At 38.5% G+C, this 72,089-nt stretch overlaps 3 protein-coding genes, 1 non-coding gene and 3 pseudogenes across 4 annotated transcripts; 2 read left to right on the top strand and 5 right to left on the bottom strand.

The window, feature by feature from the left end:
- The first annotated feature begins 191 nt into the window (after positions 1 to 191).
- LOC148937780 (uncharacterized) lies at positions 192 to 2,074 on the top strand. The gene has a single exon (XM_089070962.1). The coding sequence runs from the start codon at positions 214 to 216 to the stop codon at positions 1,330 to 1,332; it is 1,119 nt and encodes a 372-aa protein (XP_088927088.1). The 5' UTR covers positions 192 to 213; the 3' UTR covers positions 1,333 to 2,074.
- Positions 2,075 to 14,887: 12,813 nt separating this feature from the next.
- On the bottom strand, positions 14,888 to 14,959 carry TRNAT-GGU (transfer RNA threonine (anticodon GGU)). Its single transcript has one exon. It is a non-coding gene; the product is annotated as a tRNA-Thr (tRNA).
- Positions 14,960 to 21,985: 7,026 nt separating this feature from the next.
- On the top strand, positions 21,986 to 23,959 carry LOC148937782 (uncharacterized). Its single transcript, XM_089071203.1, has 4 exons — positions 21,986 to 22,097; positions 22,163 to 22,310; positions 22,616 to 22,758; positions 22,806 to 23,959. Exons 1-4 carry the CDS (start codon positions 21,986 to 21,988, stop codon positions 23,345 to 23,347), a joined length of 945 nt encoding a protein of 314 aa, XP_088927329.1. The 3' UTR covers positions 23,348 to 23,959.
- A 13,535-nt stretch (positions 23,960 to 37,494) lies between these two features.
- Positions 37,495 to 39,887, bottom strand: LOC148937783 (uncharacterized; annotated as a pseudogene).
- A 4,320-nt stretch (positions 39,888 to 44,207) lies between these two features.
- Positions 44,208 to 47,699, bottom strand: LOC148937784 (uncharacterized). The gene is given in 4 exon segments (XM_089071204.1): positions 44,208 to 44,222; positions 44,260 to 45,826; positions 46,250 to 47,073; positions 47,076 to 47,699. Coding segments are annotated over 4 exon segments (2,862 nt in total). The 5' UTR covers positions 47,532 to 47,699.
- A 9,141-nt stretch (positions 47,700 to 56,840) lies between these two features.
- Positions 56,841 to 57,768, bottom strand: LOC148937785 (uncharacterized; annotated as a pseudogene).
- A 1,256-nt stretch (positions 57,769 to 59,024) lies between these two features.
- Positions 59,025 to 59,607, bottom strand: LOC148937786 (uncharacterized; annotated as a pseudogene).
- Between the last annotated feature and the right edge of the window lie 12,482 nt (positions 59,608 to 72,089).

Consider the following 72,089-nt stretch of genomic DNA (forward strand, 5'->3'; position numbering starts at 1 on the left):
GGCAAAAAGTAGCAGAGATAATTCCAAGAAACGAGGATAATCATATATGGTTGTTCTATTCCCATCAATCTCCGGACATGGCGGAAATACAACGCTTTGTATACTGGCTTCGAGTTAAAGCAGCTATAGAGAAAAGAAAAAAAGAAAGTAAAAAAATGTAAAATTGTTTTTATAAGACAGTACAACAATTTAAAAAAATCACGATTTTGCAATATGGAACACCTAGAGCGAGTGGAACGCGAGCTGCTGGAGCAGTGCAGCCAAGTCGCTACCTTGGTGGAGTGTTTCGCGTGGTTGCAACGATGTGAGGAGTGCATCGAACAACTCGAAGAACTTAGCCGTGTTAAGCGTCCTCGACTCACCGTTACAAATAGACAATCTGCGGTGGCGAGGATCGCGCGACTCGCGGGTGCAAAAGTACAACTAGAAAGACGTTTCGTGCACGTTGGCGGTGAGTACGCGAGCACCAGTAGAGACAATGGATCTCTCGTTTGGCGAGAAATCGATACGGCATTTGAAAGCCGTATATTGACTGGTGCGGTGATCAATGTGGACTATATCGAGCCGCGACAATTTTTAGAAGACGCTGGTGGTGTAGTGCTCGAGCGAGTGCGAGACATTGTACAAAGACACGATAGTGTGAAAGTGAACACTGCATTTAACGGCGAGTTTGTGACGGGCGATAAACGCGCGAACAAAAGTATAAACACTAAAAATAGTGAACTCTTTCGAGTGTCAAATTTGGACGAGTGGTACGAGCAGCATGTCATCGAACCCACGTTGGCGTCGCTCGAAGAATTCCAAGAACGTGACAGTGGATGGGCGTTGTCGCGAATTCTAAATTTGACTATAAACGTGAACAAATATAATCCAATGCACGCGGGATGTTACATCGAATTACCGCGGGAAATTATGTTAAAGCGAGCGGTGATCAATGTACGATCCAATGACAATGCGTGTTTCGCGTGGTCGGTGATCGCGGCTCTGCATCCGGTCGAAAGGCATACAAATCGGGAATTGTCGTACCCGCATTATACGACAGTGTTAAATTTGCAAGACATTACGTTTCCGATGACGTTGAACCAAATTAAGAAGTTCGAACATCTCAACGACATCTCAATTAACGTCTACGGTATCAAGGAAAAGGAAATTCTCCCGATACGGCTGACATCAAGGAAGATGGAGAAGCACGCAAATCTATTGTACGTGCAGGATCCGCGTGACGACAACGCGGGGCACTTTGCGTACATCAAAGATCTGTCCCGTCTTGTGAGCTCGCAAATAAACAAGAAGAAATGCAAGAAATACTTTTGCGACCGGTATGTATTTTAACAAATTTTATTATTTCTCTTCTAAAATTGTTTATTACACACTAAAAATCATATTTTCCGTTTGCAGATGTCTACATTACTTCAGTTCGTCTGAAAGATTGCAGTCACATACAACGGACTGCGAAAAGATGAACGATTGCGCCATCCGACTGCCGAGCGAGGACGACAAATGGCTCGAATTCAAGAACCACACGAATAAGGAACGACTTCCATTCATCGTTTACGCGGACTTGGAGTGCGTACTACGGCGAACGGAACCGGCAGAGAAGGAAGACGCATCATACACCTACCAGCAGCACGAGGTATTTAGCATCGGATACTACGTGCGATGCTCGTACGACGACGCGTTATCGGTATATCGATTTCGTCGCGACGAAGATTGCGTTGCGTGGTTCGTTCGGCAACTCGAAGATTTGGCGCATCAAGTAAAAATTTTGTTATCCGCGAATGTCCCCATGGAAACGTTGTCGAGAGAGCAGTGGGAGGCATATCGTAGCGCGACGCGTTGTCACATTTGCGAAAAATCATTTGCGTCGGACGACACGCGGGTACGCGATCATTGTCATCTTACCGGTCGTTACCGTGGTCCCGCGCACTCAAATTGTAATCTAAATTATAAAGATTCGTATTGCATTCCCATAGTATTTCACAACTTATCCGGTTATGACGCGCACTTTATCATCACGGAAATAGCTACGGCGTTCGAAGGCAGGATCGACGTGCTGCCGATAACAAAAGAAAAATATATTTCGTTTACAAAACACGTTCAAGATACCACCGAGAGATCAGATTCGTGAAATTGCGTACGCTTGCGATTCATAGATTCGTACAAGTTTTTAAATACCAGCCTTGATAAATTGGCATCTTTTCTAACGAAAGAAAAATTAAAAATTTTACGTTCCGAATTTTCCACGGTCTCAAACGAAGATTTTGATTTGTTGACGCGCAAAGGTGTCTTTCCGTACGAATACGTGGATCGCGCGGACAAGCTGCAGGACACGCGCTTACCACCGCGCGAATCGTTCTATAGCTCGTTGACCGGTGACACGGTGTCGGAGAACGATTACGCGCACGCCGCGAACGTCTGGCAGCGGTTCTCCATCCGAACGCTCGGCGAATACAGCGATCTATATCTCAAGACCGATGTCTTGTTATTGGCCGACGTTTTCGAAAATTTCCGCGAAAGTTGCGTCGCGAGTTATGGACTCGATCCCGCGCATTACTACACATTGCCAGGTTTCACGTGAGACGCCATGTTGAAACATACGCGCGTAAAATTTGAGTTGCTCACCGACATCGATATGGTTATGTTTATCGAACGCGGTATACGCGGCGGTCTCAGTCAATGTTCCGGCAGATACGCGCAGGCCAATAACAAGTACATGCGTTCGTACGACCCGTCGAAACCGTCATCATACCTTATGTACTTTGAAGTAAATAATCTGTACGGATGGGCGATGTGTCAACCGCTGCCCTATGCCGAATTTCGATGGATGGAAGACGTTGAGAACTTTGAGGCGAGCGCGATCGCTCCGGATTCGTCTACGGGTTATATTCTCGAGGTCGATCTCGAGTATCCGCATCATTTACACGATCGACACACTGACCTACCTTTCTGTCCGGCGCGCGATAAACCACCCGGCACGCGGCAGGATAAACTTCTCGCGACGTTATACGATAAGAAGCGGTATATCATCCATTATCGCAACCTGCAGCAATGTACGCGCCATGGTCTTCGTATCGCAAAGATACATCGCGTACTACAATTTGCTCAATCCGCCTGGCTCCGCGATTACATCGAACTCAATACACACTTTAGAACGTACGCGAAAAACGATTTTGAGAAAAATTTGTACAAATTAATGAACAACGCGGTATTCGGTAAAACAATGGAAAATGTGCGCAATCACGTCGACGTTAAACTTTTGACCAAATGGGACGGACGGTATGGCGCGGAGGCAATGATCGCGAAACCAAATTTCCACAGCCGCAGCGTCTTTGCGGAAAACTTAATCGCCGTCGAACTGCGTAAACTCGAGGTAAAATTCAACAAGCCGATTTACGTGGGTATGTGTATACTCGACATATCGAAAATCTGCTTGTACGAATTTCACCACGAATACATGTCACCGCTGTATCGCGAGAAATGTAAGATCATGTACACCGACACGGACAGTCTCGTATACCACATCGAGTGCGATGATGCGTACGAGGCGATGAAACGCGATATCGTTAGATTCGATACGAGCGATTATCCGACGGACAACGCGTACGGGATGCCTCTCGCGAATAAAAAAGTACCCGGTCTAATGAAGGATGAGAATAACGATGCGATAATGACGGAATTCATCGGACTCAGAGCGAAGATGTACGCGGTGAGGGTGGACGGTAGAAAAGACATTAAAAAGGCGAAAGGTGTAAAGAATAACGTCGTAACGCGAACAATAACGTTCGACGATTATACGCGGTGCTTGAACGAAGAGATCGAAATGACTCGTCGCCAGTCGTGTATAAGATCCAAGCTACACCAAGTATACACGGTGTCCGAGTCGAAAATCGCTCTGAGTCCGTACGACGACAAACGATACATCGTACCGGATTCGACGGAGACGTTACCGTGGGGACATTGGCGGATTCCGTTGTAATATATATATATATATATAATATGTAATATATATATATATATATATATATATATATATATATATATATGTTTATACAATGTACATATATTTTTATATTTTTTATATAGTTTATATGATGCATATATGCACGTATGTATGTATGTATGTATGAACGTATGTAATTTCTTGTAATTTTATACTGTTATATATGTAGTATAGATGTATGTATTTTTTGTAGTTTTTATATGTAGTTTTTACAATAAAATTTAGTTGTTCAAATTTAGTTGTTCAAATTTATTTTATATATACTTTATAATAGCAACCGAGATCCTGCTTGCTGAGGAATTAGCTTTAATTCTCTCTTCGATTTATTTAATGTATACTCAGCTTAATACATATAGTTTTACATATGTTCTCGTAAGTTACATATATGTATAGTTTAAAAAAAAATGTAATGGAAGAAAAAAATAATAAAAACTCTTTGTATATATGTATACAGTGTATATGTATTTTTTTAAATACATTATAAAAATAAAAAAATGAATTAAATCACACTGCTTTTGTTTATCCATGAGTTATGCGATCTATCGAATCCCAGCCACTTGACGTAAACCTTGTCTCCCTTCCTGCGTAATACTTTCTCCACGAGATACACGTCCGGATGAGTCGCGCGATGCAATTCGTGCTCGTAGAACGCGCCCGCGACCGATTTTCCGCGATAATCCTCGAGCAGATAAGTTACGGGATTAGTACGTTGCACTTTAACGATCTTAAACACCTCGGTGGTCCAATTTGGCGTGTAACCTTTTTCGAAAAGTGTCTTGTACTTGCTCACGCGTACCGATTCGCCTACTTTGAATTTTGCTGGACCTGCGATCTTTATCGCGCTGTATACCGTATCCAAGAGTCTTTTGGCGATCGCGGGAGTTACGTCAACGGGTCGCATGCCGATAGTGCGATGCTTGCGCGCGTTGTAATCTGACACGAGACGCGGTAGCGCGTCGACCCACTTGTAAGTGCCGTTGAGCGTAAACATCTTCCACATGTCGTTCTTAAGCGTGCGATTGAATCGCTCGACGATCGATGCCTTCAACACCGTATACGTGGAATAATGATTAATGTTGTGTTTTTTCAAGAATTGTTGCACATCGGCATTGTAAAATTCCTTTCCCATATCCGTTTGCAAGTTTCTCGGGCATCTTCCGCTCTCTCGAATTATCTTAGCGATAGCGTTAGCCGTCTCACTTCCGACCTTGCTCTTGAGCGGTACGGTCCAGGCGTACTTGCTCAACGCATCGATGACGGTGAGTATGTAGTGATGACCTCTGTTGAAACTCGAGTACGGACGCATCTCGACGATGTCAGCCTGCCACAGATCGTCGTATCCCCGAATTATGACACGTCTTCGTGGAAAATTTCTCCTCGCCGGAGCGTGCAATTCCTCAACGAGTCGTCGCCTCTCGGAGCTAATATTTTTTTCACGTCCATCGGATCGCATGTTTCAACGATGTTTAATAGTAAAGATAAGATATACAATTTAAAATTGTTTTTTTCCTCACTGACGTTAATCGACTGGCTCGTTTCGTCGATACGCGATTAATTTATAATAATGCTGGCTTCGCGAAGTTCCTCGATGATCGACAGCATCTCGTTGTCGTGAGCGTTGTTACCAGCTCGGTGCGAAGCGTCGAGCAATCGGAGTCGATCCACCAGTTCGTTGGGATCGTCCCAATGCACGTAATCGATCTTGTTGTCGTTTAACTTCATGGCGGTTGGTATATTGCTCACGCCTGTACCCTTTTTACGCCCGCTACTTCCATACGTAGATACGAGCGGAGCGATGATGTTAATATACTTGGATCCTCTATTACCCTTGATGGGATTATGGGCGCTGTGACCACGTCTATGAGCATTTGTTGTTAACAATATACTTTTATACGTTTGTTTGTCATCCTCGGTAAAAACCGCGTCATCGGGAAGTCTCTTGAAGATCAATTCGTACAATCCTGGTGTACCATTGTATCTCACATTGTCTATGATTATGGAGTCATTTTTGTCAACGTCAAATTTCTTGTCACCAAGCATCGTACCACTGTCTTTATCGAAATAAACACCGTATACGCGATCAAATGTATCGTTTTTTCCATTATCATCGAGAAGAGGGCTTACGTACTTTTACCCTAATGGTCCCAGCTGATTATGCAACGCTTCTCGACCTTGTTGCGTTTGCAGACTCTGTTTGATGGTTGTTTCGAATGACGGTTCACTGGCGTCTTTTGTTTCGAAAACATCTTCCTTTTGCAGGAACAGCGGTGGTTCTTTCGGTGGTTCTTTCGATGGTTGTATCGGTGTAGATTCGAACACGAGTGAATCTGACGCGGCTTTCAATTCTTTCGTTGTACGTTGTTTTTTAGACTGCGGCGTTAATTTCAACCATCCAACATCCGTCCAATATGAATCCTTGTCAGTAGTAGTAATATCGTTATCGTTGTCGTCATCGCTGTCTTCACGTTTTTGTTTTTTCTTAATACCGAGATCCTTTGCTTCTTTTTCAATCGATTGAGATTCCTCGGTTTTTTCAACAATCTGTTTTAGAGGTTCGACGATGGGCTTGAAGCGTTTCTCCAACGCTGTATCTTCAGCTATTTTACCAATTTTTAAAGCGCGATATTTTTTGCGAATCGAATCGCTCGTTTTCGCAATCTGTTTCGCTATTTTCTCGCGATCTTTGGTGTTATCCATGTTGCCTGCTCCACGTATCGACATCGATTAACCACGTTACGGTACCGCGAACGTATTAAATTCCTTTCTGTATCGCCCATTGATAAGCGGACTGTCCTTATCTATCACTAGAAATCCATACTCGCGCTGCCAACAATCGCGGCATAACGCACAGAATTCATCGTATGACATGTCGGTATTCACATGATCGTTGTAAACATGTTTCAAGTTGGTACCATCCTGTTTGAACAGAATCAGCAGGTTCGCATTGTCGCGTATCAAATGTTTAGGTATCCTCGCGTACGTCTGACAGAGATAGAAGCAATCGACGTTCGAGTGACGGCCCATCGAAAAGTATTCTCTCACAGCATCTTGCTTATCGCACGCAACGTCGTCGAAGACGAAGATCGAATTGGGACGTGCCTCGCTCGGTGGAATGACGTCACTGTTGTTGGAGAACGTAAAGTAGTCGATTTCTTCTATCGATGTTAGTAAATTTTCCAAGTATCGATATTTCGGTTGTTGCAGCGATTTCGAGTATACGTACACGTTCTCGAAACGTACACCGTGCGGACTCTCGAGCAAGCTTATGAGAACGTTGGTTTTACCACAAATTCGACGGCCCGCAAATGATGGCGCGTATAGTACTCGGTAACATTTCACCGTGCTTGCGCTCCGTCGCGATGTCTCCCATCATTCGCGCTCTCTCGTCACAGTTCGCGACGCGTATCGTCAGCGGCTGCCGTACAAATTTCATGTTCGCACTGCGTTATCTAGGCTTCGATCGAACGCCTATTTATAGGCGCGCGAAACCACGAATCGCTCAGTAGCAAAAATGTATCTCGCGCTGTCGCATCCCTCCGATATTCGGGATTTGAGCGCTGAGCAGTTGCAATATATACCGAAGGTCGTACTGTTACGCGTGTGCGGTAATTATATCGATCACGTGTGGGACAAGCTTCCGGAGTATATAAAGGCGGATTTGGAGGTTCAAACCTATCGTCGCTGCGTCGAGCATTATAATCAATCGTGGGATCGAGATCATATAGACGGTCCTGCACCGAAGATAAAGGATTGTGGCCTATGCCAGCAACAGCGTCAAACGAAGGCTACATTGGAGGTCTGCTCAATCGAGCGATAAACGCGCTTCCTTTCGAACTACATATCCCCGGCTATCAGTTTTGCGGTCCGGGTACTCGGCTGAAAAAGCGATTAGCCAGAGGTGAAACGGGCATAAATCCACTGGACGCGGCGTGCCGTGAACACGACATTGCGTATTCTCAGAGCAACGATCTCACCGACAGACACGCGGCGGACAAGGTACTCGCCGATAAAGACTTAGAACGCTTCATCGCGAGAGATTCGGCTCTGAGCGAGAAAGCTGCAGCTGCAGCCGTTTGGGCAGCGATGAAAGCCAAGACCAAGATCGGCATGGGTATGAAGGCGAAGAAAAAAACCGACAAAAAAAAGAAACGAATTCTTCCAACGGCGAAACGAGGTGGTGTGTTACCGATTTTGCCAATTTTGGGCGTTCTCGGGTCCTTAATCGGCGGAGCGGCCAGCGTGGCGAAAGCGATAAACGACAGGAAAGTCGCGCAACGTCGCGCGATGGAAACGCACGGACAGGGACTGTATCTCGCTCCGTACAAATACGGACGAGGACTGTATCTCGCCCCGTACAAAGGCGGACGAGGCGTAACAGCGAAAAAAAGAAAAAAAGAAAAAAAAACGCCAAAGAGACGATAAAAATACCTACGGGTGTAACCACCAATGTACAATTGGACCAGCTGGCGAAGCGTATGCGCGTACCGTACTTTAGAGGTGTTTTCATGCGTGACGCATTACCGATTAGCGGCGCGCATCGAAATGAAAATGGTATCGTGAATCTGGACGACACGACGGGCCCCGGTACTCATTGGGTAGCGTACGCAAAGAGAAACAATCGCGTTGTGTACTTTGACAGTTTTGGTAATCTTCGACCGCCCAAGGAACTGATACGATATTTCGGAGACGATGCTACGATAGAGTACAATCGAACGTCCTATCAGACGTACGATCAGAGCGTCTGCGGACAGCTGTGCTTGTGGTTTCTTCTCCAAAACGGTCGACACGCGTGAATTTATAAAATCCGACAAAATGTCGCGGCGTCTCAGTATTCGTCGAACGCTTTTTCCATCATGTCGCTGACGCTTACGCTGAGCGGGAAGAGCAGCGTTCTCGCGACAAATTACTCTCCAGCCATAGATTTGAGCGACGATGACTACGAGCTTGGTCTAACAATTTTGGAGACTTATCACACGATACCGAATGTAAACGCTTCGAACAATACATTTTATTTTGGCAAAGACGATGCAGAAATTACGATTCCCGAGGGGTCGTATGAACTGCATGCCATAAATGAATTTTTGAAACGTGAGATTTTACGGAAACGTCCGCGACGCGACGCGCCCGAGGGTAACGCTGGTGACACCGCGCGCGGCGATGACGAGATTGGAGAATACCCGATAGTGCTCCGCGCAAATTACAATACGATGAGGTGTGAGATTAAATGTGCTTACAGAATAAACTTTAACAAGCCTCGTAACATTGGATCGCTGCTGGGTTTCTCGAGGCGTATACTGCAACCGCGAAGGTGGCACGAGTCGGACGTGTCGATCAACATAATGAACGTAAACATTATCCGTGTAGAGTGCAACGTGACCGCGGGCGCATACAGCAACGACAAAAGTGTGCACACGATACACGAATTTTCACCGAGCGTGCCGCCAGGATATAAGATATCGGAAAGGCCGATGCAGATCATTTACCTGCCAGTCATCGTACGGAGCATTACGGAGCTAACGATACGCATTGTTGACCAGAACGGACGATTGCTCGATTTCAGAGGAGAAGAGATCACCGTCAGATTGCACGTACGACGGCGACAGCGATAACGTGAGCGTGACATTTGAGATGCTCGTGTTGAACGAAGCGAAGCATACGCAGAGAGATAACGCATCTTGTTTTACAAAGAAAACATCGATCGACAATATTCGCTCATTCGGCTGCGTCAAGAAGAGGAAGAAACTTAACGCGTCGAACGTTAAATTTTTACAAGCTTTAGGATTCGCGGTGCGCAACTTGTGAAATGACTGATATCCTAAACATCGAAGACGAGCCAATCTTCGACGATCGCATCGTCAAGATTGAGACTCATGCGTACAACCCGTTCGCCAATACGACGTTCGGGTACAGCGATGAGATAAGAATACCTATACAGCAACAGGATCTGTACACATTGCCGTACGAAAGCTTTCTATGTATCGAGGGAAAACTAACGAAGAACAGAGTTGTCGAGGGATCTGATGTGGTGCTGGGAAATAATTTTGTCGCGTTCCTGTTCGATGAGATTCGATACGAGCTTGATGGTGTGGAGATTGATCGTAACAGAAACGTGGGCGTAACCAGCACGCTCAAACATTACGTAACGACATCATCCGACAGAAGCGTGATTCTGAGGAATGCCGGTTGGGATGCGCATACTAGCGCGGATGGATATTTTAACTTTTGCGTACCTCTCTACGCACTGTTGGGATTTTGCGAGGATTACAGACGCGTGATAATCAACGCTCGTCACGAATTGATCTTGATACGATCTCGTAACGACAACAATTGCCTGATGGGAAATTCGGCGTTGGATCCCGTGATCGACTTATTCAAGATACAATGGCGAATGCCGCACGTGTTATTGAGCGAGATAAAAAAACTATCGATGCTGCGCACTTTGGAGAGCGGACGATACTTGAGCATGGCTTTTCGCTCGTGGGATCTGTACGAGTTTCCGCTGTTACAGCGTACAACCAAGCATTCGTGGGCCATCAAGACCGCTACTCAGCTCGAGAAACCGCGATACGTCATCTTTGCTCTGCAAACAGGTCGCAAAAATGTTATGGCTGAGGACACGAGCCGATTCGACGACTGCAACTTAACCAACGTGAAACTCTATCTGAACTCGGAATGTTATCCGTACGACGATATGCATCTTGATTTCGACAAAAATAGATGGTCCGTGTTGTATGAAACGTACGCGCGTTTCTGCAAGGGTTACTACGGATACGAGTATCTCGAGCCGAGTCTCACCGTCACGTCTTTTCTACATAACGGTCCATTCGTAATCATCGATTGTTCTCGAGAAAACGAATCGGTCAAGAGCGCAACCGTGGACGTGAGATTGGAATTTGAGACTAAGGAGAACGTACCGATGAATACCACCGCGTACTGTCTCATTATACACGATCGCGTGGTTCACTACAATCCGTTGACCAATGTTGTACGCAAGATCACCTAAGAGCATCGCTGGCACATGAGAGAGAGAGAGAGAGAGAGAGATATACAATAAAATCTACGATACATCGAAATCGACCGCAGTCTCGAAAAAGTGCTCGTCATGGTCGTGCCAACGTTCGTAGACCTGCAAGGTTTTCTCGTTGGAGGACAATTTGTTGTAAAGGAGTTTGCCGCTCTCAGAAAACGACCGTTCTCTCTCACTATATTTTCGCAAGCCCTATACCATGGCATTTCCTCGCAAGTGCCGACAAGTCTCGCGCACGTTGGGTGATACGTCATCACCATAGACTACGATGGGACGACGGAACGATTCCATACAGCAAAGCTAAGAGTTTGATTACAAAGGTTGTGCATGGAACGGAAGAAGACGACGCCGACGACGACGACGACGAACGACGATGACAGCGATGCTGTCGTATATGTCAAGGGACACGAAAAACGACAATGGCTGTGGTATTTGCTTCTGGACGATGAGCGCGTGTACATCGAGACTCTGGATGCTGATTACGAAAACGTAGATTTTCTAAACAATCTGGATGCTGATAATACTATGCGATGCGGATATCTCTATACTAATTGCGCATTACAAAATGTATTCAAATTATTTAATTGGTGGTCAGATAACCATGAATAAAATAAATATGATATACGAATTACGTTTTTTATTTCTTTCCCATGCGTTGATAATTCTAACGATCGACCGCTTCTTATCATATAACGCCGAGAAGTTTATCCTGCCGGGATGACTCGCGCGCGTCGAGCAGGAATGTAGGTCAGTGTGTCGGGCATGGACATGATAAAGAAATTGAATCACGATTTAAAAAAGTGAAAAATTTTTTTAAAAATGTTATTATTAATATATTAATTTTGTTATTAATATTTTAATGAATATTTTTAAGAAAAATTAATATCAGGTGAAGTGGATTAAATATAATATGCAAAAAACATGTATTTCTTTCATTTCTTTCTTCCCCACCATAAAATAATTAGAACAATAATATTCTCCATAAGAGAGAGAGCCGCAACGGAAAAGATAATACGAGAGAGATATTTATTTTTTACTCGGCGGCGGCGGCGGCGGTGGCGGCGGCGGCGGCGGCGGCGGCGACCCCCCTCTGACGTCATGTCCACGCTTCCAATTCGTTATTTATCTTTTGGTAATTATTTATCACGGTGCTCTGAAGGCATCAATCGTCGACGCTGTTTACATTCAATGGGTCGCCCAACACGCGCCGTCCCCCCCTCCCCCCGCCCCGGAGCTCCTCGGTTGCGCGCCGTTCCCCCCGCACACCCGCACCCCCCTCAACGCTTCTGGGTTAGAACCCGCCTAGTATACCTACTGGGAAGAAAACGCGAAGATTGAGAGGACTCAATATTCAAAACGAGAAGATTCTCGTATCGTTCAGGTCGGATCGATATTTCGGAAGCGGACAGATCGGATAATCGGACGGGTCTGATTTCTTTTATTGAAATTCGCTGGGTTTATACTCATATTTTTGCGCTACGTGTCAACGCGTGATTTGTTAAAAATTGTTTAGCAAAACAGCTGTCATGCCGTCGGCGCGGGATAGATCAGCGGCGCGCGTGCATCGCTCGGTCGTGTTCGGGGATGTTCGGGCGGTGTGGGCTGCATAGCGAGCGTTTAGTAACGGAACATTTACATATGCTCCGTTACAGATTTATTTTTATATTTTGGGCTTTCGCAGTATTGCGGAATGATGTAGATTTGTCTTCCAGATTAGTGTCACATTTTTTTATGAATTTGTTTTCGATGTTTTGTGAAGATTTCTGTTCACTTCCTCAAATTAATCATTGTTAAATCGTATTATACCTTGAGCAATTGAACTGGAATGTTCACGAAACGTTAGAAACAAATTTGTCAAAGACCCGACACTAAGCCGATAAATTTCCAGTAGTCCTCAACACTGCGGAAGCTAAAAATATAAAAATAAATTCATAATCGTTTGATAATCGTATGTTAATCATAATCGAATACAACTAGTTCAACTTTATGATAATAGGGTAATCGTATTAGATGCCTTTGAGAAATCAGGAAGATAAATCTCCAACATTTGTCGACATCGCAGAAAAATATAAAAATATATTCATAACCATAATATGGTAATCGTAATCAAATGCAAATAATGCAACTATGGAGTCGGAAAATCGATCGATAAAATAAAAAAGTTCACAAAATATCGGAAACAAATTTGTGAAAAACACGACACTAACAAGGAGATGGCATTAATTGTGAAATTCTAAATGGGATGAACCATAGTCTATTCGAAGGAGGGGGGGGGTTGGATACTAACACAGTAAAATGGTTTATGTGAATAGGCTTTGGTTTTTGAGAAAATTGCAAATAAAGTTAGGCGCCAGATCAGTTGTGTAATAAGAACTGGAACCGTGCGTCAGTAAATAGAAAAGCGCCGTAGCTGAGCACTTCTCATGTGAACACCGTGATATATGGACGTGCGCAGAGTTTTAATATTGCAAGTTTTTCTTTTTCTTGTCGTAAATTCAAGTTGCTCGAACGATATAATCCGTTACGTGGGATTTCTCTCCCAGCTTCAGAGGCAGGAGATAAGTTTTTTTTTAAAGAGTGATTTTAGCATTAAAATGCAAGATGTCCTAATCTCAAACAACAAATTAAAAAGTTTATTTTCTGAAATATCCCCAAAGAAATACATATCCGGATCTGCAATTACAGAACGCAAAGAAATATATAAGTTATTATTAAGAAAAAATCTTGCAACTAACATGAAATAAGCGAAAAAGCCAAAGTTAACACCTAAACCTAATATAGATAGAAGGCGCTAAAAAAAAAGTATCAAGTAATATTTCGTCTAGCCAAACTACAGCATTAGTTGCTTCACAAGAAATGACAGAATCTGAACACTTTAAAAACTTTATGGAACAAGTGGACAATATGAAAACCAAAAGTATAAACAAGAAGCTTCGCAGAATTCTGACAATTTACTAATAGGATGTCATCAAATATTGAATCGTACAACAAATTCAGTTTCCTTGACAGTGAGCAATACAGAGAAATGGAAATGAATTCGGATAACGAACCAACTTATCCTTCATTCAAAAACGGAAGAAAAAAAAACGCAGGAATACGGAAAAATTCTCCATCAAGGATCATCGGTAACAAAAACTAAAAAAATTAGAACAATATCAATTTAGAACAATATACAATTCAAACCCAAATTCACAAATAATATCAGATATTAAGAAAAAGCCGCCTATAACATATTCCAGCAAAATCCAAAAGACACGTTAAAGCTTAAGGAAACAATAAGTAATGTTTATTTCTACATAAAAATAATTAACGAATTTAAACATACGCTACACATTGATAATATAAATAATTATAACAAAATAAAAAAGCAACTCATAGAAACAAACACAAATTTTTACTCGTTCACACCAAAAGAACAAAAAAATCTAATCTCTCGTTCTTGCTCAAAGGTCCATATATTAAAGAAAACGAGATTTTTTTCTGAACTTCAAAACTTAAACCTAGAAGATCTTAAATTTTTAAAATTAAAAAGATTCACAATAAAGAGATCCATCCAGGAACAGCACAATATCAATCTTCATCGTGCAACTCACTCACAACGATAAACCAGGATTGAACTAGATCAAATATATCGCACACCACGTAATACATTGAAAGAAAAACTGAGAAAAACTAAGAAGAAAGGAAATCATCCAATGTAAAAGATGCCAACGACTAGATCAAACTGTAATCTTAAATACAGATGCGTTAAATGTAAAGAGAACCACGAACCAGGCAAATAAGAAGGGAGGGTGTGCGTCACGGCGGGGCCCGACCACGAACCAGTCGTGAAAACTCGTAATTATTTTGCGAAAAAATACTACCTCAGCCAGGAATCGAACCTGGATCTCCTGCTTACCGGGCAGGCATCTTATCCTTTCGACTACCGAGGCATGTGATATTTATCGCAAATAACGTGTTTAGAATAACACGTCAACAATACAATGATACATATATATATATATATATATATATTACAATATATATATATACATGTATTCTTTCGAATCCCCACGACCGGTACTCCAGAAAGATGATGGTCCTATTCTCTCGATGTAATGCAAACACAGATAGTAATAGTCCATATTGTATTAATTGTAACAGCCTATCCAGCTTCATATAGAGACTGCCTCACTTATTGAAATTGAGAATAGAATTTCAGAGAAATTAAATAGAACTAAGCTAATTAGGGAAAAGAAAATAGATCAAATCAACAAATACGTTAACCCGTTACGTTCTTTTGCAGAGGATACCAGGTCATAATCCGAGCAAACACAAATCGCACATTTAATTGTAATTCAATTATAATTCATCTGCATCCATCAGAACTGGACAGCATCCAACATATCAGTTTACAATACAAATTCACTACGATTTGATAAAAGAGATTCAAAGCTGGAAGATATATCAAGCCAAAATAGATAGATGCAAGGTTAAGTTATTGAATTAATCAATTTAAGACTAGATATTATTATGAATTTATTAGAGAAAATAATAACTCAAAATAATTCTTAATGGACGATAAAGCTAAAAACAGGCACTACGTCTTAAATCATCTTAAAATTTTATTCATTAACGTAAATTCTCTAGTTAGGTACTTAGTAACTACAAGAGAATAGCTTTTTAAATTTAATAAAAAAAAAATCCAAATATAATCGCTCTAAGTGAAAGTAAATCACAAATTAACTAAATCACAAACATACTCTATACTTAAAATTATATCTATATTCGTAACGATAGAATAGGTGGAATTAATGGTGGGGGAGGGAATTGCTATTATTATTAAAAAAGGAATTAAATTTAACACAATAAATATTGGCAATAGTAACAAAATACTAGAAAAATCGATCATAACCATTAAACTAAAATTAGGTAAAATGTTATTTGTAATTGCGATGTATGCTAGAAAGGGAAAACAATAAGATTTTATATCCGAACTAAAAAAATCTTTTCGAACAACTAAATCTAGATCATATAAATAATTATTATATAATAGTCGGAGATATTAACGCGAAATACAATTAGGCTAATCTTAATAACAACGAAAGAGGAATAACATTAATGAATTGGCTTAAAGATAACGACTTTGATTTTAAAATTAAACTATACCGTATAGATACTCCTTCATACCCAAAATATAATTCGTCGATCTAATACTTGCTGATTTCAGATTAAAACTCAATGATAAATCTCGTATTACAAACTATTCCATTTGAAAGTGATCGTTTGGCAATTTTTTGCAGGGTATGTATGGATGAATAATAAGGAATTAGAAATTAATCATTCAGACCACAACTTATATTTCAACTTGATAAAGCCAATTGCAAAACATACCAAAAAGTATTAGCAAAAAAATGTAAAGCTAAATTTACCCAACAATAGAAATCTACATATAGGAATGAATAATAACATAGAAACTGATGAATAACACAGAAATTGATGAAACTTTAACCAAAATAAAAAATAATATACTACACTCTATGGAACTAATTATCTCTAAAATTAAAAATCAAAATTAAACTGATAAATATTACAATCCCATAAATCAAAAAATTACAAAAGGTTAAAAACTTTATACAGATATACAGATATAAGAAAAAACATCTATTCCCTAACAGAGAACTCATTGTACTTAAAAAAATTCTGAACAATATAAAAGTAGATCTCAAACATGAGATTTCTAGATCGATGAACGAATACTGGGAAAACAGAATAAAGAAAATTAATCTGACACAGCTCACGTATTTTCTGAAATTAATAAAATTTATAGAAATAAAAGCCAATTCGAAATACTTACTCTAAAAATCTCAGACAAGAACAATAAGCTAATTCAAGAAGCAAATATAAACATTATTAGATAAATATTATTAGATATCCCTTAAACTTACCTATTAGATATCCCTTGTGACAACTCAGGTAACTTACACATCCAAAATATGAAACAGAAATATATTAGATGCTTACTTCACTCTTATTAACGATCAAAATCAATCTAGTAACAATAAACTAAAACTAAACTAAACTCAATAATTAAGAGAGAAGTCAATATCATTAAAAATGAGACTTTATTTGACCAAATTAATTATAATACAATCACTCAATTTCATGATTATAATACAGCTCTCCTTCAGAGTTACAAATATTCCTATCTTTACCGATAGGACAGCACTTGCAAAAAAATTTAAAAAATTAAATAATAAGAAATCTTTCGATTCGAAATTACTTTGTAATTTTCGATTCGAAATTACTTTGTCATGATTTAATTCCAAACATAGTCTTAAAACACTGGCTATTTATAATAATCTATTATCTTGCTATTTTATTTAACAACTCCTTAAACAATACGTATTTCCCGCAAAAATGGAAGGAAGCAAGAACTATAGCAATTCTCAAAAAAGATAAAGATCAATCCTTCCCATCTAGCTATAGATCCATCAGCTTATTGCCAAAATTTGGGAAAATTTTTGAAGTGATTATTAACGATACGATTAATGTCTGTTTACAAATAAGATCATTCCTGATACCCAATATGATTTTTGGGCGCGTCATTCCACAATACATGCAATAAATAGGATAGTATCAGACATACAGTGAGCATTAAATGATAATAAATGTATGGAGGCCTGTCTAGTCGATCTTGAAAAAACATTTGACATGATATGACTAGAAGGTCTAATTTTTAAAAATTAAAAATGAAAAAATTCCCTCGCGCAATGATAAAATTCATCTGAAACATGATTAGTGATAGAACTTTTTTTATTTATCATAATAGTGAGAAATCTTCAAAAATGCATAAAATTCATAATGGATTATAGCAAGATATTATTAATTCACCGATCCTTTTTAATATTTATACTTGTGACGTATTAATTGTTTGCCGCTCAATACCGCTTGTTCTCTGATAGCTTATGCAGACGATCTTATAGTCTACACTACAGATAGGAAACCACTGATAATTCAACGAACTTTACAATTCGCTGTAGAAAAGTTTGGATATTATCATGCATGGAAACTAAAAGTAAATACGAACAAATGTGAAACGATCCTTTTTAGACCTTCGATTAGAAATGCAAAGTATCCCATCCCACAACAATAAATTATTTGAACTAAAAGAAAATTCTGCTAGTAATAATGAAATTCAACAAAAAAATCAAGTTGAATATCTCGGAATTCTACTAGACAATAGACCGCTTTATCACACTCATGTAGAATCTCAACTTCACAAAGCCAAAAAGGGCTTTTATGAGTCACAGTCGATTTTTCTATTCGAGAGTCCTGAATAGTGAAGTTAAATTGATTTGTTACCAATTGCTAATTAGACCAATTTTAACATACGGATGCCAAATCTAGTTCAATGTCAATGCTTCTCTTATGGAACGAATCAAGATTTTCAAAAGAAAATGTTTGCGAGCGTATCTTGGCAGATATCATTCTCAGGAATCTAACTATAAAAAATATTTAAGTAATAAAACCATATATGAGTTAGCTAACATTCTTAAGATTGACAATTTTATAATCAAATTAATTCGAAATTACTTTGTTCAGAGATCAAAAATTTACGAAAATAACATGATATTCTCGTTAGCATTTCCTGATTTTTAGTACATAAAAAGAACACTAGAAATCAGATCATATTCCCCCCGAAGCATTCTTATATTTGGATAAAATTGCAAATGGTTTCATATAAGATAGTCACAATGTTCCGATAATTTATCATATTGCTAGACATAAAGGTAATAAGCGCTTCACTTTTCCGATTAATATTGGATTCCGAGCTTAGTTTTATCAAATCTGAGACATCTGTGCGAGATAGTTTACTATTCGAGTGTAATTGTCCTCTCAAGCTTTTTAAGCTTGACATAAAAACATTTCTCAGGGATGAGAGTGATGTTGAAAAGTGTTGCCGCCGCGGTCCGACCTGCATCCATCGAAACAACAGGGCCATCATCTCTCTGGAATACCGGTCGTGGGGATTTGAGAGTATACATGTATATATATATATATATATGTATATATGTATATATGTATATATATATATGTGTATATATATTAGGTGTACAAAAAAGTTCTGAGCTTTTTCTTGTAAAATTCAATCTTTATTCAAAAACAAACAAAAAAATATTAATCAGCGAAATATTCCCCGTTTGCATCAACGACCTTTTGCCATCTTTCGGGTAGCTTGCAAATTCTTTGACGTAGAAGCTCACCGGCTTCGAAGCGATAAAGTCAATGCATTTTCGTATCTCTTCAAATCTCACGAAATGTGTATCAGCCAAATGATGCTGCAGCGACCGGAATAGGTAGTAATCAGAAGGCGCCATGTCTGGGCTATACGCCGCATGCGGGAGAAGTTCCCAGCCTAACGAAAAGATATAATCCTGAGTCGCTTTCGCAACATGTAGTCGAGCATTGTCATGAAGCAAGATCACTTTACGACATCCTTGACCAGTAAATGATCTCTTTTCTTCTAATGCATCGCTCAAATTGGTCAATTGTTGTTGGTAGCGGTCTGCCGTGATTGTTTCATCCGGTTTGTAACAACTCGTAATACAACACATTTTTCCAATCCCACCAGATACAGAGCAAAACCTTCTTGGCGTGGATATTGGGCTTTGGCGTCGATGTTCAAAGTTGACCAGGGTCAATCCATGATTTTCTACGTTTAGGGTTATTATAAAGAATCCACTTTTCATCGCCTCTAATGATTTTGTGCAGAAAATCTTTTTTCCGGAATTTTGAAAGCAAAGTGAGTGCAGTGTCACGCCGACGATTTTTGTTGTCTTCGGATCATTCATGCGGAACCCATCTGCCTTCCTTCTGAACTTTTCCCATCGTATGTAAACGTACGGAAATGATTTGCTGCGTAACGCCAAGCTGTTCTGCAAGCTCTTTTTCAGTTTACGCAGAGTTTATATCCAGTAGTGCTTGAAATTCGTCTGTTTCAATTTTTTGAGGGCGTCCAGCACACGATTCATCTTCAAGACTGAAATCTCCTTGGCGAAATTTTTGATTACCATCTATGTAGTATGATTTACAGCGTTCTCTCCATATGCAGCACAAATCATTGCAATGGCTTCAGCAGCAATTTTCTTCAGATGAAACGCGAAGTGGATGGACAATATGCTCTTTTGTTATTGTCATCGTGAACACTACTGATTTTTGAGGTTATGTGCATCAAACGCCAAACTGTATGGCATTTTAGAAGGCCAAATGTCAACGCTTTAAAACCACAAAAGGGTGGCAAGATATATAAAATTTAAATTGTTATTCGGTTGTATGAAATCTAAAGCTCAGAACTTTTTTGTACACCTAATATATATGTATATATGTATATGTGTATATGTATATGTATATGTAGTGTATGTATATATGTATATGTGTATGTATGTATGTATATGTGTATCATTGAATTGTTGATGTGTTATTCTAAACACATTATTTGCGACAAATATCATCATATACCTCTAGTAGTCGAAAGGATAAAATATCTGCCCGGTAAGCAGGAGATCCAGATTTGATTCCTGGCTGAGGTGATATTTTTCACAAAATAATTTCGGATTTTTACGACTGGTTCGTGATTACGCCCCGTCGTGGCACACGCCTCTGCTTCTTATCTTCTTTTTATAAAATTAAGATCACCAAATATAATTATAAAGATAATAAATTGGATAGTATAATCAATGCGATGGCACTGCGATTCCGAAAGTAGATAGCTGTAATAAGAAAAATTACTGGTGGCTTAATATTAATCCTTTCATTTCATTTTTTTATCCCACCAAGCTCAAAAAGTCAACCTCGCTGTAATAGTTAATATCATTCAGGATAGATTATTTCACATTTTATCTCGTTATTTTTGTTATAATATGTTTTGTTTTATACATATTCTATCCTCCGTTTTATTTTACATAAGTAACCATAAACTAGGTGATGTTTTTTTTTGTCTTCTATAAGTCTTTTTCATTAGTAACCTATTTTTCCCATTATCTTTTGATGCGTCGTATCATAATAAATTTTTCTTACTATAATAATATTAAAACTTTAATTATGTTCACAGCCACGAGTGCTCTAGGAAGCCGTCTTAGCCTTTAACTAGATGATAAGTAATTTATAAATGTTATTCTTGTTTATGGAATACTTTTGATATTGTTCTATTAATACAATAAATAATCTTAAAAAAGAAAAAAACACTGTAGCTAAGCAGCCTGAGGTACGCGAGTTTGAGTCCCCGTAGTGTCACATTTTTTTTTAAGTAAATGTTATATTTTTTAATACAATTAATCTTTCTTTAATATATCTTTTTCTTGTAAGCTAAAATATTAATTGTTGCACAATTTTCGTTATAAATAATAATAAATAACAAGAGTAAAAAATTTTAATTATTTATTATAAAATTATGTGTGACATTGCCGTACAATTATTTTTTTATGAAAGATTGACATTGCCGTGTAATTTTGTGATGAAGATTAATGTAGAAACATTTAAAATGTTTATTATACATAGAAAACGGTTACGCGTCCGATCGATTCGGTTCGCAGGATAACGTCAGTCGAGTTGTCAGGATTTCGGACAAAAATAAAATATAAAAGTGTTGAATTTTAATATGTACACTTATATATATTTATCAATTCGAAACTATTTACAACTGCTGACTGGTGATTACAAATTTCGTTTTACTATTTACAATATATACAATATCTACAGATAGTTAACAAGAGTTTAGACTTTAAATCCTGGAATTGTATTCGTCGTTCTACGAAAGAGTTCGCGTATTCCAGGAATCGTTACAATAGCCTCGACTCTACCGAATTTCAAGAAGCTGAGACAAGCCAAGATGACACCTGCTACAACGAGACTTTATCTTGCAATCCTGAAGGAAATGTTCGCTAAGAACGTGCCAAGAACTTGATGGCAAAACCATCATGCAAACCAACGAGAAGCTCAAAGCAACTCATGCCTACTTCATATGGAACTTGTTTCTGGAGTGTGAGGACTGCTACAACGAGGTTGCCGATTACATAGCCGAAAAACCATGTTGGCTCGTTAAGAACCGCACGCATTCCATTCAACGGCGTCGCCCGAGTAAATCTGTCTGATTCTATTCGATCGTCATCACATCTGCCGAGGATCAATTTTTCTTCGATGGGAAAGTTTTCGCGATAGATTTAAATCGATGATATATAACGATCCGAGTTTGTCAAACGTTGAGCGCATGCATTATTTATGTTCGTGTAAAAGGGGATGCAAGTAATGGTCTTAATCATCTCGCGATTATTAACGCAAGTTTTGATGTGGAATATTCTCGTTTCTCATTATGATAATAAACGCCGTCTTATTATGTTTCACTTGCAAACACTTTTGAATTTACCGTCGCTTGCTTCAGAATCATCAACGAACTTCTCGATCAAATCAATACAGTGATTCAAGCTCTCAAGAATCTCGATCGTCGAATGTTAGGATGATTTCCTTATTTTTCTCATCGCGCAAAAACTCAACAAGTCTTCTCGTAAGATTTGGGAACTCAAGTTAGGCGATACCGCGGAATATTCAAGCTATAATGAGCTTGATCAATTCCACGATTTTCACATTCGTGCGATATCACTGGTTAATTCAAAGGATAAACCATCTGATCCTTTGAAAAGAAAAACTTTTGCCTCACATTCCGCGTCCACGCCATCGCTCTCGTGCCCGCTCTGTAAGTCGAATCATCTATCGTATCAATGTTTTACGTTTTTGAAGCAGATTCCATCCAACGTTTCGATTTCATTAAGCGAACCAAGCGCTGTCTGAATTGTCTCAGTTTGTCGAAGCATTTTGTGAAGGATTGTTCGAGTTTTCGCGCGTGTCAAGAATGCAGCAAACGACATCACACATTGTTACATTGTTTTGAGGCTACCGTTAGATCTGCCGAATCAAAGCAAGCATCCGTGTCTGCAGCAACATCTAATATGGGAAATCATAGCGAAGCTATGCATCTAAGCGATCGCATCATATTTAGTGTTGAAGACTGTCGTGTCAAACTCCAAACAAAATCTTGCTCGCAACCGCTCGCATTCGCGTGCATTCTCATTCCGTTTTGTTACCGTGCGCGCACTTCTCGATCAGGGTTCTGTTTCAACTCTGATTACCGAATCTCTTATTCAGTGTTTGCGAAATCTAAGCGTTCCATTTTGGTATTGGCGAGACGCAATCAATTGTATGTTATGCAGCGCAAATTACAATTACCTCCGCGTCGCGCGATGGTCTCGCCTATTCAACGACCGCGCTTATTCTCCGCTCGTTAACCAAGTATATTCCCAAGTATATTTCTGGATTAATAATTAAGTACCGCGCCTACATGGAAGCACATTGCCGGATTCAAATTAGCGGATAGTGATCCTATGAGTTCGGATCCGATTGACGTCATCATTGGTGCCAATTTATTCGATCAGCTCGTTCTCGATGGTGTTCGTCGAGGTTCACCAAGTGAATCTCCCAAAATACCATTCTCGGATGGATTATTTCCAATCGCATCATCCTCTACAAGTGAGTCGACTTCCGTGCCGGCACATCTTGGAATCATTGTAGAGACTCTTGATTTTGATCTTCGTCGTTTTTTGGAAGAGGAGATTTCTCAAACGATTCATCACAGTTCTAAAGAGCGTCAATGTGAGAAATATTTCCGCACAACTCATTCTCACACATTTCAGGGACATTACATTACAGTAGATTATCGTTTAAAAACGGTCCACCAATTTCGTAGTTTTGTATTTTCCATTCTCAGAATTGGATTGTGTCGAATTGCGTAGTGAGGTTTGGTAACTTCCCCCCTCACAACCAACGGAGCTGGAAATTGCCAGAGGAGTGCGGAAACTTTTTTCTGCAATTCCAGAATTAAATTTTGAGGTAGTTTGGTTATTTCCATTCTCAGAATTTTTTGGATTATTTAAATTTTTGGACGAAGTTTGGTAACTTCCCTCTCCAAGGATTTTGGAATAGATTGATATCTCAGCGGAGGTTTGGTAACTTCCTTCTCGTTGAATATCTAAATTAAAATTTTTATATTTATTTCCTTTTATTTTATTTTTATTTTTGTTCTTGATTCCTGGATTTTTGCTTATTTCAGCTTCCTTAATAGTAAGGCTTTCAAGCCTTTTATGATTCATATGTATAATTTCGTCTTCCATTATTTTTATTTTTTCGTTTTCATTTTCAGTAAATAATTCATCATTTTTATTATTTATAATTTAGTCCTCTTCTTTATTTACTCTATAGTATTTATTATTATCTTGCAATTCTCCTTTAAGACTAACATTATCGGTCTCAAATTCTTCCGGATATAAATTTGCTTGTGGGACTTGGTTAGGGAGCTCATGAGAGAGTGGACGTGGAAAACGTGAGTGTGTGATTTAGATTAGAGATTCGAGTAGAATAAGTTGGCGGAGGAAGGTAGGGAAGTGAATGCGAGAAGAGGGGGATTGGAGGAGGTAGGGAGATTGGAGGGAGAGTGGAGGAGGAAAGTTTAGAAGAGATACAAAGAGATTTAGGAGAGCGTAGAGCGTTAAGGTTATGGCACCGGGAAAGGTGAGCGTGGCCGGTAAGGTAGGAAGCAAAGAATTGAGGCAGAGAAAGTTACTGACGGAGGACAGTGCGAGTGGAAAAAAAGTAACCTTTAAGATGACAGGGGCAGGAGAGGAGAAATCGGGGGAATGGAAAAACGAATGGTTGGAATTTAGGGGAGAATGGCTAAAAGAGGTGAAAGAGTTAAGGGAGGAGGTGAAGAAATTGCGAGAGATGGTGGAAAGAGATAAGAATAGGGAAAGCGAATGGGAGGAAAGATTTAGAGATATGGGGGAAAGATTAGGCAATGTAGAGAGGCAGATTGCAGGGATAAGAGAGACGATGAGTGGGGGGGAAGGGGATGGGGAAAATTCTCGAAGCGGAGGAAGTGGGAGAACGCGAGGAAGTGGATAGTAGGCTTAGTGAAAGAGAGGTTAACAAAGTGAGAAAATGGGTAACAGAGAAAGAGAGAGAGGAAAGGCGCAATAATATTGTGATTAAAGGTTTAGGGGGTAAGATAAGAGAAGTGGAAGAGAATAAAATAGTATGGGTAGAGAATTTCATAGAGAAAGAATTAGGAATAGAATGTAAGATAAAAATGTGTAGGATTAATAAGGCAGTTGTAATAGCAAAGGTAGAGGGGGAGGAGAAGAAATGGGAAATTATGACAAATAAAAGCAAGCTAAGAGGGGGAAGGATATATATAGAAAATGATTTATCATGGGAAGAGAGGAAGATACAGGAAAGGATACAGAGATATAAAAGGGAACAAAGAGAAAAGGGGTTAGAGATAAAGATAGGGACAGGGAGGATTAAAATAGGAAATGTCTGGAGAAGCTGGGGCGAGATAGAAGAGGAAATAGAGAGAGATAGGAGCGGGGAGAGAGAGGAAGGGGGGGAAAGTAGGAGAAGTGGAACGAGTACAAATTTCGACTAAGCCAAGGAAGGGAGGAGGAAGATGAAGCAGAAGGGGGAAAAGTAAGAAATAAGAGGTTAATGTTTTGGAATATAGCAGGAATATGGAGACAGGATATAGAATTTTGGAAATTTGTAGGAGGGATGGAGTATGTGTGTTTAATTGAGACGTGGGTAGAAGAAAAGGGGTGGGAGAAAATTAAGAGCAGATTACCGACTACGCACAGGTGGGGATGTAGTTTTGCAAGGAGGGTAAAAAAGAAAGGCAGGGCAATGGGGGGATTTATTGTGGGAGTAAGAAAAGATTGGAAAGGGGATAATGTAGAACTAAAATGGAAGGAGGAAGATGGGGTTGTTGTATCGAAAATCAAGGGGAGGGAAGGGGAAAGAGATTATGTATTAGTAGCAGTCTATGCCACGAGAAATTGGGAGGCGATAAGGGAAGTAATAGAAAGGGTGGTAGAAGAGAATAAAGAGGAGTATATAGTAATAGGGGGGGATTTTAATGCAAGAATTGGTTTAGAGGGAGGAAATGACGAGGAGGGATGGAGTGTCGTAAGAAAAAGTAAGGATAAGGTAGTTAACAGTAGAGGCAGAGATTTAGTAGATTTAGTTGGGGAAATAGGCGGCAATATCATGAATGGGACAAAGATAGGAGACGGGGAAGGCGAATACACTTACATAGGAGAGAGGGGCAGCTCCACGATCGATTATGTAATAGCGAATGATTACTGTATGGACGTTGTAAGTAGCTTTAAGGTAATAGGGCGGACGGACTCAGACCACATGCCCCTGGTACTGGAATTAAAGGAAGAGGAAGGAAGAGAGAAGAACGCAGGAGGGGAAGAGAGGAGTGAAGAAGAGGAATGGAGATATAGATGGAAGGAGGAGGACATCAAATTATATAAGGAAAGGACAGAAGGGGAAGAAGACGAAGAGGTGATAAGCGAAGTTTCAGTAGAAGAAAAATGGGGGGCGGTAAAGGAGTTGGTGAAGGACGCAATGATAAGAGTAAGAATAAAAAGAAGAAAGAAGAAACTAGGTTACAAGGAATGGTGGGACAGGAGTTGCACGAGGAAGAAGAGGATAGTACATAGATTATACAAAGGATAGAGGATAGGAAAGTCGAGTAGGGAAAGATTCTTGGAAGAAAGGAGAAGTTTCAAAGAGCATGTGGAGGAGAAGAAGAGGAAGTGGAAGGAGAAAGAAGAAAAGGAACTAAGAAATTTAAAAAATGAGACTGAGGTGTGGAAGGTAATTAACAAGAAAAGAGGGAAAAGTAACTGGGTGGAAAATTCTATAAGTAAAGAAAGTTGGAATGAGTACTTTAGAAAATTGCTTGGAGGAGAGGAAGTAGAGGAAAAAAGGGAAAGCGAAAAGGGGAAGATAGAGGAGGAGGAACAAGTAGAAAGGGAACTGAAGACAGAGGAGATAGCGGAGGCAGTAAAGAAGCTGAAGAAAGGAAAGGCAGCAGGGATAGACGGTATTCCTATGGAAGCGTGGAAGTACGGAGAGGGGAAGGTGAAGAGGAGGTTAGCAGACCTGCTGACGTGTATATGGAAAGGAGGCGGAATACCAGAGGATTGGAGAAAAAGCGTCATAGCAACGATTTATAAGAAAGGAGACACGGAGAAAATGGAGAACTGTAGAGGGATATCGTTGCTTTGCACAGCGTACAAGATCTACGCGGAGATGTTGAGGAAAAGGTTGGAGGATGAGGTCGAGCATGGGACCCTAGTGCCCGAGAGCCAAGGTGGCTTTAGGAAGGGTAGGGGGACCATGGATAATATTTTTATGCTAAGTCATCTGATGCAGAGAGAGAGGAAAGCAGAAGAAAAAAGAAAGAAAGTGTATGCCTTTTTTGCAGATTTGAGCTCGGCCTTTGACAATGTGAATAGAAAGGAGCTATGGGAGATACTGGAGAGGAAAAATATCAATGAGACACTAATACAGAGGATGAAGGAAATTTATGAAGATACGAGAGCAGCAATTAGGACGAAGGATGGTCTATCGGAAGAATTCAAGACGAAGGGAGTGAGACAGAGGTGTGTACTGAGTCCGACGCTGTTTAATTTGTACATTGCGGATCTAGATAAGCGTTTAGAAAAGAGGGGAACAGGCGGAATAAAACTAGGGAAAAGCAGAGTGTGGTCGTTGGCATACGCAGATGATTTGGTGTTGTTAGCAAAAAATAGGGAGGCTATCGTGGATATGATGGGGACTTTAGGAGGATTTTTAAGAGAAAGGAAACTAAAATTAAATACTGGTAAGTCGAAGATGTTGGTTTTCAATAAAGAGGGGAGGGAAAAGAAAATGAAATGGGAATGGGGGAAAAGCGAGATCGAGGAAGTGCAGACTTTCAAGTATCTTGGCTTTAACTTTAATAGGCAAGGGACTTACGACTTTCATATAAAGGAACTAAAGAGAAAAGGAAGGATAGCGGCAAACATGGTATGGGGATTAGGAGAAAGAATTTGTAGGGATGATTTTATAAGGAGATGGATGATGTTCAGGTATTTAGTGGAAAGTGTGATGTCCTATGGGGTAGAATTATGGGGTTGGGGGGAAAGGAAAGAATTAGAGAAAATAATGATGGACTACATTAGATGGATGTTTAAAATAGACTTTTGTACACCAAGATACTTGATCACGAGGGAATTAGGGATGAATAAGCTTAAAATAGAATGGGGTATTAGAGCGAGGAAATATGAGGAAAAGATTGAAGGAATGAAGGAGGAGAGATGGGTAAAAGTCTGTTGGTTGGAAAAAAGGAGAGAGGGATGGAAGGACTTATATGGAAAGGAGAGGGAGAAATATTACAATAGAAACGGTTGGGGGGTAGTAGCGATAGATGGGATGCCAGGTGTAGAAAGGGATTTAATTGAGGAAATAAGGGAAAGAGAAAGGGACGTACAACGTCAGGAGGAGGAACATAGGATTAGGGAAGCAAAATATAATAAAAGGTATAGAAGGTTTATGATCGAGAATAAAGCACCTAGCTATTTAGAGGTAAATGAAGTGAGAGGAAAGGAAAAGGGGGAAGGAATAAGAGCATTAATGAGATTAAGGTGTGGAAATATGGAAATAGATAATAAGTACTGGTTAAAAGAGGAAGAGAGAAAATGTAGTTTCTGTGAGAGGGGGCAGGATAACCTAATACACTTTATAGGAGAATGCGAAATAACAAAAGACTGGTTTGAGGAACTGGGAGACTGCGTAGAGGAAAGAATAAGTAGGTTGGAGAATGATAGCTTGGATGAGAGGAAAGAGAAAGTGTTAGTAAAATTTTGGAAGGAGAAAGAGAGATATAAGAGTAGGAAGGCTGAAGAGGAGAGAGAGATGCAAGGGTAGGGGTATATGAAGGTGTGTTTTCTATATATTTTATGTATGTTATGTATTATATGTATTTTATGTATACGTGAGGTTATGTTATATATGGTATAGTATTTTATGTATCTCGTGTACTTAATGTAGTAGGATGATTGGAAGGGACACAATGCAATGCCTAGGCATTAATTAAGTATAAGTATAAGTCGTGGCGAGAATTAGGAAGTCGAGTATTTACATTTGAATATGGATGGATGCGCGGATAGGAGTGGAGGGATGAGTGTCTTAAGGCCTTATTTGTAAACCAAGTCCCGCTTCTTGGCGAAAGCCGAAGGTACAATAAATATATATATATATATATATATAAATTTGCTTGTGATTCAGTTAATTCTTCCTGATTATCCAGCGTCATATCGATTTCACGAGTCTCAAACATTTCATTCAAGGATTTAAGATTTACGATCGGCACTCGAATTTCCACTTCTTCGTCCAGTGTACTTATGATTTTAGGTGCTTTTCCTGATACGTTTTTCAACAACTGTGTTTCCTAGATAAATTTCGTGGGCTAGCTTTAATTTCGGTATATATTCTACTTTAATGTCGGGGTTGCCCACTCTTACATAAAATAAAGATTCTGATCTTGGTGCAATAATAATTTCCAGTGAAAGAAATGGCACGTTGAAATACTTCTGATATCCTTGCGCGTAGTCAATTTCTAACGACGTTTAAAGAAATCATTATCTAATATACCGGAATGCGATGTGAAATTGGAAAATCTTCCGATACTATATGGAAATTTATTGGTTTATCAAAAAGAGTTAGGTATACTAGGCCGATTCTAACTCAGAAGCTCCGAGGGGAATGCGGGAGTATGGGGAGGAACGGAGGGCACGGGGAAGAGGGGAGGGGAGTAGTATGTGGGCTGCTATGGGGCGTCAAAACAAACTTTCCCACTGCGCCAGGGGCGTGGTCTCCAGCTGTCAAGATTGGACCTCCATGTGAAAATGGAGCGTTCTGATTGGCTGAGAGGCGTGGCCGGAGATAATTAGATAATTAGTGAGGCGTTCTGATTGGATTCTCCCATAGTTGCCCAGGCGTGTGGTTGGATGTTCCCAAAGCTGCCGAGGGTGTGATTGGATGTCGAAATGCTAGACGAAAAGGAGGAGGGGATGAAAGTGTCTGAGGCTATTCAGAGTCCGACAAGTCCGACAAGTAGCAAAGATGGCAGACACTTGAGGAGAATTTCCGGGACCTGATCGGGGATGCGATAAAATGGCGACAAGAAGGATGACGAGGTATTGAAGAGGGATATAACTGACCAGCGGAGAATGGAATGCGATTTTTATAGTACGATAGATAGGATGGGACGAAGAAAGGAAACTGATTCTTTGTATATGAGGAAAGTAAATCGTTTTTCTTAAGAGGATTCTCGAGGCCTAATAGCTAGTGAAACCATTAAAAATTTGTTCTGGGGCTGATTGGAATCTGATAAAATGGCGATTGCGATAGATGATAGTCTGAAGGAATATACTGACGAGAATTGAATGTGAATTTTATGGTATGATACATAGGTTGGATAGAAGGAAGGAAACTAATTCTTTGCATATATACAAATTACGTTTTTCTTAAGACGAAAGGTTTTTCCAGATCTAATAGCTAACGAAATTATTAAAATTTGTCCCGGGACCGCTCGTGGGTCCGACAAAATGGCGCCAACGATAAGAAGGATGATGAATATCTGAAGGGATATGCTTGTCCCCACGCTAATGGAAAAAGATTTTTGCGGTACGATACGCAGAACGTTCCGAAGGTAGACATTTGTTACTTTGTATATATGGGAGGTAAATCAAGTTTTTCTTAAGACGAAAGGTTTCTTGACGTCTAATAGCTAGCGAAATTTAAAAAATTGTTTCGAGGCCGCTCTGGATTCGATACAGTGATATTTGCGACAAGAAAAATTAAAGAAAAGAAGGGAGGGTGTGCGTCACGGCGGGGCCCGACTACGAACCAGTCGTGAAAACTCGTAATTATTTTGCGAAAAAATATCACCTCAGCCAGGAATCGAACCTGGATCTCCTGCTTACCGGGCAGGCATCTTATCCTTTCGACTACCGAGGCATGTAATGATATTTATCGCAAATAACATATTTAAAATAAAACGTCAACAATACAATGATACACACACACACATATATATATATATATATATATATATATATACGTATATTACAATATATATATATATATATATATATATATATATATACTAGATGTACAAAAAAGTTCTGAGCTTTTTTTTGTAAAATTCAATCTTTATTCAAAAAACAAAAAAATATTAATTAGCGAAATATTCCTCGTTTGCATCAACGACCTTTTCCCATCTTTCGGATAGCTTGCGAATTCCTTGACGATAGAAGCTCACCGGCTTCGAAGCGATAAAGTCATCAATGCCTTTTCGTATCTCTTCAAATCTCACGAAATGTGTATCAGCCAAATGATGCTGCAGCGACCGGAATAGGTAGTAATCGGAAGGCGTCATGTCTGGGCTATACGCCGCGTGCGGGAGAAGTTCCCAACCAAACGCAAAGATATGGTCCTGAGTCGCTTTCGCAACATGTGGTCGAGCATTGTCATGAAGCAAGATCACTTTACGATGTCCTTGGCCAGTAAATGATCTCTTTTCTTCTAATGCATCGCTCAAATTGGTCAATTGTTGTTGGTAGCGGTCTGTCGTGATTGTTTCACCCGGTTGTAACAATTCGTAATACAACACACTTTTCCAATTCCACCAGATACAAAGCAAAACTTTCTTGGCGTAGATGGACTTTGGCGTCGATGTTGAAGGTTAACCAGGGTCAACCCATGATTTTCTACATTTAGGGTTATCATAAAGAATCCTTTTCATCGCCTGTAATGATTTTGTGCAGAAAATCTTTTTTCCTGAACTTTGAAAGCAAAGTGAATACAGTGTCACGCCGACGATTTTTGTTGTCTTCGGACAATTCATGCGGAACCCATCTGCCTTCCTTCTGAACCTTTCCATCGCATGTAAACGTACGGAAATGATTTGCTGCGTAACACCAAACTATTCTGCAAGCTCCTTTTCAGTTTGCGCAGAGTTTATATCCAGCAGTGCTTGCAATTTGTCCGTTTCAATCTTTTGAGGGCGTCCAGCACGCGGTTCATCTTCAAGACTGAAATCTCCTTGGCAAAATTTTTGATACCATCTTTTACATGTAGAATGACTTACAGCGTTCTCTCCATATGCAGCACAAATCATTGCATTGGCTTCAGCAGCATTTTTCTTCAGATGAAACGCGAAGTGGATGGAAAATTGAATATGCTCTTTTGTTATTGCCATCGTGAACACTACTGATTTTTGAGATTATGTGCATCAAACGCCAAACCGTATGGCATTTTAGAAGGCCAAATGTCAATGCTTTAAAACCGCAAGAAGGCGAGAAGATATATAAAATTTAAATTGTTATTTCGGTTGTATGAAATCTAAAGCTCAGAACCTTTTTGTACATCTAATACATGTATTCTTTCGAATCCCCACGACCGGTACTCCAGAGAGATGATGGTCTTATTTTCTCGATGGGTGCAGGTCGGATTGCAACGGCGACACCCTCCAATGCCATTGGCAAATATACAAATAATCCTCCTGGAGCACGACAGGAGAGATTGCATCAAACATGGTTCGAGCCCTCGAATAAGAAGGGAGGGTGTGCGTCTGAAGGGAATATACTTGACCTGACGAAAATGGAATGCGATAGGAAAATAGGAACGAACAGGTTCGCACTAGATGTTTTTCTAATGAACTCGGAGTTATATGAAACTCTTATTCTATAACAAACGCAATGTCTGAAAATTTTTTCAGATATTTCGGAGGACGTAGCGCATTAATTTTAGGTTGGAGTGAAAAGAAAATAAGAGACAAAAACTGGAATTTAAGTTACAAAATCATTAAGTTTATTGTTATATCGTTGTACATATTATACCAATTTATAAATAAAAGCTATAAATTACGATTTGAGAAAATAATACGAAGAATTTCATTAAATCTGAGAGAAGTTAATTCCACAAATATTATATCGAAATACATATCCAGAAATGTTAAATCGTTTATTTGCATACGTATTTTGCGCGCGATTTCGTGATAATTTCCTTTTAAACTGAGTTTTATAATATCACCTGTTGTAGCCCGAATTACTCCTTATATTATTTTTGCCATATTATATCTTATCCTCACGATTCTCGAATCTCGGAATAGTCGATGCTATGGAAACGCCGGCCGGAAATGCAAGCATGCAAAAGCAAGTCCTCAAATTCCAAAGCGAAGCGCGAACGAGGAATTTGCGAGAGCGCGCCATTTTAACCATATATATGGTCCGATTTAAAATTATAAGACGACACTACTAGAATACTATATAAACGGTCGCTAAATCACCGAGAGCGGGCAGTCACAATACGTAACAAGACAGTTGTACTTCGTCACGGCCAATCGTTATCAGTAATAGCGACATTCACACGAAGCATTGTCAAGAAGCGTATCAATAAATCAGCTACTTAATGAAAGTGAATAATAATATTTGACCAGAAGAACCTTCCATTTACGATCCTGCTCGGAGTTCTAATTCCTAAGGCTAACCCGACTTTTCCTAATTACAATCTTGTAATTACCCAATCCGGGCTACAACGTTTTGGTGGCAGTGGTGGGATTGTCGACACTATCCCCATGATTCATACAATCTGAAAGAATAATCGCTAACCGAGCAGAAATCGAGGGTAAACCCTAGCAGACAAAACGGGCAGAAAGAGAAAAAAAAACTTTTCTGGCAACTTTCATAAGACCTGCAGTACTAGCCCCAAAGCTGCAGGCAGAAGAGAAACTTTCTCAAATTACAAGACCTGTGAAAAACAGGCAGACGGAAAAGGCTCCGTCAGAAAATAACAAGCCTACAATCGAAAGAGTACGAAAAAGATAGCTGAGAATTGTCATTCTGCGTCTTCGTTTTCTTTTGCTCTTAGTAAAAGGCTGCTCTTAGTCGGCAGATTGGAAAGATGTTAGATGACGGAATAATACACAGTACGAGTTAATGGAATGCGCCATTAGTAGTATCCAAAAAAGTGGATGCATCTGGGAAACAAAAACTACACATCGTAGTGAATTTTCGAAAATTAAACGATTTAACAATCGGAGATTCTTTTCCACTACCAAATATAACAGACATCCTAGATTAGCTGAGAAATGCAAAGTATTTTTCAATGTTAAACCTCGCATCCGGATACTATCAAATTCCAAATGAAGAAAGAACATAAAAATAAAATGGCTTTTTTTATACCGTATGAACACTATGAATTTAATAGAATGCCGTTCGGACTTAAAAACGCGCCCGCGACATTCTAACAGTTAATGAACTCGGTGTTAACCGGAATTCAAGGACTCAGATGTCTAGTTTATCTTGATAATAATATACGGTGCGACATTGAACGAACACAATAAACGACTGAAGTAATGCAACGATTGAGAGACCATCTCAAGTTGCAGCCGGATAAATGCTAGTTTCTCAGAAAAGAAGTTACTTATCTAGGACATATTATTACGGAAAATGGGATACAATCTGATCCCCGTAAATTGCAAGCGGTAGAGAAATTTCCGGCACCAAAAAAGGTGAAAGATATACAGTTATTTTTAGGACCGGATACTATCGAAAATTCATTCAAGACTTTTCGAAAATTGCCAAATCTCTAATAAAACTAACAAAAAAAGGAGGAAAAATTTAATTGGACTATTAAGCAACAATACGCTTTCCAGACACTAAAAGAAAAATTAATTACGGCGTCAATATTAAATTACCCAGATTTTACTAAAGAATTTTTAGTGACTACCAACGCATTCGATTACGCCATTGGAGCAATATTATCACAAGGGCGAATAGATCAAGATCGACCAATAGTCTATGCCAGCAGAGTATTAAATAAAGTAGAACGAAATTATAATACGACTGAGAAAGAGCTTCTAGCGATAGTATAAGAGGAGTTAAATACTTCCGACCGTATTTATACGGAACGAAATTTAAAATAATCACCAATCATCGACCATTAGTTTGGCTATTCAGCATTACAGACCCTAGATCTAGATTGATACGGTAGAAACTCAAGCTAGAAGAATATGAAATTATTCACAAGGCAGGCAAAGGAAATACAAACGCGGATGCACTAAATAGAAATCCAATCACTCTTGACTCACAGTTAAACACCGTCGCACACGAAGAGAGAAACGATGATGACGAAACAGAGGAAGAGATAAAACGAGAATATACTGCAGAAGAAAAGCAACAAATACTTTATGAATATCATGATGCGCCGACAGGGGGGCATCCAGGAATCGCACGAACTCTGAACCGAATTAAATTATTACATAATTGGCGCGTATAACGCGCGACGTGGAGGATTATATTAACAAATGCAACCTCTGTCAGAAAAATAAACTAAACCAAAAAACCAAACTACCAATTATCGACACGCCGAAAAAACCGTTCAAAAAATATGCGTTTGATATAGTGGAACAATTACCTATTACGAACGCCGGAAACAAATATATCTTAACTTTTCAAGATAATTTAACGAAATTTAGTAAAGCGATTCCAATAGAGAATCTAGAAGCAAATACGGTGGCAAAAGTCTTTGTCACCAAAATAGTTGCCGAACACGGGATTCTCGAAAGGATTTTAACTGATCAAGGCACGAATTTCATGAGTGAAATATTTAAAAATACATGCAAGTTGTTGAAGATCGAGAAGATTCAAACGACAGCCTATCATCCCGAAAGTAATGGAGCATTAGAGCGATCACACAGAACTTTGGCAGAATATCTTCGACATTACATAAATGAAAGCCAAACAGATTGGGACGAATGGCAACCCTACGCAATGTTTGCGTATAATACAACGCCACACATGGCGACGGGATTCACACCATTTGAATTAATTTACGGGCACTGAGCGGAACTACCGACAGCCCTAATCAAACTACCGAAGATAAGTTCGTATGACGATTACGTACAAGAATTACGAGAGAAGATCCGTGCAACGAAACAAGTAACGAGAGAATGTGTAAAGCAAGAAAAGATAAAATCGAAACAGTACTACGACCGAAACACGAGAATAAAAAATTTTCAAATAGGTGACCTACTGTACGATGAGACAGTTAGACGAGGACGCTCAAAGAAATTAGAAACGCAATGAATCGGACCGTACATAATTATCGAAAAACTGTCCGAAATAAATTACAAGATAAAAATGAGCCACCGTACGATAACCGTGCATGCAAATCGAATAAAAGCATTCGCGGAAAACTAAAACTAAATAAAAATACAAATAAAGAAAATTTACCAAAATAGGATTCCAAGGAAGCGCCCTAAGAATATTCAATAAAATAAAACTGGCGCACTAATAGAAATATATGACTATAAATGTGTATTACGATAAAACAGATATCTACACGATCTTCCGATTTCCAGTAATCACTTTCCCGACATTCAAATTAATGAAACCGATACCGTTCCCAATACGCGAACACGCGAATATCTTTTCATTTATACGGGTAAATCATGCCTTAATAGCAATAGATAAAGAAAACCAACATTATATATTATTAAAAGAGCGTGAACTAAACACGTGCATACAAAACGATCAAACTTACATATGCGAACAAAATTTTCCCATCTATCACATAGGTACGGACGCGTCATGCGAAGTGCAAATTTATATAAACGCACCCGAACAGCTCCAGAATTGTAAACAAGGACATATAATTTCTGATACCTTATGACTAATGCTAACCACAAGCGTGACTATATTTCGCACAAGTAAACCAAAAAATAGAAATTCAATGTGATAAGTCGGAAGTAAGAAAACTAGAGATAAATGGTAAAGTATAGGTAAAGTAAAATTAAACGGCGATTGTAAACTAACGACGCCGAAAATAACAATAGTCACGCGACGACAGATAGCGATCCGTTACGTACGAGCACATTTACCGGAATACAATCTAACGTTAATATCAAAAAACATCAAAGCAAAACAGCTCACAGAAAAAAATAAAACTGCGATCGATACTAAAAGACCCGTTAGAATTAACAAAATTAAGCACAAAAATAAACGAATTAAATAAGCAATTAGATGAGGAGCCGAACGTATTCCAAAACGTACATTTTACCTATCTCGTTAGTTTCAGCGGAATATTAATAATTATAATTATAATAGGAATAATAAGTGTAATCATAAGAAAAAAGAAAACAAAAAATGTAAATAAAAATAGCGAACTGCGCAGAAGAAACGAAAGTTCACGATTTTAAAATTTTATGTAAATGTATGTTGAAGAATTGTAATGCGAAAAACTCCGTTTTTTTTCCCGGCGAGGGAGGGATATTGTAACCCGAATTACTCCTTATATTATTTTTGCCATATTATATCTTATTCTCATGATCATATTCGAATCTCGGAATAGCCGATGCTACGGAAACGCCGGTCGGAAATGCAAGCATGCAAAAACAAGTCCACAAATTCCAAAGCGAAGCGCGAACGAGGAATTTGCGAAAGCGTGCCGTTTTGACCATATATATATGGTCTGATTTAGAATTATAAAATGACACTACTAAAATACTATAAAAACGGCCGCTAAATCACCGAGAGCGGACAGTCATAATACGTAACAAGATAGTTATATTTCGTCACGGTCAGTCGTTATCAGTAATAACAACATTCACACGAATCATTATCAAGAAGCCGTATGTCGTAATAAATCGGCTACTTAACGAAAATGAGTAATAATATTTAACCAAAAGAACCTTCCATCTACGATCCTGCTCGGAGTTCTAATTCCTAAGGCTCGGCGAACCCGACTTTCCCTAATTACAATCTTGTACAATCCGGGCTACGACACACTATATATGTAACTTTTCAGAAGGTTTAATTCTATTTCTTTTATGAGATATTGCGTGCATTTGTTAACATTATCGGTCACGCTTTGTAAAGGTTTTAAGTGCGCATCGATGCATTTCACAATATTTTCCAATCCGTGAAAAGTACTCTTCTGCATCACAATTGCGACAGCAAAGGTTTTATGTCTCTTCGTCGATGACTGCGAATCCATAGTCGTTCTTCGATATTGAATTTCGATATTTTTCATAGCGGTCTCTTCATTTTCTTTATACATCAGTAATATGGACCGCGACTCATAAGAGGAGATAAAATTCGCAACATTTTTGACAATGATAGGTTGCGGTCTCGATTTATTGTAGCGTTTAAATATTCACCGATAAGTCCCATGTAGTTTAGGAATTGTTGCCAAGAATCAACAAAATAAATTCTGCATAATTACCGGTTAATTTAACCATTGACACGAAAACTCCTTCGTTTATCGTTTGCAATCCAAGGTGTATCCTTTTCGTGTGAGAGATGTTGAGTCCATATGTTGTCGAGAGCATCATATGGAACTTATTGTTTCATTCCTTACAATTTCCCTTCGGAATATCGTAGATATTCCGTACTTGCGCCTCTCGGAATCGGGAACATTGCTCGGCTCCGGAATATCGCGCTTCTCGGTATCGGGAACAGCTTTTCGACTCGTCATTGTTCCTGTTTTCTTCTCAAATGTAATTAATAATCACATTGAAATGAGAGATAAAAGACTACTTCGGATTTATGAAGTTGAAATCTCGAAGGATGACACTCGAATGAACTGAGGGCTGACGAATTCGTCGAGCTCGTTGGCTTATCTACTAAGAAAAAAGAACTGCGCGTGCAGATGGGCAAATGAAAAATTATAAAATTTAAAAAATTTTAAAATTAAAAAATTTAAAAGGTTTTAAAATTTAAAAATTTTAAATTATAAAATTATAAAATCTTTTAAAGTTTAGATTTTCTAGACTTTTAAAACTTCTTCGCAAAATATTATTTAATAAACCTAGAAACTACAAAATAAAAAAGGAGGAGGTTAGAAGTGTTTCTTGTGGGGAGTTTGTTTTCTTTCAGCTATGTTTTAGCTGAGAGAATAGAAAAAGTGTAACTTGTATTAAGGAAAATTTTGACCTATCCAATGGTGCTGCATTTTTTTGCGTATCATCCCCTTTTTGGAGTGTGCGGGTAAAATTTTCAAAGTATAAATACTGCGCGGAATTATAGAAAAGGTTTATTTTCGAGATTATACTGTTTCGTGAGTGACTTAGCCGGTTTTTACATTACTGCACCGATTCGTTCGCTGTCTGTAATATTCTAAAATAGTGAAAAAGTGAAAAAAATAATACTCTATGAAAAATTAAGAAAATTTTTTATCGTGTGCGCGAATATCAACCTGACGATAAACGCAAGTGCTTATATTTTATTATTAACAAATGAAGAAACAAATTATATCACGTTTGCAAAATTCGTACCGGAAAGCTCGAAAACCCTATTGAGCATTATGTTCAGATTAGGGCATTTCGAGGACAAAAGACTTTTAAATATTGTAAAAGAATATATAATTGGCGCGATGGTGTGGAGGAGAATGATACTGGCGGACATATCGCTTTTTTTACAATGGAGGAGATAAATATTTATATAGATATTTATTTTTAAGGTAATTGAAATTAGAATAATAGAATAAGTATAAAAAATTCTAATTTAAATTTTTTAAGCGAGAGATAATATCGCGGTTGTACATCCGTACCAACCACGGGGATTGAGAACGCCCCGCCGAAGACGAGACGGAAGGAATAAACGAGCGTGAATAAAATAATAGAAAATTGATATAATTAAAAATCTAGATTTCTAAATTTTCAGATTTTTAAATTAAAATATCGAATTTTTAGAACGAGTGCGAATGCGGATAGACGCGCAGCCTGAGAAGGAGGGTATCCCAATGGTCTATCTAGTTTCAGGTAAGAAAGTAGCAAATATTGCTTTTAAAATTAGCTCACTGTATATACACAGAATATCGAATTCAATTAATAACAGCTTAATTTTATTTCAGATGCGGAAGAAAATATCGATGATGAGGGGACGGCTGTGAGCGAAGCCAACACCGAAATTTACACACCGCGTGAATAATTATTTAAAATAATAAAAGTTATAAAACTAAGTATTAGCTAATTTTTGAAAAAAAGATAATAATAATAACAACGATATTTCTTTTTTAATACAAGCAAACGACTTGGATGAATCCGAATATAAGGAAGAAGAAAATGAAGAGGAAAATGAAGAAGAACAAGAAGAAGATATAGATGAAGAAGGAGAAGAAGAAGTTGACGAAGAAAGACAAAAAGATGGAGAAGGAGAAGAAGAAGATGACGATGACGATGACGAAGAAGAAGCCGATGACGAAGCTGAAGAAAATGAAAACAGGAGAAGAGCCTTCGAGCAAATGTGCGATGAGCTTTCAGAAGAAAAGATCGAGGTTTTCCAATGCGAAACATGGACTATTCTCCGGAAAATTACGAAGGTAAATTTAATATTATTTATTTTAAATTTTAAAATAATTTATTCTTTCCGATAAATTTATAATTAAATATGAAATAATAGAAGGGCAAATGAGAATTAGCGCTGTTTACAGTGCGCAATTTACATTCTTTATTACAAATTGAAAAATATGACATACGTTTCGACTCTAGTTTGAGTCATCCTTAGTGTATACAAAAATGAAAATTAAATAAAAATATAAAAATAAGGATAGGATGCCGTGTTCATCCGACGTGCTCACTAACGTTGATTTCGTTGACCCACTGAATTATGATTATCATTCTTAAAGAGATAGAGTAGTCTTTAAGGGTTGTCGATTATTGGATGGACACGGCTCACACATATCGAATAGAGCATGCGCAGGAATGCACGGTTCGTACCGAGCAGCACACCAATAACGCGTCCGCATGCCTCGAGCTCAAGGCAGTGACTGAACGCGGTGATTCAACGAGTCAACAGCTTGTCATCAAAACAAAGCTGAGGTTACAGCCTGCTCAAGACCGAAATGTATGCGTGATATAAGAATTCAGTATCTGATTGTGAATTCAAGCTATTATTCTGTCTTTTAATAAAAAGCATCTCTGAGATTAGTCATTTTTGCAACTTACGTTCACAGTCTAATACTTTCACACTGTTCCAGTCAAATTCATGATCGCAATCTAATCTATGTTCGGTAACTGAATGTGTGTTCGTGTTCCTACGTATATGACTCTGGTGTTCATGCAGTCTCGTTTTTAATTGTCTCATTGTTTGTCCGACATAGCACGCATCGCAATTGCCGCAGCAGATCTTGTACACTACATTCCTTTTGGAATGTGCTGGTAAAGCGTCTTTATGAACCTTGATTATGCCTCTCTTGTTCATACTAAAGAACGCGGGTTTTGCATTAAAATCATCGACAATTTTTTTGAATTTAATCGCAATTTCCGGAACAAAGGTAAAGTAAACCATTTTGTTCCATGTGATTGCGCTGTTGCATTCGACATTCTTGATTTATTTTCTTGCCTGAATAACATTTTTAATCTCGAATGTTATCAAAGATAAAGCTGAAAGGGTAATCATTCAATAACAGAGTCTTAATCACTAAATTCAAGTTTTTTTGGTGGGATTTCGGGTGGGACAATAGGAACTCTATCGACGAGTTCAGCAATAGTGCCTCTTTTTTGGGTGAGAGGGTGCTGGGAATGAAAATTGAGGTACCTTCCCGAGAATGTGGGTTTATGAAACCAATCAATCTCAATATTCTTATTAATAACTTTTAAGGTCAAGTTGAGAAAATTCAACTCCTCCCCCCCCCCAGCAGTGAATTACAATCTAGGGTGGTACGAGTTGAACCTTCCAAGCATCTCATCAAGCGGGAAGGAATGGCCATTGCAATGTCATCAACATATCTTTAAAAAAAGGCAAATGCGCCCTGACATCTTCAAGCACGCTCTCTTCCAAATTTCTTAATACTAAATCGGCTATGATCGAAGACAATGGGGAACCCATGGGTGTTCCAAAGGTTTGCTTGTAGATTGCATTGTCAAACGTAAAAAAGGTAGAATTTAGGACAAATGAGACTGCGTTAATTTAAAATTTCATCCTTAGGGATGTCGCAATTCTTTGAGATATCTCCCCAGCACTTTGCAATATTGTCGATTGATAGGTCAATAGGAACATTGGTGAACAAAGAGACTGCATCGAAAGACACAAGTGTATGGTCGTCATTCAATTGCATGCCAGACAACTCATTGGCCAGTTTAAAATTATTTTCTATATTTTGGGATTTTGGGAGCTTACGGGCTCCCAAAATTATATAAACAGGTATGCCTCCTCTGAATTATTATCTCGTTGATTGATAGTCCTCTGTACAACTTGGCATCCTTCTTGAACAAACTTCTGTCAAGAAATATTCTGTCAAAAAATTGCACGTGAACAAAGCGCGTGGACATGACGTCAAAAGAGGGACCCGGGGCTTGCCGCCGCCGCGTCCGCCGCCGCTCCGCCGCCACCGCCGTCGAGTAAAAAATAAAAAAAGAAAAAATTAAAAAGACTCACCAGTTGAGGTTATAGAAGAATCCAAGAAAATGTCACTTAAAAAATACACACACAAAAAGAAATGTCACAATAATCCAAGAAAGTCACTTAAAAAAATACACACACAAAAGAAATATTTAACAATTCAAGAAAGTCGCTTAAAATACAAAAGAAAAAAATAATTTTATACCCCCCTCTGGATTACCCGCGGGAGGGAGATTTCATCTACATCCCGTGGATTAACCTGCGGGGGGGACTTCATCTGCATCCTCGAAATTATCTGCTGGAACTTCATCTTCTGGAATTTCAGCTTCTAGATAATTTTCTTCTTCTTCCTCCTCCTCTTCCTCATCCTTCGCCGAAATCATACAATTGATAAGTTCATACAATTCTAATGACCAAGGCAATTGCAAAATATCGGCGTAAGGGTCATTGGTAATAAATGTACTGTTCCTCCGCATGCATCGCGAAAATATCATCATTATAATCAGTGCGGATAATATTTATCCACATATGTATAAAATCAAAGCGCTCCTGGGTCGCAAAATTGTTAAAAAATTCTTCAAAATCACTATCATCGTCATCATCGCCATTATCCTCGTCGGGAAATATTATGGGCATTTCATATCTAACACATCGGGCAATTCGTCGCGCACAGGCGATTTTTCGTGCACCGGCGATTCTTCGCGCACAAAATTATTGCCGACTGATGCCATTGCGAAGACGTTTCAACGACTGCCAATATGCCGTCATAAGATTCATTACATTGAACGTTAAGAAAACAAAGATAAAACAGTATGCGTGTATTACACACTATAGATAAAATAAGAAAGAGACGGGAGAGAGATAGAAAGTATACGTATACAATAGAGAGAGAGAGAGAGAGAGAGAGAGAGAGAGAGAGAGAGAGAGAGAGAGAGAGAGAGAGATTGATTAGACTTTATTTAGCTTTCTCAGCTATTTTGCAAATACATGATACACACTTAAATTATACTTAATATACTTAAAAATATACTTAATATATGCTCTTTTAACATTCGCTTAAACATTTCTAGTTTTTCACATCTTTTCAGTGTGGCTGGCAACGCGTTGTACATTTTTACTCCTTCGTAGAACATACTTTTTTGTGCATTCCTTGTTCTACGAAATTATAATATTATAATATCTCCGGTTTGTCGCGTTTGTCTATCATTTTTACTCCCCACTAGCTCTAATCGATCTTTTAATTGTTCCGGTAGCATGTTATTCACAACCTTAAAGATAAACGTACACACATTATAATATAGCCTCTGTCTTATGGACATAAACTGCAGCGTTTGCAGCATATGTTCCACCTTGGTATATTTATTACACTGCAGTATGACTCTCATAGCTCGGTTTTGCGCTTTTTGCAATTTGCTTAACTGCGTTTCACCCATGTCAATCAATAACGTCGCACAATACTCAAAATGAGGAGCTATAATTGTCTTATATACCGTGCATCTGGTGTAAGCCGATACAGAACTACCTATTCTATTGAGAAAACTCGTTTTTTTCCCTATTTTCTTTAGCATATAATCACAGTGGTCGTTGAATCGAAGTCTATCGTCAATAATTATACCTAGATACTTCATCGTTTCCACACGCTCTATCTCAGTTCCATCCAAGCATTTCAACATAATATTACCTCTTAGCTCTTTTCTTATACTTCTAACTATCATGTATTTCGTTTTCCCTGCATTCATTTTTAATTTATTTATATTCATCCACTTTTCTACTATAACAAACATCGTATTCATTTTTCTTTCTAATTCTGCGCTACTTTCTCCCTCCACATATATTAAAGTATCATCCGCAAACATTTTTATCTTACATTCTTCTGGACAGACTTTGATTATATCGTTTATATAAAGTACAAATAACAAAGGTCCCAATACAGATCCCTGTGGAACTCTATATTCCGTTGCCATTAATTTTGACCATTTATTATTAAATCGCACCTGCTGTGTTCTATTCTTTAGATATGAGTTTAACCATTCAAGGACTTTTCCTCTGATTCCATATTGATATAATTTCCCTAATAATCTTTCCCTATCTATCGTTTCAAACGCTCGCTTCAGATCCATGAAAATTACCCCTACCATTCTCCTTTCACTAACTATCAGTTTCCATTCGTCAACAATAGTCTGAATCGCTGTTTCACATGAATAGTGTTTTCTAAAGCCCGATTGATGTTCAGTTATAATACTATTATTTTCCAAATACCTTTCAATTTGCTCTTTTACTACCAATTCTAACACTTTCTCAAATATAGGTAACACATTAATAGGCCTAAATTCACTCGCCTTCTTGGCTTTATCTACTTTTGGAATCGGTATTATTGTAGACGTTTTCCAACTTTCTGGACAGCAACCATCTCTCAGGGAGTTATTTATTATATCAACAAATTCCTCTTTTATTACGCAAAATGTTGCTTTTAATATATTACTAGTTATTCCCTCTTCCGTGCCTTTCTTATTTGGCAGTCCTTTAATAATTTTCTCTAAATGCTCTACCGTGATTCCCTCAAAATTTTCCATAGTTTCCATATTTTCTATAGCATAGATAATTCTTTTACCTGCGCCTGTAGACTGATCCTCTATTATAGAATTTATTATACTATTAATACTCTGTATATAATATAAGTTAAATTTATCCGCTATATTGCACCCTATTGTACTATAATCTATGTTATCTAATATTTCAAAATCTATATCTTTTATTTCTTTTGCACATACTGGCTCGCCTCTAATAATTTCTTTTAAAGTTTTCCACATAGTCGCAGGATTTTCCTTATTAAAATCTATCATATTTTCATAATATTCTTTCTTTTTCGTCCTGATTAGTTTTACTACTGCATTCCTATTAACTTTAAATTGCAACCAGCTCTGTTCTGTATTGGCGTACACTGCTTGCCTAAATGCCTCATCCCTTTTATCCGCAGCCTCTCTTATTACATCTGAGAACCATTTTTTCCCTTCCCATACTTTCGGAATTCTAATTTTCCTCTTCGGTGTCATTACATCTAACGCATTTACTATACTATTGACAAATTTTTCTGCTCTCTCACTCACACCCATACATACACACTGCCATCCCTGGCTTTCCTGTAATTTATTTTTTACTAACATAACAAATTCACCTTCATCAAACTCTTTGTAATTCCTAGCGCTAAATTCTCTATATTTACTTTCAATTTTATTCACACTCAACTCAACTTCCAGCCACGCGTGGTCCGTAATTTTGGGTTCATGAATTACTTGCACTTTTTTATTACTATTAGCGAAGATTAGATCTATAATTGTTTGACTATCTTTCGTGATTCTCGTCGGTTCGTTAACATACTGTTTCATACCCAAGCTTAACATTGCCGTTTGCAATTTCTTCGCATAAAACGAGTCCGTCATAAGATCTATATTAAAATCTCCTATTACCATGCATTCACTTTTTATTACTAACTCCTCTACTATATCCTCGAAAAATCTCATGAAATCCCCGTGCGATGCGCTTGGTGAGTGATAAATTATCATTATCACTCCTTTATATAATTTATCTTTCACTTCTACCGCGACACACCAACAATTCGATTCTAATTTTTGTACTAACATCGTCTCGTAAATAATATCATTTCTTACATATAGAACAGCGCCTCCTGTATTTCTATTCTCAGCATTACATCTAGTCATATTATAACCAGAAACGTTCACTTCACTGTCTTCAATATCCTCGGTCAATCTGGTCTCCGATAATGCTAAGAACGCAGGATTTATTTTCTTCATAATCTGATGTTGAATCTCATCCTTATGCGCTATCAAACTCTGCGCATTTGTATACAGTATAATTTCTTCTTTCTTCTGTAGTTGCTACTTCTCCTCCCAGCCTGCTCTCCTCTTCTCTTCCTGTAACGCCCTCTTAAAAGTCGGACATTCTCGGCTGATAGCTTCATGATCATCATTTATCTTCAAATTGTATGTTCGATTTTTGAACATACAGTTCACACATTTCTTCTCTGTCGCTGTACAGACACGCGAGCTATGATTCCTCGCGCATTTGCAGCATATTTCTTCTCTCTTACAATTTTCGGCAATATGAAAATATCCCCAGCACTTAAAACATCTTTTGACACTGATGTGATTAAATGCAGGACACTTCTTCCATCCTACATTTAGTTTTGTTTTCTGCAATATCATCTCGTGTGTCTCTTCATCTACTTCCATTATTATTGATCCTTCTTCATTTCCTCTTCTTTGATCGTTATTCTTTACTTTGACCATTCTCTTCACAATTCGCATATTTACTGTATCTATTTTATTCTGCTTCTTTATCGTATTTATAAGCTCATTATCATCTAAGTTCATCTCTTCTAAATTTATATTAATAATTTTTATTTTTGGTTTCGATTTAGACTCCGTCACTTTGTAATTCTCTCCCAGTTTAGCTTGAATTGTCTCTTTCAACTTTTTTACCTCCTCTCCAGTTTCACATCCCATGATTACTACTCCTTTGCTTCCTTTTTTTAATTTTGTTACTCCCATTGCCATATTCTTTATATCTACCTTCTCTTTTATCACTTTTTTCGTGTCTTCACTTTCCTGTTGCAATTTCGGTTTAACAATTATAAGACTCTCTTTCTTCTTTTCTTTAACCGCTTCACAGTAGCTTCTTTGCGTTCCTCCCTTCGATCCATACTCTCTATTCCCTGTATTATTTTCTTCAAGTTTTCCATCTCTTGTTTAACACTTCCTAATTCTTCTTGAACTACTTCTTTAATCATTATTTTAATTTCATTTTTACGCATCGCTTCATCTTTTATTTCTTTCACAGTTCTTATAATCCAGTCTATTTTTATATCAATGCTTGACCCTTTATTTCCACTGCTCGATGTTGTGAACACTCCTATAGATCCTGTAGATCCTGTAGATGATGTCCTATCTCTCCCTGCCGGTGCCGGAGCTTTCTCACTATCAGTTAAAAATTCCTCAAATGGGCCTTTACACGGCACGTACTCTTGATTTCTGTCGATAATTTTATGCTTATTTACACATCCTGGATGGTAAAAAAGCTTTGGGCAATTTTTACATTTAACGACTCTGCTCTTAATTGCCTTCCTACATGCCGAGCATCGATACTCTGCATATTCGTCGTCCATGCTGATAATTACCGGCCAAAACCGCTAGTATCAGCATAAGCGATCAGTCACCTGTGACCCACTTTCACACGTCAGCACTATTGTGTCCACGTATAATGTCTACTGTCTTGTGAGACTTCAATGTCTCAAATAATAAATTCACTGCTCACATCCACAGATCGCCGTATCCCGGCTGATGAGAGAGAGAGAGAGAGAGAGAGAGAGAGAGAGAGAGAGAGAGAGAGAGCATAACGAAGAGAAGATGATAAATATATGAATAGCGGCGCTTTTTTTCTAGGAGGAGTCACGAAAGATGGCTTTTCCTAGAAATCGACGTACATATCGACGTGTTAAGAAAGAAGCGTCAATAATCCGACTGCTATAAACAAATTGCAAAAATAATAAAAGTTATAAACAAATAGATAAACAAATTGCGACTCGATTGCAAACGTATGATGACGCTTTGATTTTTAGACAAAGGAATAAAGAAACTGCAGATGATATAATAGGTCATTGGGCGCGTGAGATCACAATAGATGGAATGAATCAAATGTGAGAGAAAGTCGTTGCATACAAAAAAAAACGTGAAGTGTCGCATGTCGCATTGATTGACACTTATAACGGTGCTTTATTCCTATCTGCTCATTTGTGGAAAGTATTGATAAGACAAGATCAGTTAGTGAGTATATTATAAGAATAATGAAGTGTGTATATACATAATGGCTCATAATTTTTTAAATCTTTTTTATATAGTGAGGATATCGTTAAAGAGAGACAACAAACTTTACAATGAGCTCTTCATTGAGAGAAATCGTGACACGCATTGTGAACACTGTGGCGCTGAATTAATAAATGACGAGATGTGCAGTTGTCGACCAATCGAAGAGTTAACGAGTTCTCCGTGGAACGTGATGGCCTATCCACCGGTGAACATGACGGATTATTTTTTAAGAAGACATTACACCTCGAATCCTCACAATTATGTGAAGAAACGCAATCCCCGATTCCCCCACTTCTCAATTCCTCCCAAAAAATTTCTGGAGACATGCATATACCACCATTACAGAGGAAGTGTGTACAATATATCATTGTCAATGGGCAAAGAACAATGGGCAATGGATATCACTGACTCTGTGGTAGAAATTTCTAAAGAAGCTGAACGAGCGTGTTATAGCGGCTATGTTCAGATAGAAAGAAGAGAGCGCGTCGGTATCAATTAATTAATCAATTAATTACTCAATCGCGCATCGGGAATGTAGATCAATGTGCCGCTCATGCACATGACAAAGAAATTGCATTACGTTTTAAAAAGTGATGCAATTTCTGATTGATTGATGATCAATTTCTGATTGATTTCTGGTTGATTAATTGATTAATTGATTATTAAATATTTAGTTGTATCAACAAATCATGTAAAAAGATGAATAAAAAAAAGTTTTCACTTTTTAAAACGTGATGCAATTTCTTTGTCATGTGCATGACATGAGTATCGTCTGCGTAACATATCATGTGACAGTTTTCAGGGCTATCATCTGCAAGTATTTTATCATAACCTACCCTCCAATCCATAAAAGAGGGTCTAAACCCCTGTGGCATACCTCTAGAAACTCGAAAGTCTCTCAATAGTCCATTCCTGTCCACATATACCGCTTGGTTACTTAAATATGCCCTAATTATTGCGCATAAATATCCCGGCACATCCTTCTTTTCAAGTATCAATATAATTTCATGCCACGGAATAGAATTAAAGGCATTTTTGATATCCAGGCTGACCATTATGGTGTAACATTTCTCTAGATTGGCATCATCCACTATGTCCATCACGCCCTTAATTGCATCAATCGTGGACCATCTACCTCTAAATCCAAATTGGAAACTCGATAAACGGCCATTAGTCTCTAAAAATTCATTAAGTCTATTTGCGATAATCTTTTCTAATAATTTCCCTATTGTGTTCAACAAGTATATTGATCGAAAAGAAGATAGGGAATTTTCTAGGGGTTTGTTAAGTTTCTTCAACAGGACTAATCTAGCCATTTTCCATTCCACTGGAAAATACGACTCCCGCAAGCAACTTGTAAACAATACCAAAGATTTCTTTGGCTACTTCCACCGCTGGTATCAGCATTTTATACGTAACCCCATCCGGACCTGGGAACTTTCCGTTGTTCTTAAGTCTATTCATTGCTATTTCCAATTCCGCTACGGATACTTCAGGAACGTCGTCCAATGGCGTCCGGGGACACAAACTCCATGGTGTCTCCTCACTCTCATTCCCTGGGAAAAGCTATGAAATCACCTCAGATATAAAGACTGATTCCAATGATTCACACAGGCGGTAAATGATCTTAACTTCTTGGTAACCATCTTATAAGGGCGGCCTCAGGAGTCTTCCTCAATAGAATCAATCAGCTCTTGCCAAACATTATCCTTGGTTCTGGCAATCGCTATTTTTAATTCACTCCGTGCACCCCTAAACTCTGTCAACAGTGATTGCCAAATCGAAGAATCCTTCCGTATCCGCGTCCTCGTGTACCTTCTTCTCAGCGTTTTACATTTCACGCGGACTTTTCCAATTTTGTCGTTCCACCAGTAAACGCTATTTTTATCCGGATGTCTGGTTATCTTAGGCATTGACACATCGCATGCATTCCTGATGATTCTCTTTATCCTAATAATCAGGTTGTCCAAATTCATTGTTTCCGTTCCCGAAAGCGACCAGAAGCCAGCGTGTAGAGCTGCAAGATATTTATCTCTGTCCATTATTTAAAGCTCCACATTGGGAAATGCTCTAAGGTTCTAGAAATATTTTTGCGTCTACAATTGTTATCAATAGTTTCAATCAGGATCGTTTTATGGTCCGATGCGTTGTAGTCTTCCAATATAATTGAAATTGTTTCCAATTTGTTATCATGCTCCAAAGGTTCTCGGTGCACCACGCAAGATCCACTGTAGAATCACCCTGTACTTTGCTGCACGTAATTATACCTGGATTATTTATTAAATTTAGATTGAGTCCACAAGTCCAATTAAATAATAATTTTCCTCGAGAATTGTTACAATTGTCCCATACATTAAAACGAGCATTAAAGTCACCGGCCAATAAAATGCGAGAATCGCCCACTGATACTATAACATCAAGAAGCGTGTCTAAGAAGCTTTCAAATTTCCTAGCCAGTTTGTTGCGAAAAATAAACGCTAATAATAATTAGGTTATCTGTTTTTATTACAACTACTCCCGGAGCTGTGACATATAATTGCCAATTGTAAGCGAATGTATCGTTGATATAAAAGGCTGCAGAAGGTGGATCATCACCTGAGACAAACCAGCGATCGTTAATATTACGGTAAGTAAAATAAGATTCAGAGATAATTGCAACATGAGCTTTCTGCTCATTCATAATATTTACAAATCTTGTGCAACCGAGCACTTATTGAGGTTGATTTGTATAATTCTTATTATTCGACGATGTAGTCTTCATATCCATGTCATTATTCTCTCCTCGAGAACTATTACCTTGGTCAAATCTATCTCTTATAGAGGAAATTATAGAGGAAAATGCGCTATTCACCGACCTATCCCTCAAGTTAACCAGCGGACCAGGCAGAACTGAAGGAAATTTCACTCCCTGCTCTATGACCAAACGGCAAACCTCCTTGCAGGCCGGACAACAAGAACGATTTCTATAATTGTTCAGCTTATGAGACGGATCTTCGCAGATAAAGCAAGAACCAGACCTATCGATATCATTAGGGTGTGGCCTCTTGCAAAGCATTTGTAGCACCTCACTGGCCTGGTGGAAGTAAGTCCACCTTGACTGACTTAACCCAACCCAGCTTTACACTACCAAGATAGGCAAGTCTAAGCACAGCTTCAAGAGAACATTGTATCCACACTATACCAAGGCCATTCCTAGTCATTCGAATTGGACTTATTCTTAGGCTATCAGGAGAGCAACCACCCACTAGTTGCGATATTTGCCGTCGAATTTCCGAAGATGACGCAGAGTCGGAAATTCGAATCCGGTGAGTCTCACATCCGCTGTTCTAATGGGCCTACTTATTTTAACCTTCGAATCATTAAAGACGTTCTTCATTCTTTCCATTATCAGGTCTGCCTTGGTGGAGGAATCGTTACCTCTTAATTCCAGCAGCACTCCACCCGAGAGCGCACGCTTTTCTTTGGTGTCCAAGACATCGAATTCCTCCAGCGGGATGGCTTCTCTAGCTTTACTCAAAATCGACGCATACATAGGATTACTATCCTCCACAACAATAGAAATCGCTGCCACATTTAGAGAAGCTGTTCTTGGTTTATTCCTCTCCGAGTTACGAGAGCGCGGAGTGCGCTGAAAATCTTTAAAATATTAGGTATACAAAAGAGTTCTGAGCTTTTTTTGTAAAATTCAATCTTTATTCAAAAACAAACAAAAAAATATTAATCAGCGAAATATTCCTCGTTTGCATCAACGACCTTTTGCCATTTTTCGGGTAGCTTGCGAATTCCTTGACGATAGAAGCTCACCGGCTTCGAAGCGATAAAGTCATCAATGCATTTTCGTATCTCTTCAAATCTCACGAAATGTGTATCAGCCAAATGATGCTGCAGCGACCGGAATAGGTAGTAATCGGAAGGCGCCATGTCTGGGCTATACGCCGCGTGCGGGAGAAGTTCCCAGCCTAACGCAAAGATATGGTCCTGAGTCGCTTTCGCAACATGTGATCGAGCATTGTCATGAAGCAAGATCACTTTACGACATCCTTGGCCAGTAAATGATCTCTTTTCTTCTAATGCATCGGTCAAATTGATCAATTGTTGTTGGTAGCGGTCTGCCGTGATTGTCTCACCCGGTTGTAACAACTCGTAATATAACACACCTTTCCAATCCCATCAGATACAGAGCAAAACCTTCTTGGCGTGGATATTGGGCTTTGGCGTCGATGTCGAAGGTTGACCAGGGAAAACCCATGATTTTCTACGTTTAGGGTTATCATAAAGAATCCACTTTTCATCGCCTGTAATGATTTTGTGCAGAAAATCTTTTTTCCGGAACTTTGAAAGCAAAGTGAATGCAGTGTCACGCCGACGATTTTTGTTGTCTTCGGACAATTCATGTGGAACCCATCTGCTTTCCTTCTGAACCTTTCCCATCGTATGTAAACGTACGGAAATGATTTGCTGCGTAACGCCAAGCTGTTCTGCAAACTCCTTTTCAGTTTACGCAGAGTTTATATCCAGCAATGCTTGCAATCCGTTTCAATCTTTTGAAGGTGTCCAGCACACGGTTCATCTTTAAGACTGAAATCTCCTTGGCGAAATTTTTGATACCATCTTTTACATGTAGTATGACTTACAGCGTTCTCTCCATATGCAGCATAAATCATTGCAGTGACTTCAGTAGCATTTTTCTTCAGATGAAACGCGAAGTGGATGGAAAATCGAATATGCTCTTTTGTTATTGCCATCGTGAACACTACTGATTTTTGAGGTTATGTGCATCAAACGCCAAACCGTATGCCATTTTAGAAGGCCAAATGTCAACGCTTTAAAACCGCAAAAGGGCGGGAAGATATACAAAATTTAAATTGTTATTTCGGTTGTATGAAATCTAAAGCTCAGAACTTTTTTGTACACCTAATAATACTTCAAAATATCTGATATCACTATAAAATTACCTCTTTTTAAAAAAAGGTAAAAAAAGAGTGTCAAGTATAGTGTCAAGTAAGTGTTTTTTACATAAAAATTTTTTTTATTTAAATAAAATTTTATCATTTATTTTATACTGTCACTTTATAATTCTTTGTGATAAAAACGTAAATTGAGTAAAGCAATTTTGTGATATAAAAATATTTTAAAGCTAAATAATTACTACCACTTGGGTTAAAAAAAGAAGTTTTTAATGGATAGAAAGATATACATATAATTTGGTTTTTATTATTTTTAAATTAAAGAAATTACTACTTGAGTTTTATTTTTTTAAAACAGTGGTTTATCAAATCTTTTATATGATTGAAATATAATTTGACTAAAATGGACTTGTAGCTTCATGTTTGTAAGACTATAACTTGGCGCCAATTATTGATATCAAATCTTTTATATAAATTTTACACAATCATTTGAGTTTGCAATATCCACTATACTTGACACCTTTTTTTTAAAAGAAGGTAATTTTATAGTGATATCAGACATTTTGAAGTATTCCGCTATACTTGACACCCTTTTTTTACCTTTTTTAAAAAAAAGGTAATTTTATAGTGATATCAGACATTTTGAAGTATTAGATTATATTACCGGCGGCAATCAATAAAATAGATAGCAATTTTTTTATTCAATTATTTATTTTTTTTTCTTATAATCTCTTATCTTATTATCCTAATAACTTTTACGATTTTCGAAGGTATCGAGAGACATGTGAGGATAACATGATGAGATAGGAGGTTGCAAGAAGTTGTACAATTTAAATTTGGCGCCATGCAGATAATAAAATATTATTATATTATCGGCGGCAATCGATAAAATAAATAGCAATTTTTTTTTCAATTTTTTTTCTTATAATCTCCTATCTTATTATGTTATCCTAATAACTTTTACGATTTTCAAAGGTATCGAGAGACACGTATCCCAACTCTCTTCCGCTGGATCGATAAGATTAATAGTAACATCTCGTGATAGACGTTACAGCCGTACAAAGGCGACGATGATGACGTTTCTTAAAGTAAAAATTTCCAAATCGGACTTTGCATAGCGATATCTCTGCTTGTAGGGCACGTAGCAGAAAAATAAAAATACTTTTATTATTTTATTGCAAGTCGGATTCAAGCTATCGATCAAGCCTACTTAGAACTTGATCGGTTTAGCCGTTATTGAGATTCGATAATTTCAGATGCTCGAACCTCGACGACTCGCGTAAAGTCACACGGCAGTGTTCTCGGTTGATCTTGACTTGACACCCGAGACACTACCGTGTCTCCTGATATCATTTGCAAAACGGATAGAATTTTTGCCTTAAAAGGAACAACTGCTTGGTACAAAAACAAAAAATTTGTCGATCCATCAGGTTTTATTATTTTTTTAATTAGCGATCCTGTTGCATCTATGCTCAATATATCTGTTTTCTCTATTTGGCAATTAAATTTTTGGTATAAAAATAATTGTTCAGGACTAAAATAAATAACAAAAAATTTATCCAAACTTATTTGGCGTATAATTCCTGAAAATTCAGATTTATATTTTAATGTTAAAATTGAAGCAACAGGATCGGACGCTTTGTCGAGACCTAATTTTTCATCATCATCTAATTGTTTTGCTTTGCAATTTTCATTGTATAAATGCGCTGGTTCTATATCGCCAAACGTCATTAATTGGTTCGCTTTTTCTCCGCCAGCTGTATGTAGATGTCCCACATAAATCTTTAACGACACAGCTTTCGTAATTGTCATTTCTTTTTGTGTATAATATTTGTCGTATCATACGTAGAAATATGGATCTTCATTGTTGGATCTTCATTATTTGGCTCGTGCATATTATATGCGTTAAAAAGTGTATTGCATTCCGGACATCTGCCTTTCATTTTTAAAAATATCTCACCTGGCTTACGATTAATCCTTGCAAATTTAAAGGCGTAAGAGCATGGTATTTTTAATTGCTTCCACAATTCATTATAGATAATAGTTGTCCATCCAGGTCGTAACATAGTACATTTATCGATATGATCTGTCTCGCATTCAGATATTTTATGCCACGTTTGCTTATCTAAATGTATAATGGTGCGCCACGGTTTAAAAGCACATGGTGAAGACATCGACCAATTTGACTGGTTGCTCTCATTAATTAAATTGATCGATTTGGATAAAGTATCTTCAATATTATATTTTTGCCGAAATCGTTGTAAAATCCCATTTCGATTTTATGATATATACAAGTATAAATATTTCATACTGAGTTCTCTATTTAGAAGACTCTCAGCATTTTTCCAAATTGAATCAGATAATCGAAGAATCTGACTTCGATCATCAAAGAAATTCAAATCTTTTAATGATTCGAAAATTTCATCAACATTTTTCTTTGGTTGACGAGGCATTTTTAATAGATCTGTGTATTTATATTACGCAAATTCGTTAAAATTGAAATTGGGATACGTGTATTATTAGAACGCCAAAAAGTTTGCTAGATCGACAAATAAATATCGGCAAATGAGCTATGAAGATTGAGCAAAGGGGCGCATGAATAGATGTTACGCTCTGACGGCGTACCGACACAAGAATCGCGAGTTTAGAGAGCGCGATTTCATTGTTTCGTATGAGACGTTTTGCTATACTCCCCACTCTATGCCGCTGCGTCGTTTCTCCGCTAGCAGATCGTGCTATACTCTGAATCGCGAGGGAAGGGATAGCGCCATTCCTCCGCTAGCAGATCGTGCTAGACTCTGAATCGTGAGGGAAGGGATATCTTTTGAGATACAAACGAAAACAATGGAGGTACAAACAATTCTCTTTCGAATGCCGTTGGTCGCTTTCCGATATCTTGCAAGAGTACTTAGTTCCGTGCTAAAGGGTTATGCTAAAACTGAAAGACACTGTACCTCCGAACCCTTTGAGGTACAAACGAAAACAATGGAGGTATAAACGGGTACAAACAATTTTCTTTTGAATGCCGATGGTCGCTTTTTGATATCTTGCAAGTGTACTTAGTTCCGTGCGAAAGGGTTACGCTAAAACTGAAAGACGCTGTATCTCCGAACCCTTTGAAGTACGAAAACAATGGAGGTACAAACGGGTACAAACGATTCTCTTTCGAATGCCGTTGATCATTTTCAAATATCTTAAAGTTGGTCGCTGGCGAATTCCCCCTCCACCCTCGTACCTTTTTAACCCGTTAGGTACAAACGAAATAAAAAGCGGTACATACAGGTACAATCCGATGGTACAAACAATTTTTTAATTTTTTAAAGTTGGTCGCTAGGTTCACATCGGTGTAAATCCATTAGTAGGAATACTAGACCGATTTTAACCCAGGAGCTCCGAGCGGGGCGCGGGTGTGCGAGGTAACTCGGGGACGCGGGATAAAGGAGAGGGAGTAACTGGTAGGCATGGGGAAGAGAGAATGTTTTGTCGATGGTCCTTTGGAATGTACTTTTGAGAGGGAAGGGGGGGAGGTTTTTTTTTGTCTAGGAAGAGCTGCTAGAAAAGATATTTTTTGTAGAAATTGATGTAAGAAAAGAAAGGAAAAAAAAAGCGCCGATACTCCAGCTGCAATAAATGTACGTGTCGCAACGTGTTAATAAACAAATGTACGTGTCGTAACGTGTTAATTTCGAACAATCTCGAAAAATATTCAATGAAAATAATGTATTAGTCGGTACACGACACTTCTCCTCTCTTAATTTTTTTTTGTTTTTTTAATAAATACTGAAATGTGTTCATTTGGCCAAGTCCAAGTTCTCACGTAGGAAGCAATAAATTTTGGCGGTGATGTGAAAAATGAGAAACTAAATAAAAAATGAACTATAGAAAATGAAATGAATTCAATAAGAAAGAGATATTACCCTTTTTTTTTTTGATGTTATATCAATAAATAATATTCTATCATAACTGGAATATTATTTTATTTTAAGATGGAAAATAGATTTGTTTTGATTGAAATCATATTTTTAAGCGTGAAAACATTTTTATTCACATTTTTTGTTACATCGTCTTTTTTTCATACATACTAAAAACTAAAGCTAACAGTTCGCAATTGACGAGTTGATGCCTATCGAAGATATCGCTATCGTGTATCACGTATGGTACTTCCTCGGGATTTGTTATAATAGACGCAATGTTGGAGAATCGCGTATACTTTTCATCGATCGTATCGACGAATCTGTCTAGTTGATTGAATGTTATCAATACATTCGGCGAGATTAAACATATGGCGTAGTGTCGATTCGACCATCATAATGCGTACGTTTGAAGACTCAAGACGTACGAGTGTAATATCGTTCATCATGCAAACTCGGGCCGTTAACGGTCCGATGCTTATAAAATTATCTTTATAATTTTTTCGTAGCAATTTATAGATATTCCATTGCTGCTCATGAAGTTCTTTCCATATTTCGAGAGACAGTATCAGTTCCTGCCCTCGATGATCTCCTAGGGCGATCTCCACGTAGCTCGGTGGACTAACATTGATTCCAATTTCTAGAAACTTGAAGCCCGTCAGGTTGTAACGTCTGCTCAGTAAGCGTACCGCGCGAGGCTCCACCGAAATACTGTGTAACAGAAATTAAATACATAATATAATTTATATAAAGTTGCATAATATTGCAAAAAGAAAAAAATAAAATATCGAACTTATGCGTTCCTTCTTCGTTTCACCATCGTACAGTGCGCTGCTTCCTTTGGCGGGGTACATTGCGTGCGGATCGTTCGTACAAACGAATGACGGAGAACTGATCGCATCCGCGTAAATTTTGACACGGCAGAGCGTTAATCTTCCTCTCTTTTGAAAGATGGAGTGGACAAAAAATCCAATGACCTCGCTGAACGACAATACTCTATTATAATAGTATTTCGTGAACAGGCGTGTTATAGTGGCCAAGAAAAAGACAAAGAATCGTACAATTACAGATAGCACATCGAGAACGAATTTACTGTTATAGTAATCATAAATAGAAAGAAAACAAAGGATTGCGTCATTATCAATTAATTGTAAAATTTTTATTTCAAGAAAAAATACCTAATCAGCTATAAAAAAAATATGTAAAGTGCCATTTAAAAAATACGTGAATAAAAAGTTTCACGCTTAAATCATAACGCAATTTCTTTGTCATCGATGAGTCAATTGAACATTGAAAAAATGTATAGGATCGTTGGAATATTACATAATCATCAACGTAATAGCGGGGAAAAGGAATAAAAGAAAATATATTTTATATATATGTTATATATGTTTATTTAAGGTTATCTGCCCACCAATTAAACAATTCAAATACATTTTGTAACACACAATTAGTATAATGATATCCATATCGTATAGAATTATCAGCATCTAGATTATTTAAAGAATCTATGTCTTCGTAATCCGCATTCAGAGTCTCGATGTATACGCGCTCTCGCTCATCGTTCAGAAGCAAGTTCCGTAACCATTTTCGTTTTTCATGTCCCTTGACATATATGACAACATCATCTTCTTTTGTATCATGCACAGCTTTCATAATCAAACTCTTAGCTTCGCTGTACGGAATCGTTTCGTCGTTCCATCGCAGTCTATGGTGATGACGTATCACCCAGCGTGCGCGAGACTTGTCGGCACTTGTCAGGAAATGCCACGGTATAGGGCTTGCGAAAATGTAATGAGAGAGAATGGTCCGTTCTTTGAGAGCAGCAAACTCTTTTACGACAAACTGTCCTTCAAAGAGGAAACCTTGCAGGTCTACGAACGTTGACACAGACATGACTGTTGTCGAGAAGAAGACAGCGGTTGATTTCGATGTATCGTAGATTTTATTATCTCTCTATCTCATATATCAGCTCTTAGGTGATCTTGCGTACAACATTGCGGTCAACGGGTTGTAGTGAATTACGCGATCGTGTATAATGAGACAGTACGCGGTGGTATTCATCGGTACGTTCTCTTTAGTCTCAAATTCCAATCTCACGTCCACGGTTGCACTCTTGATCGATTCGTTTTGTCGAGAACAATCGATGATTACGAATGGACCGTTACGTAGAAAAGACGTGAGGGTAAGACTTGGCTCAAGATATTCGTATCCGTAATAGCTCTTGCAGAAACGCGCGTATGTTTCGTACAACACAGACCATCTGTTTTTGTCGAAATTCAGATTCATATCGTCGTACGGATAACATTCTGAGTTCAGATAAAATTTCAGTTAATCATCATCAAGTTGCAGTCGTCGAATCGGCTCGTGTCTTCAGTCATAACATTCTTTCGGCCTGTTTGCAAAGCGAAGATGACATACCAAGACTTCTCAAGCTGAGTAGTGGTCTTGATGGCCCACGAATGCTTGGTTGTACGCTGTAACAACGGAAACTCGTACAGATCCCACGAGCGAAAAGCCATGCTCAAGTATCGTCCGCTCTCCAAAGTGCGCAGCATCGACAGTTTTGTTATCTCGTAATCATCAATAACACGAGCGGCATTCGTCTTGTATCTTGAATAAATCGATCACGGGATCCAACGTCGAATTTCCCATAAGGCAATTGTTGTCATTACGTGATCATATTAAGATCAACTCGTGATGAGCGTTGATTACCACGCGTCTATAATCCTCGCAGAATCCCAATAGTGCGTAGAAAGGTACGCAAAAGTTAAAATATCCATCCGCGTTAGTACGCGCCTTTCAGCCAGCATTCCTCAGAATCACGCTTCTCTCGGATGACGTTATTATGTAGTATTTGAGCGCGCTAGTTATGTCCACGTTTCTGTTACGATCAATCTCCACACCATCTCGTATCGAATCTTATCGAATATGAACGCGACAAAATTATTTCCCAACACCACATCAGATCCTTCGATAACTTTGTTCTTCGTTAGTTTTCCCTTGACATATAGAAAGCTTTCGTACGGCAATGTGTACAGATCTTGTTGCTGTATGGGTATTCTTATCTCATCGCTGTACCCGAACGCTGTATTGGCGAATGAGTTGTACGTATGAGTCTCAATCTTGACGATGCGATCGTCAAAGATTGGCTCGTCTTCGATATTTAGGATGTCAGTCATCTCACAAGTTCCGCATCGCGAATCCTAAAGCTTGTAAAAATTTAATGTTCGACGCGTTGAATTTCTTCCTTTTCTTGATATAGCCGGAGAAGCGAGTATTGTCGATTGGTGTTTTTTTTATAAAAGATGCGTTATCTCTCTGCGCATGCTTCGCTTCGTTCAACACGAGCATCCCAAATGTCGCGCTCGCGTTATCGCTGTCGCCGTCGTACGTGCAATTTGAAAGTGATCTCTTCTCCTTTGAAATCGAGCAATCGTCCGTTCTGGTCAACAATGCGTATCGTTAGCTCCGTAATGTTCCGTACGATGACTGGCAAGTAAATGATTTGCATCGGCCTTTCTGATATCTTATATCCTGGCGACACGCTCGGCGAAAATTCATGTATCGTGTGCACACTTTTGTCGTTGCTATACGCGCCCGCGGTCACGCAGTTGCATTCTACACGGATAATGTTTACATTAATTATGTTGATTGACATGTCCGATTTATATCACTTTCGCGGTAGCAATATACGTTTCGACGAGAAACCAAGCAATGATCCAATGTTATTGGGCTTGTTAAAGTTTATTCTGTAATCACATTTAATCTCACATCGTGTTGTAATTTGCATGGAGCACTATCGGGTATTCATCAATCTCATCATCGCCGCGCGCGGTGTCACCGGCGTTACCGTCGGATGTGTCGCGTCGCGGATGTTTTCGTAAAATCTCATGTTTCAAAAATTCATTTATAGCTTGCAGTTCGTACGACCCCTCGTAATTTCTGTGTCGTCTTTGTCAAAATAAAATTTGTTGTCGTCGAAACGTTTACATTCGATATCGTGTGATAAGTCTCCAAAATTGTTAGACCAAGTTCGTAGTCATCGTCGTTCAAATCTATGGCTGGAAATTAATTTGCCGCGAGAACGCTGCTCTTCCCGTTTAACGTAAGCGTCAGTGACATGATGGAAAAAGCGTTTAACGAATACTGAAACATCGCGACATTTTATCAGATTTTATAAATGCGCGTCGACCGTTTGGAGAAACCACAAACACAGCTGTCCGCAGACGCTCTGATTGTACGTCTGATAGGACGTTCGATTGTAATCTTTCATAACATTGTCTCCGAAATACCAGTTCCTTGGGCGGTCGAAGATTACCGAAACTGTCGAAATATATAACACAATCGTTTCTCTTTGCGTACGCTACCCAATGAGTGCCGGGACCATCGTGTTATCCAGATTTACGATACCGCTCTCTTTTCGCGCGTCGCTAATCGGTAATGCATCACGCATGAAAACGCCTCTGAAGTACGGTATGCGCATACGCTTCGCCAGCTGGTCCAATTGTATATTGGTAGTTATACCCGTAGGTATTTTTATTATCTCTTTGACGTTTTTTTTTTCTTTTTTCGCTGTTACACCTCGTCCACTTTTGTACGGAGCGAGATATAGTCCCCGTCCGTATTTATACGGAGCGAGATACAGTCCCTGTCCGCGCGTTTTCATTGCGCGATTGTGACGTTGTAGTTCCTCGAGCTGACGTTGCATGGCTTTCTTGTCGTTTACCGCTTTCGCCACGCTGGCCGCTCCGCTAATCATGGAACCGAGCGCGCCCAACATTGGCAGAATCGGTAATATGTCGCCTCGTTTTGTCGTCGGAAGTATTCGTTTCTCTTTTGTTTTGTCTTTTTTTCCTTGTCTTCGCTTTCCTATCCATGCCGATCTTGGTCTTGGCTTTCATCGCTGCCCAAACAGCTGTAGCGGTAGCTTTTTCGCCCAAATTCGAATCTCTCGCAATGACGCGTCCTAGGGCTTTATCGGCGAGTATCTATCGGTGAGATCGTTGCTCCGAGAATACGCAATGTCATGTTCACGGCACGCCGCGTCCAGTGGATTTATGCCCGTTTCACCTCTGGCTAGTCGCTTTTTCAGTCGAGTACCCGGACCGCAAAACTGATAGCCGGGAATATGTAACTCGAAAGGAAGCGCATTTATCGCTCGATTGAGCAGACTTCCAACGCAGCCTTTGTTCGTTGTTGCTGACATATGTTACAGTCCTTTATCTTCGATGCGGGACCGTCTATATACGTGCGTTGCCACGATTGGTTGCTAATAATGCTCGACGCAGCGACGATAGATTTGAACCTCCAAATCCTTTATGCTCCGGAAGCTTGTCCCACACGTGATCGATATAATCGCCACACATGCGTAACAATATGATCTTCGGTATATATTGCAACTGTTCAGCGCGCAAATCCCAAATATCAAATAGATGCGATAGCGCGAGATATATTTTTGCTACTGAGCGAATTGCGGTTTCGCATGCCTATAAATAGGCGTTCAATCAAAGCCTAGATAACGCAGTGTGAACATGAAATTCGTGCAGCACCCGCAGACGATACACGTCGTGAACTATGACGAGAAAGCGCAAATGATGGGAGACATCGCGACGAAGCGTAAGCATAGTGAAATACTACCGAGTACTATACGCACGATTATTTACGGTCCATCAAATTGCGGTAAAACCAACGTTCTCATAAGTTTGCTCGAGAGTTCGCACGATGTACGTTTCGAGAACATGTACATGTATTCGAAGTCGTTGCAACAACCAAAATATCGATATCTCGATTTTACGTTTTCCAACAACAGTGACATCATTCCACCGAGCGAGGCACGTCCCAATTCGATCTTCGTCTTCGACGACATTGGATGTGATAAGCAAGATGTGATGATGTGAGAGAGCATTCCTCGATGGATTGCTACTCAAATGTCGACTGCTTCTATCTCTGTCAGACGTATGCAAAGATACCTAAATACCTGATACGCGACAATGCGAACTTGCTGATTTTATTTAAACAGGATGGTACCAACTTGAAACATGTTTACAATGATCATGTGAATATTGACATGTCATATGATGAATTCTATGCGTTATGCCGCGATTGTTGGTGGCGCGAGTACGGATTCTTAGTGATAGACAAAGACAGTTCGCTTATCAACGGGCGGTACAGAAAAGAATTTAACACGTTCGCGATACCATAATGTGGTTAGTCGATATCGATACGTCAATTAGGCAACATGAATAACATCAAAGATCGCGAGAAAATAGCAAAACAGATTGCGAAAACGAGCGATTCGATTCGCAAAAAATATCGCGCTTTGAAAATTGGTAAAATAGATGAAGATGTAGCGTTGGAGAGATGCTTCAAACCCATCGTCGAACCTTTAAAACAAATTGTCAAGGAAACACATCCAATTAAAAAAGTAGCCAATATTGCGAAGGATATCAGTATTAAGAAAAAAAAGAAACGTGAAGACAGTGATGACGATGACGATATTACTACTACTACTACTATTACTAACAGGGATTCGTATTGGACGGATGTTGGATGGTTAAAATTATCGCCACAATCTAAGCATACAAAACAATTGAATACCGCGTCAGATTCATTCACGTTCGATTCTACATCGATAGAACCATCAAAAGAACTACCGAAAATACCGCTATTCGTGCGAAATGAAAAATATTTTTGAAACAAAAGATGTTAGTGAAGCGTCACAACCATCAAACAGAATTTACAAACGCATGGAAATCGTGAGACGCTTCATGGTCAGCTAGGACCATTGGGACGAAAGTACGTGGGCCTTCTTCTCGGTGACGACATAGATAAAGCGATCGATAATGTGTACGGTATCTATTTCGACAAAAGTGGTACAATGCTCGGTGACAAAAAGTTTGACGTTGACAAAAATGACTCCATAATCATAGACAATGTGAGATACAATGGTACACCAGGATTATACGAATTGATCTTCAAGAGACTTCCCGATGAAGCTATATTTACCGAAGATGACAAACAAACGTATAAAAGTATATTGTTAACAACAAATGCTCATAGACGTGGTCACAGCGCCCATAATCCCATCATGGGCAACAAGGGATACAAATACATTAACATCATCGCTCTGATCGTATCTACATATAAAAGAAATAATAAAAAGGATGCAGGCATGAATAATATACCATCCACCATGAAGTTAAATGACAATAAGATCGATTACGTGCATTGGGACGATCCCAACGAACTGGTGGATCCGGTGGAAGCCGGCATTATTATAAATTAAATCGCGTGTCGACGAAACGAGCCAGTCGATTGACGTCAGTGAGGAAAAAAAACTTTAATTGTAATATACCTTATTTACACGCATTAATATCAAACATCGAAACATGAGATCGTCAAAATCCGATGGACGTGAAAAAAATATTAACTCCGACGACTCGTCGAGGAATTGCACGCTCCAGCCAGAAGAAATTTTCCACGAAAACGTGTCATAATTCGGGGATACGACGATTTGTGGCAAGCTGATATCGTCGAGATGCGTCCATATTCGAATTTCAACAGAGATCATCATTACATACTCAGCGTTATCGATCCGTTGAGCAAATATGCCTGAGCCGTACCGCTCAAGAGCAAGGTCGAGACGGCTAACGCTATCGCTGAAATAATTCGAGAGAGCGGAAGATGCCCGAGAAATTTGCAAACGGATATGGGGAAGAAGTTTTACAACGCCGATGTGCAGAAATTCTTGAAAAAACAACCTTAATCATTATTCCACGTATTCGATATTGAAGGCATCGATCGTCGAACGATTCAATCGCACATTTAAAAACGACATGTGGAAGATGTTTATACTTAATGGTACTTACAAGTGGATTGACACGCTGCCGCGTCCCGTGTCAGATTACAACGCGCGCAAACATCGCATTATTGGCATGCGACCTATTAAATGTAATTCCCGCGATCGCTAAAAAACTCTTGGGTACGGTATACAGCGCGATAAAGATCGCAGGTCCGGCAAAATTTAAAGTAGGTGATTCGATACGCGTGAGCAAGTATAAGACAGCTTTCGAAAAAGGTTACACATCAAATTGCTCCACCGAGGTGTTTAAGATCACTAAAGTACAGCGTACTAATCCCGTAACCTATTTACTCGAAGACTTCGTCGCGGAGAATTCGTCGCTGGAGCGTTCTATGAGCACGAGTCCGGACGTGTATCTCGTGGAGAAAGTATTGCGTAAGAAAGGAGACAAGGTTTACGTCAAGTGGCTGGGATTCGATGGGTTATATAATTCTTGGATACACAAAAATAATGTGATTTAATTCATTTATTATAAACAAATATAAAAATATATTTATATAAAAGTATACCAAAAAATTTTAAATTCATTTATTGTAAAAACAAATAAAAAAATTCATATAAAAAATATATACAACAGTCTTATTTTTTTCTTCCATTACATCTTCGTAAAGAAACTATACATGATGGTAACTACGATGAAATGTAAGATAATATATAAAAGGTCTAAAACTACGGGAAATACGTACATATAAACTACAAGAAATACATACATATGTATATACATACGTACATACATATATATGTACATACATACATACATACATATGTACATACGTACATACATACGTACATACATATACATACATACGTACATACATATGTACATACATACATACGTACATATATATGTATAAAATTATATATAAAAAATATATATATGTATATTACAAAGGTATCCGCCAATGTCCCCACGGTAATGTTTCCGTCGAATCCGGTACGATGTATCGTTTATTATTGTATGGACTCAGAGCACTTTTCGATTCGGACACTGTATATACTTGGTGTAATTTGGATCTTATATATGACTGATGACGAGTCATTTCGATCTCTTCATGCAAGCACCGCGTGTAATCATCGAACGTTATTGTTCGCGCTACAACGTTATTCTTTACACCTTTCGCCTTTTGGTCCTTTTGTCCTTTTTACCATCCACCCTCACCGCATATATTTTCGCTCTGAGTCCGACAAATTCCGTCATAATCGCACCGTTATTTTCATCCTTCATTAAGCCTGGTACTTTTTTATTCACGAGAAGCATACCATACGCGTTGTCCGTTGGATAATCACTCGTATCGAATCTAGCGATATCGCGTTTCATCAGCTCGTACACGTCATCACATTCGATGTGATATACAGTGTGATTTAGAACAACCCCATATCCTTGCAAGGACGTACTCCTGAATTAATTCTGAGACGATTTTTCCTCTACAAAAATTTTGTCCGAAGCTTACATTTCAAATTATAAAAGAAAAAAGTTAGCGAATAACGAGATGCGTACGGAAGGTAGGCAGGGGCGGCACAACTCACCGTCCGATGCAGGCGATTACTGCAGGGCGTTCGCTGCGTCGACGTGTTTACCATACGCGATAGTATGCACCTATGCGATTTCTCACTTACTTTCTCTCTCTCTCTCTCATTCACTTACCTTGTAGAGATCTCTATGATATCTTTATACCGTTGTAGCTTGACGGATGAATTTCATCGTGGATGAACGATGCCCCATGTGACAGATTTACACACACACACACACACACACACACACACACACACACACACACACACACACATACACACACACTACACAGAGTAATAAGCCAGGAACTATTTTCTTTAAATTGTATCGCGTATCAATACTTTCACAGTCTTTCACTGACTTGATCTCATTTGATACTCACACACTTGATCGATAGAATGACTTATTTACGAACGAATTTATTAGTTTGTTATTATCAATCACTATCGATTAATTATTCGGTGATTAAAAATGACTTGAAAGAAAGAAATACACATTACATGTAATCACAGTAATCTATCAGAAGTTCTCTTTTATAAATTGTCAACATGTTCACAGATTTACTCACGCACTTGATCGATAAAATCATTTATGAAAAATCTATCGGATCACTATTAATCACCACTGGTTAATTATCCCGCCAATTGAAAATTATTACAAAAAACGCGTTACATATACAGCGCACATAACCCGTCGCGGACTCTGCTCGATGACAGCAATCAGACAGATTATGTTCTTAGTGCACTTAATTCGCCAAGTGATAATAACGATTAACTTATCGACCTAATGTAATGTAAATCAGATCGATAAGTCAGCCTATTATCATTATGCAGCGCGTTAATGACCGATAGTGAAACGCTTTGAACGCTTCGTAATACTAAGTGATAATAGATAATAATAGATAAGTTCGATAGATAATATCGGCAGGTAATGTCCACCTGTCGAACATAATTGATTTGATTTTTTGTTGATTTTTTTTTTAATAATTTGTGAAATCGAAGAGAATGTCCCTCGAAATAAAATATTTGGTTGCCCTGAAAAGGGCAGATAAATTATTATAGAAGATTTCTTTTCTTTTCATAATAAATGTTCGAAATGTCCGTCATTCATTCTGATGCAAGCTCTCATGCATTTCAGTAAATTTTCTTGGGTTTTCTCCATAACTTCGTTATCGATTGACCAAATGGCATGGTGAAGTTTGTTATTTAGTTCTCCGACATTCTCGGGAAGCTGTCTGTAAATGATTTGCAGTATCCCCACAAGAAAAAATCTAATGGATTGAGGGGGATTTGGGGATCTTGCAGGTCAACGTATCGGTCCATACCGGCCCATCCAACGACCAGGAAATTGCTGATTTAAAAAGTCTGTGACTATTCTGGCATTATATGGACCAGCACCGTCCTGAAATATAATTTTATTTCTGTTTAATAATGGTATCTCTTCCAAAAAGTCCAGCAGATTTTCTGATAAAAATTCCAAATACGATGTGCTATTTAATCTTTCTGGAAGAATAACTGGACCAATATTTTTGTACCCATAATCCCAGTCCAGACGTTTAGTTTCCAACGAACTTGATAATTTCTGAGTCATATCGCTCGAGAATTCTTGTCGTCCCACATATGCATATTATGCGAATTTAAAATTCCTTCTCGTATGAACAGCGATTCATCACTAAATATTACACGAGAAGGAAATTCTCGATTTTCGTCTACTCTTCTTAAGAAATTCTCGCAGAATCTCTTTCTCCGAGGATAGTCTTCTTGTCGCAAATGTTGCACGCGAGTATAATGATAGGCATATAATTTTTCTTCTTTGAGTATTCTTTGGACGGTGGAATAAGATAATTCGTGCTCTCAAGCAATGTCCCGAATACTAGTTTCAGGTTCTTGCTCAACAGCACGAAGGATTGTTTCCACGTTTCATAAATTTCTTGCAACACGATGTCTGTCTTGTGTGTCCTTTCTTTTTGGTAACACGCTTCCGGTTTCATATAATCTTTGGGCCGCTTCAAGTATAACACTAGGTCTTGGATGTCTTACTCGATTTGGATATAATTCGACTCCTCGCAGCAATAATTCTTTGACTATTAGAACGTCCTTGTCAGCACGATATCAACAACCTTTTGAGTTTTAGAACGTTCTTGTCAGGACGTGTTATACTTGAAGCGGCCCAAAGATTATATGAAACCGGAAGCGTGTTACCAAAAAGAAAGGACACACAAGACAGACATCGTGTTACAAGAAATTTATGAAACGTGGAAACAATCCTTCGTGCTGTTGAGCAAGAACCTGAAACTAGTATTCGGGACATTGCTTGAGAACACGAATTATCTTATTCCACCGTCCAAAGAATACTCAAAGAAGAAAAATTATATGCCTATCATTATACTCGCGTGCAACATTTGCGACAAGAAGACTATCCTCGGAGAAAGAGATTCTGCGAGAATTTCTTAAGAAGAGTAGACGAAAATCGAGAATTTCCTTCTCGTGTAATATTTAGTGATGAATCGCTGTTCATACGAGAAGGAATTTTAAATTCGCATAATATGCATATGTGGGACGACAAGAATTCTCGAGCGATATGACTCAGAAATTATCAAGTTCGTTGGAAACTAAACGTCTGGACTGGGATTATGGGTACAAAAATATTGGTCCAGTTATTCTTCCAGAAAGATTAAATAGCACATCGTATTTGGAATTTTTATCAGAAAATCTGCTGGACTTTTTGGAAGAGATACCATTATTAAACAGAAATAAAATTATATTTCAGGACGGTGCTGGTCCATATAATGCCAGAATAGTCACAGACTTTTTAAATCAGCAATTTCCTGGTCGTTGGATGGGCCGGTATGGACCGATACGTTGACCTGCAAGATCCCCAAATCCCCCTCAATCCATTAGATTTTTTCTTGTGGGGATACTGCAAGGAAATCATTTACAGACAGCTTCCCGAGAATGTCGGAGAACTAAATAACAAACTTCACCATGCCATTTGGTCAATCGATAACGAAGTTATGGAGAAAACCCAAGAAAATTTACTGAAATGCATGAGAGCTTGCATCAGAATGAATGACGGACATTTCGAACATTTATTATGAAAAGAAAAGAAATCTTCTATAATAATTTATCTGCCCTTTTCAGGGCAACCAAATATTTTATTTCGAGGGACATTCTCTTCGAGTTCACAAATTATTAAAAAAAAAATCAACAAAAAATCAAATCAATTATGTTCGACAGGTGGACATTACCTGCCGATATTATCTATCGAACTTATCTATTATTATCTATTATCACTTAGTATTACGAAGCGTTCGAAGCGTTTCACTATCGGTCATTAACGCGCTGCATAATGATAATAGGCTGACTTATCGATCTGATTTACATTACATTAGGTTGATAAGTTAATCGTTATTATCACTTGGCGAATTAAGTGCACTAAGAACATAATCTGTCTGATTGCTGTCATCGAGCAGAGTCCGCGACGGGTTATGTGCGCTGTATATGTAACGCGTTTTTTGTAATAATTTTCAATTGGCGGGATAATTAACCAGTGGTGATTAATAGTGATCCGATAGATTTTTCATAAATGATTTTATCGATCAAGTGCGTGAGTAAATCTGTGAACATGTTGACAATTTATAAAAGAGAACTTCTGATAGATTACTGTGATTATATGTAATGTGTATTTCTTTCTTTCAAGTCATTTTTAATCACCGAATAATTAATCGATAGTGATTGATAATAACAAACTAATAAATTTGTTCGTAAATAAGTCATTCTATTGATCAAGTGTGTCAGTATCAAATGAGATCAAGTCAGTGAAAGACTGTGAAAGTATTAATACGCGATACAATTTATTAAAGAAAATAGTTCCTGGCTTATTACTCTGTGTAGTGTGTGTGTGTGTGTGTGTGTGTGTGTGTGTGTGTGTGTGTGTGTGTGTGTGTGTGTGTGTGCGTGCGTGCGTGCGTGCGTGCGTGCGTGCGTGTGTGTGTAGGTGTTTGTAAGTAATTTATTTGAAAAGTTTGAAAAAAAAATGGATCTTGGACTATATCAATCGATAGGGAATCTTCTGATACGCCTTTTGGACCTGCAAATTTGTGACCGATTTTTTTTTAGGTTTTCCAAGTTCTTAGCTAATTTCTTTGAAAAGTTGGGAAAGATGGGTCTTGGGTCTACTGCACCAATCGATAGAGAATCTTGTGAAACGTATTTAGAACCTACAAATTTGAGATCGATTTTTTTTTTTAAATTTTTCTGTCCCGACGTAATTTCTTTGAAAAAAAAGGGTTCTCGGATCGACAATACCAATCGATAGAGAATGTTGTGAAACGCATTTTGGACCTGCAAATTGGGGACCGATTGCTTTTTTGGAAAGTTTTTTTAAGTTTTTGACCTACTCAAAAGTGGCAAAAAATGAGGGTGTAGAAAAAATGGGAACTATGGACATAATATAAAAAAATGTACATTGTTGGACATTAAGTGCGAGGGTATGGCGGGAACGAAATCCCGTGAGTAGCAATAAAAGGCAGGGAGGGATCCCCCCCATCTATATAAAACTAATACGGACGTTACGCAAAGAACGCACACCTCCGTTAAGGACGCCCAAAGGGGGCTAGGGGGGACGAAGCCCCCCTCTCCTCCTGTCATAAAACAAATATCGAAAGCAAAACCATATGAAATTTTCGTCCATTCGAAAAGATCAGCGCAAGCCATACATCCAATCCTCATGTTGGTGTTTTGGCTCTGTATAATGTAACTGCATGTTGTATCGTAAAAAATAAAAGATAGACGACCGTAAGCGATCATGACAGATATTAGGATTATGAACAGCTAACCGTAAAGGAGATATGCATCCATCGAGAGACTAGGACCATCATCTCTCTGGAGTATCGGTCGTGGGGATTCGAATGAATACATGTATATATGTATATATATATATATATATATATATATATATATGTGTGTATCATTGTATTGTTGACGTGTTATTCTAAACACGTTATTTGCGATAAATATCATCACATGCCTCGGTAGTCGAAAGGATAAGATGCCTGCCCGGTAAACAGGAAATCCAGATTCGATTCCTGGCTGAAGTGGTATTTTTTCGCAAAATAATTACAGTTTTCACGATTGGTTCGTGGTCGGGCCCCGTCGTGACGCACACCCTCCCTTCTTATTTGGGGGGCTCTACCGACTCTACCGATACACTGCCATGGGGACATTATGAAATATTATAATATCGTTATAATACATATCTTATAAATAAAAACTCATTTATTTTGTATAATATATATTTATATATTGTAAATAAAAATTCATTTACTTCTATAATAAATTATAATACATGTATTATATAAAGAAACTTGTATTAAGTTTATTTTACAACACGTTACTTTTGTGTATCCATGAATTGTGCGAATTATCAAATCCCAACCATTTAACATAAACCTCGTTCCCCCTTTTGTCTAATACTTTTTCAACGAGATACACGTCGGGGTTTACAACGCGATGCAATTCGTATTCGTAGAATCCTCCAGCGATTGATTTTCCGCATGAATCTTGCAATAGATACGTCACGGGATTAGTTTTCTGAACTTTGATGATCTTAAATCACTTCCGTGGTCCAATTTGGTGTATAATCTTTTTCAAATATTGTCTTGA

This window comes from Pogonomyrmex barbatus, unplaced genomic scaffold (genome assembly GCF_055798465.1).
Source record: "Pogonomyrmex barbatus isolate J1 unplaced genomic scaffold, ASM5579846v1 scaffold11, whole genome shotgun sequence".
In the NCBI taxonomy this organism is placed as follows: domain Eukaryota; kingdom Metazoa; phylum Arthropoda; class Insecta; order Hymenoptera; family Formicidae; genus Pogonomyrmex; species Pogonomyrmex barbatus.

What these genes read in the sequence shown, in the direction of transcription:
- LOC148937780 (XM_089070962.1), top strand. Translation starts at nt 214, where the DNA reads ATGGAACACCTAGAGCGAGTGGAACGCGAGCTGCTGGAGCAGTGCAGC.
- LOC148937782 (XM_089071203.1), top strand. Translation starts at nt 21,986, where the DNA reads ATGCAAACCAACGAGAAGCTCAAAGCAACTCATGCCTACTTCATATGG. An exon ending in TTACATAGCCGAAAAACCAT is followed by an intron (nt 22,098 to 22,162) that starts GTTGGCTCGTTA and finishes TCTGTCTGATTC; the next exon opens with TATTCGATCGTCATCACATC. An exon ending in ATCGCTCTCGTGCCCGCTCT is followed by an intron (nt 22,759 to 22,805) that starts GTAAGTCGAATC and finishes TTTTTGAAGCAG; the next exon opens with ATTCCATCCAACGTTTCGAT.